The following is a 56,097-nucleotide window of genomic DNA, read 5'->3' as shown; positions in this document are numbered from 1 at the left end:
AGTGTAACTGAAGTTGATCTTCAGTGAATTAGAATTAGGAACACAGGCCCATGCATTTGTCTTGCTTCTTTCCCTTGGAGACTGAAACACTACTTCCAGCCTTTCCCCCAGTTAAACCAACAGTTCTGTGCCTCAGGACACAACTGAGTGGTGTGAACAAGTGTGGTGATAAACCACAGACCAGGCCCTTACTATGGCTGAAGTGCACTGTGCCTTTCCCATGTAAGAAGCACCAAACCTGGAGCCAAGTTTTCAAAAGGCAATTTAACAGCAGGAACTATAATTTAATCACGTTATACCATATTACACTATGTAACATTATGTATTTTACCTACTAATGTAACAAGGTCAAGTTTATTACAAGCATTATTTCCTAAGACTTATGGTACAGGCACTCCTTTTCAGGAATTACTGCTTATTTAATAGTGTCTATCTACATTGTAACATTAAATCAGTGATAGGTATATATATATATGCAATGCATTGTGCAATTTCTCCCTACCCCAGATTAAAGTTATTAACAAAAATCAATTAAGGAAACAAACACAACTATAAAAACTGAACCAAGGCTATCAGCATCACAAGATGCACATCTGAACAGGTCGACAGTGCTTTCCCATAACATGAAAGTATAGGCTTAGCATTACTGTAGCAGCAGCTGGTCTTTAGGACAAGTAAATCAACAGTTTCAAGTGAGAAGTTACTCTGAGAAAACATCAGTCCATGCTACTAACAAAAGCAGCAACTGCTGGTGTTATCTGAATGTCAAACTGCACTATTCTCTTTCTGAGTGTCACTTACGTGGCGACAAGACTGGAGTCCTTGTGGCGCATCAGTGAGATGGACTAGTATGTCAGAACCTCCCATTGCTTTTAATATTTAAGTGATAACAATAGGGAAACCAGGAAGGGTCAGTGCTGTCGGCTCTAAACCACATCAACTTCAGTTTGTTTTCACAACAATGCAGTCAACCCCCTGCCTCTGCAACAAAAGAGCAACGCAGTATCCCTTCCTGCATCGAGGAGCTGAGAGCTATGCAAGTAAAAGCTGTGACTAAGGTGGATGGTTGCGGAGTACATAGCAGTCCTGCATACTGACACATAGTATGTGAGGAGAGCTCAAACTCATTTGCACATCTATATTCAGCTAAAGCGTCACAGCAGCAGTGGACATGAATAGTGCACTCAATATAGACAACTTCAAAACTACTCCAAAAAACAAGTGACAAAAGTAGTTAAGAACAACTGAACATATGTTGTGTGTACCAGGCGTAAAGGAGGAATGGACCCTGTAGTTAGCCAACTGTTTGAGTTACATGAATCTTAGTCCACTTCCATCTCTCCAGAGTCAGTGTGCTGTGAGCTGCCTTTTGCTGGATCGGGGCTGGTCTCTGTACCACTCTGTCCATCCATTGGTCCATTGTGTTCACTGTTAGCTTTTGCTTTGTCTTCAGGAACTTCTACTTTTGGTTTGGGTGTATAAACGATGGGGTTACAGAAATTATCCAGTTCCTGAAGACAGAAACAACCCATGTCAAATATTACACAAAACATTTAGATGTTTGACAGTGTTCTCTTAACCTCCTAAAATTTGTGTGTCCCCTATACACTTAAAATTTCACTATATTTAACAACTTTATTACTGTACTTTTTATTTATTTAGGGTTTTTTTTTTTGAGACAGGGATTCTCTGTATAGCCCAGGCTGTCCTGGAACTCTCTCTCTAGACCAGGCTGGCCTTGATCTCAGAGAACTGCCTGCCTTTGCCTTCAAGAGGCCTGTGATTAAAGACGTGTGCCACTATCGTGCAGCTACTGTACTTATTTTTATTTCATATGCATTGGTGTTTTGCCTGCGTGTATGTCTATGTGATGGTGTCGGAGCCTCCGGAACTAGAGTTAGAGACAGTTGAGAACCGCCATGTGGGTGCTGGGAGTCAAACCCAGGTCATCTGGAAGAGCAGTCAGGGCTCTTAGCCACTGAGCCATCTCTTCAGCTCCAATTTTCAATTCTTAATATCTCAGATGCTTTGAGAATTATGTTAATACATTTAAATTTAAGTTTCTAAACATTTAATATGAAAGCAATGTTTTTATTTTTATTTTTATTTATTTATTTATTTGGTTTCTCTTTGTCGCCTTGGCTGTCCTAGACTCTCTTTGTAGACCAGGCTGGCCTCGAACTCACAGCATTGAGATTTTAACATAATGAGATTTCTCCCTTCCCTTTCTTCCCTCCATAGCCTCCTGTAACCTTCTTGCTCTCCTTCAAATGTATGGCTTCTTGTTTAATTGTTATTGTATGCATGCATGAATATGTAATACATATATATTATTAAATATATCAATATATCAATGTATACACACACACACACACACATGTTTTCAGGGCTGATCCACTTGGTATTGAATAAGCAATTGGTATGTTCTCGGGGAAAGACTGTTTCTCCCACTCTCAGCATCCTCTAGTGGCATGTGGTTGTTTGGGTAGGGTTGAGGGCTCGTACACTTTCCCCTGTCCCCTTTGGCATGTTCATTGTCATCTTGTTCAGCTCATGTTTGGGTAGGCAGTCATGCTGGTGACATTTTATGGGCAATTTGCTTTTAATTTTCCTGATATGCTAAGAAAGCAAATGCAAGTAATAGTGCGTAAATGAAACCTAAAGCATTTTTCTCTTTCCTTGCTTTTTACTCAGAAATGAAAGATTTTTAGTTCAAGTGATAAAACTGTAAAGTTTCTCCCAAGTGTGGAACAAACATCTTATAACAGGGAGTAATACCCGCACACCCCAGCATGGGGAGGGTCTAGTTACAAGCCAGGGAGGATAGTCTACTTACAAATTGTTCTTGATGACTTCTGCATCTTATCTATCCACACTGAAGCACTTACAAGCTTCTTGGGGAAAAAAATGGAATTGAAAACTTTTTTGATCAGGTGCAGTGGCACACACCTATAATCCCAGCACTCAGGGAGGCAAGAAAGGCAGATCTCTGTGAGTTCGAGGCCAGCTTGGGCTACAAAATGAGTCGAGGATAGCCAGGGCTACTCAGAGAAACCCTGGTTCCCAAAACCAAAACAAAAAACCCCAAAAAACAAAAACAAAAACAAAAAAACCCAAGACAAAAACAACAAACAACAACAACAACAACAAAAAACCCAAACCAAACCAATAACAAAAAACCTCCAAAACTTCCCCCTAATTATATAGTACTTGCTTTTAAGAAAAAAAAATACCATGTACAAAAAATACCAAACAAGGGGGAAAATCCTTTAAGATTAACACCTAAATAATCTTCTAGATGTTAGACTCTTACACACACACACACACACACACACACACACACACACACATACACGTATATATGTAGTTATACTGTATAAACTGAAACTCCTAGGGAAAAAAAGCCCTGCCTACAGTATGGCTCACTAATTAGAACATTGTGATTGTGCAGAGCTGGCATGCTGCTGATCTAGAACTAAAATTATGGGCTACCTTTAGCCCCGCCCCCTTTATGTTTATCTTCACATTTGTCTTAGTTTGTGTTTTACTGCTATGAAGAGACACCATGAGCACAGCAACTCTTATAAAGGGAACCATTTAACTGGGGCTAGCTTAACAGTTTCATAGGTTTGGTCCATTATCATCATGATAGGAAACATGGCAGTACGTAGACATGGTGTTAGAGGAAGAGCTGAGAATTCTATATCTTGATATTCAGGCAGAAGGAGACTGGGTGCTACACTGGGCGCTACACTGGGCATAGCTTCAGCATAAGAGACATCAGGGCTCACCTCAACAATGACACGCTTTCTCCAACAAGGCCACATCTCTTAATAGTGTCACTCCCTATGGCCAAACATTCAAACACATGAGTCTTTTGGGGGCCATTCCTATTCACACCACCACAACATCCTTTCCGTTCTCAGGTAAACATTTGGGATGGACTAACTTATCAGAGCAGTAGCTGCCACCATGCCCGAAGCCACCAATGTCATCAGGAGTGTCTAAAACTTGCAGTGGGGATTTTCCTGCTGCTGTATCCTCTACACATGTACTTGGTAAATGCCTTGATTTATGACTTATTTTGTTTAGACACTAAGTTTATGAGACTACTTCCATGATGTAATGCTATTCAGATCAACCTGAATCTATTTTCATGGTCCATGATCACTCATATTGGGCCCAAAATAAATTATATCCGTATTCCTTATGAAGTGAGAGCTGTGTTTCATGCCTACATGTGACTTTATTAAGGTTCTGTACTCCTTTTTACTCAATTATTTTGTAATAATATCTTTACAACTAAAATATTTGACAGCTATATCACATTTATAGTAGTAACTCCTAGAGATTTTTAGCTAATAGGTATATATTTACTTCAGATTTCTACATATATGTGTGTATATGCACTGACAAAATGTTCCAGAAAAGTTGTACAGTCGAAATTGATCAGGGAAGAGGACTCACTGTTTCACATATTTCCAACTATGGCAAATATTAGAAATGTAAACACAGCACATGATATAGAAAAAAATCACCTGCATTCTTAGTGACTGGGTACACACCTCTTTGTCATTCCCTAACCTAGGGTCTCTATTTCCATCTTTGCATAATTTTGGTGCCATGTTTTTTAAAAATAGATTTTGACATTTTTAAAATCAGTTGTTTATTAAATTTCAAAGTTTATCTGAAATTATATAAAATTAAAAACAGGATTTTATAGTGGAAGATTTCACATCCCAAAGATGAGCCTATTGCAATGAAGCTGTTAGAGGGCTCAGGGGATCTTGATATTTATGTTGATCACATCACTGTATCTCATTCAAATTACTCCTGGAACTTAGCAACCAGCAGTGTTTCCAAAAACGTAGAGACTCCATCATAAACAACCTTGAGTTGCTGAAGTCAGCAAAGCCAAGCCTGGCCTAAATGGTCTTCCGCAAATTGAGGGTTTCTCAGAGTGTGAAAAAGTTAGTCCTTAAATGTGTTTTGGTGCTTAAACCTATTAAAAAGAAAGTTTTAGCCAGCAAGATGGTTTAGCAGGTGAGGGTGCCTGCTCGGCCAGCCTGGCGATCTGAGTTCTATCCTTAAAACCAGCTGAAAGTGGAAGCTGAGAACCAGCCACAACAAAGTTGTCCTCAGACCTCCTGTGAACCATGGCATGTGTGCCCACACACTCACTGCGTCCTTTCTCACACATCAATAAAACATTGTTTAGGGAATTTTAGTTTCTTACCTTTGACTTTGCAACTATTTCTGACACTTTTACCACAGGTTCTTGAGTAAGACTTAATCTGTTCTGTGCATTCATCTTAGTGTTCAGCCAATTCATGGAGTCACTGATGTACTTTTCAACTTTTTCCATTTCAGCAGAATCCAGATGATCATATCTTTCATCCTATTAGAAATTAATGAAATTGTAAAAGAAAAAGAACTTATTTTTGGTAGTTGGCTTGTTGATAATTTCTCCATAAAACATTAAAATTTTTATTTATAACATACTTCTTATATATTCATGTAAAGATGCCCCATACAAAATGACACAAATTGAAGAGACCAGGAGAAAGAACAAAATCAGAGCAGCTTTGGAAAAATAACCTTTAGTAGAGGGTCTGCATTGGGCAAGAGAAGCTAGGATAGAGTAGAATTTATACAGACTTGGGAGAAAATAGGTACACAGGTATATAGTGAGGGAAAAAGAAAATTCTGAACATACCATAAAACTAGGTGGTGCATTCTTGATAAAAATAAAAAAGACAAAGAAATTTTGTGTAAAAAGCACAGTTACAGCTAATACATCTGGGAAACCACCCAGAAAGTCAGTTTACGTGAGTAGCAAGCAGAGCAGAAAGCAGCAGCAACAGGACATAAAAGCAAGAGGGTTTCCTGGTAAAGATTACGGACAGCCTAGAGGAGCAGCATGAACAAGGAGGAAAAAAGTGTGAGGAAGGGGAAGAGGACAAGAGGACACACATGACATGAAATCAGAATGGGGCAACGAGTGATTGGATGTAGGAAGAAGCAGAAGGGGTGAAGGAGAGGATCAACTCAACAATTTCCTTTAAAAAATACACAATAAAACCTAATACCACATATGCTAATTAAAAACATTTTTAAGCCAAATTCTTTTGCTGTATTTATTTTCCTTTAATTTTTTTGAGACAATCTCACCTGGCCATACCTGCGCTTGTCCTGATCCTCTGACTTAGCCTCTTAAGCATTGTAATTAAACCCCAAAGGTAAAAACAGGGACCATGGGAATGCCGTTTTCAAAACTGTTAAGCCTTATCAGACATTCAAGTTTTCTTTGTAAGATTACAAATTACACATCATCACATTGGACTTGAGTTCTAGGCTGCTACATTTTATTCAGCTTCTAACTGTCTCATGGATTGTTTTCTTGCTAGTTTATTTGCATAATCAACAAATATGCCTTTTAAAATTATCTGTCGCTTGAGCCTTTTCCTATAACTCTCTATTTGTAAAGTCTGAAATCTCTACTACTATTTAATAAACGTATTACATTACCACCTACTTTTTGGAGTTTTCTCCATGCCAGAATAATTAAAATGCTACCCCCATCCATATTTAAATGTTTTAGGTAATTTTGGACTGTTATATGGCTACCTTATAAGCAAAATAAATGCAAAACTCTCATCACTATTGGTCCTTCATTATCTGCTTTGACCTTCATTATTTATTTATTTATTTCTTCTTCCTTTTTCTTCTTTCTCTTTCTTTTTTTCTTCAAGATAGGGTTTCTCTGTGTAGTCTTGGCTGTCCTGGACTCACTCTGTAGACCAGGCTGGCCTTGAACTCAGAGATCTGCCTGCTTCCACCTCCCTAGTGCTGGGATTAAAGGTGTGCACTACCACACCCAGATCCACCATTTCTTGACTGTATTATTCTAATAATGTCCTAGTCTACTACTAGATTCTTTGCAAACTAAGTCATATTGCCTCTATACTCTAAAACCCCCAAGCTATCTGTATCAGAATAAACCTCAAACTTTCACAACAGCTGAGATGAGGTCGTCTGTGATCAGGCATCTGTCCCTCCCCAGATGTAAGCCACACCAGCTTTCAGTATGTTCCCCCAAGTGTGTGTGGGGGTGGGACAGGTGTGGGACCCACACTTGTGAAGGTCAGAGGGCACCTACAGGAGTCGTCTTTCCTACCATCATGTGTGACCTTAGGATTGAGTTTAATTAGGTCATCAGCCTTTACTGAAACCATCTCACTGGCCCACAGTTCAGTTTTCAAGAACATTTCTTTTTCATACATTCTGAGCCCTGGCTTCCTTCAATTCTTTTCTGACATAAAGAATTGAGTATATATTGGAAAACAGTGTAGACAGGGATACCAGCTACTTTGGTTTGACTCCTGAATCCCATCATTTACAATCTGTCTAATCCAACAAACTGTAAGCATCCAGATTTTCTAATATGTAAAGTGAGAAAACAGCATTCATAGTTCACAGATCCTAAATACCCTGGTGAGGAGAGTGTGTGGCAATCCAGGACTCACAGTGCTTAGGGTTTACTAAGTGCTTGGTGAATCTAAGCTTTTGGGATGATGCCTGCATGGTTCTGGTGCTGCTCTCTCCTGCATATGGATACAGTGTTAATGTTAATGATCACATCCGGGTCCTCACTGAGTATATAAGGTGGTGAGCAGTAAACCCTCCCCATTGGACAAATTCAACAGGATGGTCTTGCTTCTCCTGAGTTTTCTGGAATAGGGCTGTGTCTACTGGTCTGCTGAAATAAACAGCAGCAGTGAAGATGTGGATAAAGGAAAGACTGTAAGGTTTGAACCAGTAACCTCTTAAAAAGGTGGCTATGCCCTGTTCAGATGCTTGACTGGTCATTTACTTCTCTTTCCAAAAGGACATATGGTGCATATTGTCCAACCTGAAGCTTCAGAACAGTGGAGAGGTATGAGAAGGTTGGGTGTGTTGGAAGAATAAATGGAGATTATGGAGGAATGATAGATAGAAGATCAGCAACCTCAGGCAAGCAGCAAAATACAGTCTGGCAGCTTAGAGTCAAGGAAGACTTTTTCCTTGGAAGAAACACAAAAGTGAAACAATGGATTTTGTCACTAGATTAAACTTAAGCTATGACTTCAGGAAATTCTACAAGGTGAAACCCTCAGATTTTAAGTGTCCTGGAATCCTTGCTTAGTAATTCTTCACTGATAAACTGTAAGTTTGGTATGCTCAGTCCCTGACAAGTGGTAACGGCTGCAGCTTTGGGGTGGAGGACTTCTATGGTCACCATCAGCATCAAGGCCCCAGTACCTTGTTTCTGTACGCTTCTATCACTTTCAGGACAAGCTGAATCTTTTTCCCCAAGTCGTTTAAAGCTTTTGGTCTCTCCTCATGCTCTACGTACTTCATTTGAATGGGATGGCCATATTTCTATTAGCACAGGAAACATTTAAGAAGAATGAATAGGGTTAACAGAATACATTTATTTGCCTCTTATAAATGATAAACAGGCAACGGCAAAAATATGTCTTTTCTATTTTTCCATAAACATATGTATTATAGTGGCCCTTATCCTACTTTTAATCTCATTTTATATATATAAAAAAAACCACTCATGATTACCTCTTGACTCTTTTCAAACTCAAAGACCCAACCAAAAAAAACTGTCAATCCTTTCAAAGCAAGGTGCTAAAACTTCATAGAACCATTTTTAAAACATAGTAAAAACTATCCTACCATATATAGAATTCACAAATTTAAAACCTGATTTAAAATTTTATTTTATTTTGAGACACGGTTTCTCTGTGTAGCCCTGGCTACCTTGGAACTCACTATGTAGACCAGGTTGGCTCAGACTCACAAGAGATCCAGTAGCTTCTGTCCCAAGAGCTGAGATTAAAGGCACAACCACCATGCCCGGTAAGATGAGCCAAACTGAGAATCATACTCTTTACAAAGCTTAAATGTCTCAGTTAATATCCATGCACCACTTAAAGCAATTTACTAACCTTTAGCTCCTGAAGCTTATCCACATAAACTTGTTTAGGTTGGTCCTCTCCTTCTTCATAAAGCCAGTTTTCTGTATCTTCTAACATTGCAGACAGTTTATTCATGTCCTAGTTATATATTTAAGAGACTTTAATTACAAATGCCTTTCTTATAAATAAAGTAATTAAGAGATACTCTTTAGTTCAATACCAAATTATTCTGACCTTATTTATAAACATGTTCTCACTATCTGCACCTTGAAAAATCATTAGGAACCATCCCCATATAGGTTCAAAATTTGACAATAACAAATTCTATATACTTTTTGATATAATTCATGCTAGGATTTTAAAATAAACATTCAAGTAGATTTTTACAACCTCAGACTTACTTCTGGAGTGATGAACTTTTCATAGACAGTGCCCAATTTGTCTCTGAAATCATAGACGTATTCTTCAACAGCATTTTTAGCATCATTTCTTTCTTTCTCTAATTTATCCTGCATTATCATCTTCCCCTATTCAAAAAGTTTCAGATTGTCATAAAAACACACATTAGAGAATGGTTAGTTAAGTTAAATACATGATACCACTTTTTTTTTTTAAACTTTCGAGATAGGGTTTCTCTGTGTAACAGAGCCTTGGCTGTCCTAGACTCACTTTGTAGATCAGGCTGGCCTTGAACTCACAGAGATCCACCTGCTTCTGTCTCCAGAGTGCTGAGATTAAAGGAGTACATCATCATGTCCAGCTCCACTTCTTACCTTCTAAGAGGAGCATATTTTGCCAGGTGTGGTGGCGCACGCCTTTAATCCCAGCATTTAGGAGACAGAGGCAGGCAGATCATTGTGAGTTCAAGGCCGGCCTGGTCTACAAGGCAAGTCTAGGACAGTCAAGGCTACACAGAGAAACCCTGTTTTGAAAAACAAAAAAAAAAGGGGGGGAGAAGCATATTAAAAAAAAATCCTGGGTGTGGCGGTACATGCTTTTAATCCCAGCACTCAGGATTAAAGAGAAACCCTGTCTCAAAAACAAACAACAACAACAACAACAAAAAACCCCAAACAAACAAACAAACAAAAAACCCCAACAACAAAAAAACAAGAAACAAACAAAAAACAAAAAACAAAACCAGAACAGAATCTTTGAGATTGTAGAAAAAAGCTGAACTCTTGGTACACTGGTGAGAATAAAACATCCCACAGCTGTGAATCACAGGAACATATGGAGGTTCTTCAAAAACAAATAAATACAAGCTATGCACAGTGGTGGGTGTCTTTAGTCCCAGCACTTGAGAGGTAGATGTAGGCAGATTTCTGTGATTTGGGGGCCAGCACGAGTTACATAGTGAGATCTTGTCTCAAGTAATAAATGAAAATAAATACATACTAAATAAATATAAGTGAAGACTTTTAAAATTTATTTTATTATTTTATTTTTTTAATTTTCTTTTTCGTTTATTTATTTATTTATTTAGTTTTTTGAGACAAAGTCTCTCTGTGTACTCTTGGCTGTCCTGTACTTGCTTTGTAGACCAGGCAGGCCTCCAACTCACAGTGATCCGCCTGCCTCTGCCCTGAGTGCTGGGATTTAAGGCGTGCGCCACCATGCCTGGCCCAAGTGCAGACTTATAATTCACCTGAAATCTAGCAATTCTACTCCTGATTATATACCCAAATGAGTGGAAAGCAGACACTACCCAGATATTTGCATGCCAGTGTTTCCTGAAGCATCATTATCACCAGAAGCATAAACTGAAGCATCCATTAACTGATGGACAGATAAATTATATGTGTGCACATACAACAGAACTATGAGGCTGAGAAAGAAAGTTTTACATATGAGTGAACCCTAAGATTATGCTACATAAAACAAAACAGGCACAAAAAGACAAGTACTGTCTGATTCCATTTATGTACGTTGTCAAAAGGAGGAAGATGATGATGATGATGATGATGATGATTATTATTATTATTTTTGGTCTTTTGAGACAGGGTTTCTCTGTGTAGCCTTGGTTGTCCGAGACTTGCTTTGTTGACCAGGCTGACCTTGAACTCACTAAGATCCTCCTGCTTCTGCCTCCCTGAGTGCTGGGATCAAAGGCGTGTGCCACCACAGCCAGCTAAGCTGCAACTCTTTGTGTGTGTGTGTGTTATTTTTTTAAATTAATTTATTCAGATTACAACTCAACTGTTATCCCGTCACTTATATCCTCGCATTCCTCCCTCCCTCTCTCTCGTTTTCACCCTATTCCCCTCCCCTAGGACAATGACTGAGGGGGGCCTCCTCCCCCACTATATGGTCATAAGTTATCAAGTCTCATCTTGGTAGTCTGCTTATTCTTTCTTTGAGTGCAATGAGGCCTCCCCACTAATAAGCTGTAACTCTTAACAGGACCTACACATCTTGTTTGAGGACTTTAAAGATGTTAGCAAGAACTGTTATGATCAAAAGTAAAGAAAAAGCAATTATAATTCTTGAAGAACGTTTTCACTTAAAAGCACCTGGTTTTCTAAACACAAGGATACAGTAGCATATTTTGGAAAGAGACATTTAAAAATGAAAGTCTCATTTTGCACATAACTATGGTTTCCTACAATTCCTTCTTCAGTAAAAACTCAGTTCCAAACATAAATTCTGAGTATTATATGAGACATTTAGAAACTATTATGCATGAATAGAGCCTTACTAATGAATAGGTATTATATATTGTCACTTTATAAAAAGCAAGCCCTGTAAAATCAAAATCTCTTCATGTAAAGGGTTGAATGCAGCACGCTTCAAACATTGACCTAATGCTTGTAGGAATTAGAAGCCACCATTTCAATATAAACCTAAAGGATAAATATAATCACTTTATACAATTACTACTAAAGAAAGAACTCACTTCCTTGTTGAGAGACTGGAACTAAACATGAAACAGACAAGAGCATGAAAGAAAATGTTAACATGACAACAGAGTTTAACATCATTAATCAACACTATGAACAGTTGAAGTATCACATACTTAAAAAGGGGGCTTGCTAGGCAAGGGGAGACGTCTGATCTCAGAACTCAGAAGGCAGAGGAAGAAAGATCTGGAGATTTAATCCAGCCTGCGCTACACAGGAAGACCCTGCCTTAACACCTCCCTCAAAACAAAACACAAAGAATCACTCAACTAATCCAAAATAAGAGAACAAAAAGGGAGCTTCCTATTTTATTACTGTTAAAGATAATAAAAGAGGGAGCCAGGGGTGGTGGCACATAGTCACAATCCTAGGACTTAGAGGCAGGAGGATCTGGGGTTCAAGGTCATCTTCAATTAAATAATGAGTTGGAGGGCAGCCTAGGCTACCTAAGCCCTAATTTTACAAAAATGTTGGGGGGGGGGTTGTCTAAGAATCAGACTCAGAAAGGTTTTTCTGTAAAATGGACACTCTTATTCATGTAACTCTTACATGCAATTCTTAATAATTGCAACCAACATCACCTAGATTTCATAGACCACCTCTTACTTCTATACAATATCAATGCTTTAGCAACTATTCAACAGCAACTCCAACAATATACCTCATTTTCAATGTAGCTATTGAGAAGATCTTGGGTCAGTTGTCTGTACAGGCTACTCTGGATAGGTAGATCAATACTCTTGACTTTTCCTTTTTTAATAGTTTGACTTATGCGGTCTTGCATGTCTGAAGGAAGTGACTGGAAAAGAAATTCAAATCAAAAGTGAAACTTTCAGAAACTAACAAATATATATTTCAGAGGTAAAACAAAAAAAAATAAAGCTAAGCAAACCTATTACTGTCTACTATATTTAAAAATGTGACTGTACTGGCTGGGAACGAAGCTCAGTAGTAAAGTGCTTGTCCAGCATGCACAAACTCTGGATTCAATTTCCAGTGTCACCCCCATGCCTCCACACACAAAGACTAATTTGAATAGCCTTCTATATTCTGTTTAATGCTAAATCCTTTCTACATTTGGACTATGGAGTTGGAAATCTAAAGCTGTAATGAACTACTACTTCACATACAATACTATGGTTATAATTCTTGACAAAGGAAAGCAAATATAATTAAGGGTATAGAAAAACTGGAACCCTTTTTGGAGACTATTAACTGTAGTATAGCTGTTGCCAGTTTTTAAAACAGCTGAGCTATTGAGATGGTTAATGGCAGTTTGCTGCTAAGCTGGACAACCTGAGGACAATCCTGAGTATTCGCATGCAAATTGTACTTTGACCTCCATATGACAGTTTTAGCATATATGTATACACACACACACACACACACACACACACACACACACACACACACACACACACAGAGAGAGAGAGAGAGAGAGAGAGAGAGAGAGAGAGAGAGAGAGAGTGAGTTCTGAGGCTCTTCAAAATGTTTAAACACTTAAATGTTATGAGTAATAATTCCTTTGCTAAGTATGTGTTGAAGAAAATAAAAACAGACACAGGAAACGTGTCAAAAGTAACATTCTCAACAGGAAATATACACTGTAAATGCTCATCACTAATGAATAAATAAATTAGAATGTGGGATGCACTGATACAATGCAGTATTAGGCCATAAGCAGAAATAAAACACTAACACATCTTACAAGACTGTAAATAATTTTATAATCTAGAATTTAAACTCTCTAAGGACAATAATCATACAAACTGCAGTGTAGGGCAGCAGAGTTTCATGATGGTGGCATGGCGCTGGAGCTACACTTACCAATGAACTATCTCCCACCCCTAGATTCATCTTATTCAGAGAGGCCTAAAAAGTCAGTGTGGTCTGATGCTCTCATGACAACAGACCTGGAAGATGGTAAGATATAAGCCCACTAGCTCAGCATCTTCCTGCTACCACAATTGCCTCAGATGCTCACATTGAAATATTTTCATTTGAGTATGGTAGCACATACCATTTATTCCATCACTCTGGAAGCAGAGACAGGCAAGTCTCTGAGTTTAATGCCAGCCAGCCTGGTCTACACAATAAATTCCAGGCTAGCCAGGGCTGCATAATGAGACCTTGTTTTCTACTCCACAAATATTTTTTTTTAAAGAAAAATATGATATGACAAAAATTTCATGCAGAGCGTTACACATTTAAATTGTCTTTATTTGGAACTTCTCTGTTTCTCCATTTCTCTGAAACTATAATTTCTAGTGAAAAGAAATGTTATTATAAAACATCTTTTTCCTTGTTAAAAGATAATTATACTTTATGTCTTGTTCTTTTAAAAAGCTTTTAAGTAAACTCTGCAATGTAGGTATTTTGGTTCTAAGAATTCTATGCTTCTCTATCGTACTGCAGTTTAAATTACTAAGAATATTGAAAAGCAAGTAGAATACAATAATCAGATAATCCATCCATCCATCCATCCATCCATCCATCCATCCATGCCATCTCTACCAGATACAGTTAGTGCAGGTCTGTGACCCAACTACTTGTAAGGATGAGGAGGGAGCACCACAAGGTGAGAGAGGCCTGCACTACACACAAGGAGACCTTGTCTAAAATAGACATAGCCAAAAAAGCAAACACAAAATCCAATCTTGACAAAGACCCAAATGCACAGCACACAATGAGGAAAGCAACCTTTGTTTTGGCCCCAGTGTGGTCAATCTCCTCTTCTGGGGTGTGCTCAGCATGAGATTTTTGATGACCTCCTTCTTCTTGGTCAGTCTGCATTTTGTCCTGGCAATAAAATATATTAATGAATGAATGGTACAGTTTCCTTTTCTGGTAAAAAGCACAGGCCTCATCCCATGTTGAGAAGTGTGCACACACTAAAGCAGCTCACTTTTCAAATGAAAGTAGCAACAAACAGATTAACAAGTATAAATGAAAAGATTAGTTTGAAGCTATGTAAAAGGACCTTCTTGTTTACCCTTTTTGACCAAAAATTTGGAAAGAATATAGACCAACTATTCTTAAACTCAGCAATCACAAAATTAAGTGTTAAAAAGGAGAATATTCAGCTGGGTGCCGTGGTACTGCCTGTAATCCCAGCAGAGGCAGGCAGACCACTGAGTTCAAGGCCATTCTGGTCTACAAAGAGAGTCCCGGACAATCAAAGCTACACAGAGAAACCCTGTCTCAAAAAACAAAACAAAAAAAAAACCAAACCAAAACAAAAAACAAACAAAAACAAAAAACAAAACAAACAAACAAACAAACAAACAAAGAGTACCCTGGATGGGAAAACCGAATCATACAATTCAGTTACTTATTTTAAGTTTATTTTTTATTGAAAATCTTTTTTTATATAATACATTCTGGTCACAGCTTCTCCTCCCTACCCTTCTAACTTTATACTTTCTTTTTCTCTGTTAACATACTTTCAAATGTAGTAAAAACTGAAATTAATTAAAACTTAGGTATCTCTTAAGTATATATAACTCATAAGCTCCCAAATGGGCTATTTATTTGGCAAATATCTTAAAGAAAAAGCATTTTTGTAGTCTTTCTAATCACAATTATCACCGTCTTCTTGAAAGAGGCTTAGAATATAAGAATCATAATTACTGCCATATTTGGAATTGAGAAAATATGTTCTTCCCAGAAAGCTCTGTTGAGCAAATAAAAGCACAGTTTTGCCAAAGAAAAGAACAAGGAGCCAGGCATGGTGGCGCACGCCTTTAATCCCAGCACTCGGGAGTCAGAGGCAGGTGGATTGCTATGAGTTCAAGGCCAGCCTGATCTACAAAGAGAGTCCAGGACAGCCAAGGCTACACAGAGAAACCCAGTCTCAAAAAACAAACAGCAACAACAAAAGTAAAACAAAACAAAACAAAATACAAAAGAGAACAGGAATAATTGTATTTCCCCAAGCCCGGGGGGCTGGGAGTTTAGGGATTTGTGCATGTTAGACAAGAGCTGTACCTCTGAGCTATAGCCTGTTCCTTCAGGATCAGTTTTATAAAAACAACTTTAACAGAGGTCCTTAGGAATGAAGTCAATGCATTCCTTAAAGACATTCAGAAAAACACAAACAAGAAGGTGGAGAAAATGAATAAAACTTTTCAAGACCTGAAAATGGAAATCGAAGCAATAAGGGAAACACAAACAGGGAATCATGGAGAGGAAAATCTAGGTAATCAAACAGGAACTACAGACACAAGCATCACCAACAGAATTCAAGAGATGAAAGAGAGAATCTCAGGCATGGAAGATACAACAGAAGAAATTGATACTTTGGCCAAAGAAAATGTTAAATCTAAAAAGTTCCTGACACAAAACATCCAGGAAACCTAGGATACTACAAAAAGGCCAAACCTAAGAGTAAATTAAAAAACAAAACAAAACAAAAAACAAAAACAGATTCACAGCAGCTCAAAGAAAATAGTTTTTTCTCCTTTCTTTTCTTTTTTTTTTTTTTTTTGTTTTTTGTTTTTTGTTTTGGAGGGACTAGCTTTGTAGACCAGGTTGGCTTCAAACTTACAGAGATCCACCTGCCTCTGCCTGCCTGAGTGCTAGGATTATAGGTGTGTGCCACCATGCCCAACCTCAGAAAATATTTTCAACAAAATCATAGAAGAAAAATTTCCTAATCTAAAGAGATGCCTATAAAGGTACAAAAAGCATACAGAATACCAAATAAATTGGTACAAAAAAGAAAGTCTACCTGCCACATAATAATCAAAACAGAACAAATAAAGAATATTAAAAGCTGCAAGGGAAAAATGCTAAGTAACATAAAAGGCAGACCTATCAGAATTATACCTGACTTCTCAACAGACATTCTAAAAGCCAGAAGAGCCTGGACAGATGTCTTGCAGACTTTAAGAGACTACAGATGGCAGCCTAGACTACTACATCCAGCAAAACTTTCAGTTACCAAAGATGGAGAAAACAATATATTCTATAACAAAAAACTAAGCTTAAATAGTATCTAGCAACAAATATAGCTCAACATAAGGTAGTAGAAGTAAAAAATCTAACCCAAGGATGTTAATTATACCCATGAAAACTCAAGATATAATTTCACACCAGCAAAACTAAAAGAAGGGAAATGGAAACACACACACACACACACACACACACACACACACACACACACACACACATCACTACCACCACAAACAAAATAATAGGAATTAGTAATTATTGATCATTAATATCTTTCAATATCAATGGAGCCAATTCCCCAATTAAAAAAACATAGGCCCATAGAATGGATATGGAAATAGGATGCATCATTTTGCTGTATACAAGAAACAGATATAGACACTACCTCAGAGTAAAGGGCTAAAAAAGGTTTTCCAAGCAAAGAGACCCAAGAAGAAGCTGGTATAATAATTTTAATATCTAACAAAACAAGACTTCTAGCCCAAGCTAATCAAAAGAGAGGGGAAAGGACATTTCATCATTAATAGAAAAAGAGACTTAAATTATGTCTCAGTTCTGAACACCTATGCCACAAATGCAAGGGCACCTACATTTTTAGAAGAAATATTACTAAATCTTAAATCAGACATCGAACTCCACACATTAATAGTGGGAGAGTTCAACAGCCGACTCTCACCAATGGACAGGTCATCCAGACAGAAGCAGAGAAATAATGGAACTAAGAAACAACTCAAATGGGCATAACAGATATCTACAGAACATTTTTACCCTAACACAAAAAAATATACCTTCTTCTCAGCAGAGCACATACTCGGCAACAAAGCAAGTCTCTTTTAAATCAGTTAATTAAATCATGTTACAGCCAGAGCCCAGCCCACTACCTCCTCTCCTCCAAGTCCCACCCTCATGGCCTCCTTCACCCATTTCCTCCTCAGAGAAGAACCTGGCCCCAAGGGGTATTGACTCTCCCTGTCACCTAAAGTCGTAGCAGCACTAAGTGTATCCTCTCACACTGAAGCCAGACAAGGCATCCCAGCCGGGAGAACAGAATCCAGAGGTAGGAAATAGGTTCAAAGACAGCCTCTACTCCCATTTTTAGAGGACCCATATGATGATCAAGCTGCACACCTGCCACATACATGTAGGGGGGGGTCTATGTTCAGTAGATTCTGATATTTGAAAAAAACCTGAATGCCCATGCATGCTCTTTGGTTGCTAGTTCAGTCTGTGAGCCCCCATGGGCTAGGTTAGTTAACTCTGTGGGTCTTGTGGTGTCTTTGACCCCTCCAGCTCCCTCTGTCCTTCTTTCCATTCTTCTACCAAACTCCTGGAGCTCGGCCTATTGTTTGGCTGTGGGTCTCTGTATCTGTTTCCATCCGCTGCTGTATGAAGCCTTTCAGCAGACAGTGGTGCTAGACTCTTGTCTGTGGCATAGCAGAATATCATTAATAGTGTCAAGGGTTGGCTCTTTCCCATGGAGGGGTCAATCATTGGTTTGCTGTTCCCTACATCTTTATCCCTACACTTCTTGTAGGCAGGAAAATTTTTAGGTCAAAGAGTTTCTGGTTGATGTCCACCTCCCTCCACTGCAAGTCCCACCTGGCTACAGGAGGTGGCTACTTCAGGCTCCTTAACTCCTGCTGCTGGGAGTCTCAGCAAGGGTCAGCCCCATAGATTCCTGGGAGCCTCTCCTGTGCCAGAGTGCCCCACTGACTTTTGTTCTCTCTCCAGACACCCTCATCTTCCTTTCCCTTGATTCTTTCTCCACCTCCTCTCCCACCAAGTTCCCTCCTTCCACCTACTTCAGATGTCTATTCTATTTTATTCCTCTTTTGTATTCCATTGTATAAATGTACTACATTTTCTTTATCCATTCTTTGGTTGGGGGACATCTAAAGCTGCTATGAACATAGTTGAGTAAATGGCTTTGTGTATGATTGAACATCTTTTGGGTATATGCCCAGGAGTGGTATAGCTGGATCTTGAGGTAGATTTATTCCCAATTTTCTGAGAAAGTGCCAGATTGATTTCCAAAATGGTTGTACAAGTTTGCACTCCAACCAGCAATGGAGGAGTGTTTCTCTTGTTCTACATCCTTGCCACCATGTGCTGTTGCTTGAGTTTTTTTAAAAAAATTTTAATTCTTTTTTACATATCCATTTGTGTTATTACATATACATATATAATAAACTATACACAGCAAGAAAAACCACAAAACAATCAGGAATTATATAAATGTTACATTCATAGTATTTTGGCTATTTATATTTGGCAGTCTTAAAGAAAACATCTTTTTTGATGAGTCTAAAATTCTGAATGTAAATCTATCCTATCTCATCTCAATCAACTTACATCTATCTAGACCTAAAAACAACTTATTCCCTAAACAGCTAAGCTTAATTGTAAAACTAAACTATCTGATCTTCAACCCCATCAGGGACTTGAGGAAGAATAAAATTAATTACCTGAGTAAACAGGAAGTACAGGTTAGACTTACAGAATATGGCATTTAAAGATATTTTCATTATTTTAAAGATTCATTGACAGTAAGACAGGCTAACTCCTGGCAACACTCAGCCTACCTCAAAGAAGATGATGAGCATCAAAGAACCTCCTTATGGAGCTGGCTTCAAATGTGGCAAACCAGCCACTGGTCAAAATGTCCTTGTTTCGGCCACTGACAAAATTCTGCCTAAAAATGAGCAATCTTGGATGCAGGGAGAGTTGACAACCAAACTCTGCCAAGACAGGGTAAGCAAGTCCTCAATAGTTCCTGTCTCACAAATATGTCTGTCAGATATACTGGGCCAGAAGGCTGAAGATGATGCTCCAACATTATAGTTTTGGTGACTGTTCAGGAAGGAACCTATCTCTGTCATCTTTTTCACTTTGGATGTTGCTTGAGATCTTAGCCATTCCATTCTGATGGGTGTAAGATGGTATCTCAGAGTTGTTTTGATTTGAATTTCCCTGATGACTAAGAATGTTAAACATTTAAGTGCTTCTGAGCCATTAGAGATTCCTCTGTTGAGAATTCTGTTTAGCTTTATACCTGATTTTTTAATAGGGTTATTTGGTTTGTTGGTATTTAATTTCTTGAGTTCCTTATATATTTTGGATACTAGTCCTTTGTCAGACATAGGATTGGTGAAGACCTTTCCTGAGTCTGTAAGCTGCCATTTTTACCTATTGACAGTGTCCCTTGCTTGCAGAAAGTTTTCAGTTTCATGAGGTCTCATTTATTAATTTTTGATCTTAGTGCTTTGTGGGCCCTGTCTGCAGGTAGAGGAGATGCTGCCCCTGGTAAGCTTCCTGCTGGGAAGCGGATTCCCTTTTTTTTCTATTAAATTTAGTTTATCAATTTTACATTGAGGTCTTTGACTCACGTGGACTTGAGCTTTGTGCAGGGTTGTAAGTATGGATCTATTTGCATTCTTCTATATGCAGATGTCCAGTTAGCGCAGTGCCATTTGTTGAAGATGCTTTCTTTCTTCCACTGTATGGTTTGGCTTCTTTGTAAAAAGTCAGGTGGCCATAGGTGTGTGGGATTAGTTCTGGGTCTTTGATTTGATTCTATTGATCAACCTGTCTGTTTTTATGCCAATAACATGTAGTGTTCATTACTAATGCTCTGTAGTACAACTTGAGGTCAAAAATGGTGATACATCCAGAAGTTCTTTGATTATACAGAATTGTTTTTAAGCTATCCTAGGTTTTCAATTTTTCCATATGAAGTTGAGTATTGCTCTTTCAAGGTTTGTAAAGTATTGTGTTAGAATTTTGATGGGAATTGCATTGAACTTGTAGATTACTTTTGTTAAGAATTTTACTATGTTAATCCTACCAATCCTTAAGCATGGGAGATCTTTCCATCTTCTGATATCTTCTTTAATTTCTTTCTTCAAAGACTTGAAGTTCTTGTCATACAAAACTTTCACTTTCTTGGTAACAGTCACACCAATGTATGTTATATTATTTGTGGCTATTGTGAAGGGTGTTGTCTCCCTCATTTCTTTCTCAGTCCATTTATCACTTGTATAAAGGAAGGCTACTGATTTTTTTTTTAAGTTTTGTATCCAGCAACTTTGCTGAAGGTGTTTATCAGCTGTAGAAGTCGGTTAATAGAATTTTGGGGGTTACTTATGTACACTATTATATCATCTAAGAATAATGATACTTTGTCTTCTTCCTTTCCAATTTGTATCCGCTTGATCTCCTTTAGTTGTCTTATTGCTCTGGCTAGGATCTCAAGTACTATATTGAATAGATACAGAGATAGTGGGCAGCCATGTCTTGGCTATGATTTAATGGGATTGCTTTAAATTTCTCTCCATTTAATTTGATATTGGCTATTGGCTTCCTGTATATTGCCTTTACTGTGTCTAGGTATGTTCCTTGTATCCCTGATCTCTCATCAAGACTTTTTAACATGAAGGGGTATTGGAATTTTGTCAAAGGCTTTTTTCAGCATCTAATGAAATGATCCTGTGGCTTTTTTCTTTCAGTTTATATGGTGGATTACATTGATGGATTTTTGTACACTGAACCACCCCTGCATCCCTGGGATGAAGCCTTGATCATGGTGGATGATCTTTTTAATGTGTCCTTGGATTCTGTTTGAGAGTATTTTATTGAGTACTTTTGCATCAATGTTCATAAGAGAGATTGGCCTAAAATTCTCTTTCTTTGTTGAGCCTATATGGTTTAGGTATCAGGGTAATTGTGGCCTCATAGAATGATTTTGACAGTGTTCCTTCTATTTCTATTTTATAGAATAGTTTGAGGAGTATTGGTATTAATTCTTCTTTAAAAGTCTGGTAGAATTCTGCACTAAAATCATTTGGCACAGGGATTTTCTTTTGGAGGGGCTGGGGGACTTTTAATGACTGCTTCTATTTCCTTAGGGTTATAGGTACATTTAAATTGTTTATCTGATCTTGATTTAACATTGATAAGTGGTACTTATCAAGAAAAATCATATGTTTTGTTTAGATTTCCCAATTTTGTGAAGTACAGGTTTTTGAAGTAAGACCTAATGATTCTTTGGATTTCCCCGCCCTCGCCCCCCCCCCCCCCCCCGTGTCTGTCCCCCTTCTTGTTTCTCATTTTGTTAATTTGGATACTGTCTGTCTGATTTTTGGTTAGTTTGGCTAAGGATTTGTCTATGTTGTTGATTTTCTCAAACAAGCTCTTGGTTTTGCTGATTCTTTGTATTGTCCCCCTTGTTTGTTTTATTGACTTCAGCCCAGAGTTTGATTATTTCCTGTCTACTCCTCTTGGGCATGTGATCTTCTTTTAGTTCTAGAGCTATCAAGTGTGCTTCTAAATGGAAATGGCTAGTATAAGATTTCCAACTTTTTCATGAAGGCACTCAGTACTATGAATTGCCTCCTTAGCACTGCTTTCATTGTGTCCCATGTGTTTGGATATGTTGTATGTTTATTTTCATTCAATTCTAGAAAGTCTTTACTTTATTTCATCCCTGACCTGTGGTCATTGAGTAGAGTGTTGTTCAGTTTTCATGACTCATAAGCTGTTTGTTGAAATACAGCTTTAATTTATGGTGATCTGATAAAATACAAAGTATTATTTCAGTTTTCTTGTATCTGTTGAGGCTTGCTTTGTGACCGGCTGCGGTCAATTTTGGAGAAGGTTCTTTGAGGTGCTGAGAAAAAGGTATATTCTTTTGTGTTTGGATGGAATGTTCTGTATTCTGTACATATCTGTTAGGCTCATTTGATTCATAATATCAGTTTCCTTATTTCTATTTAGTTTCTGTCTTGATGATAACTATTGAGAGTGTGGTGTTGAAGTCTCCCACTATTAATATGCAGGGTGTGATGCGTGATTTAAGCTTTGGTAATTTTTTTTCTACAAACGTTGGGGCCCTTGCATGTTCAGGATTGAGACAGCATCTTGGTGGGTTTTTCCTTTGATGAGTATGAAGTGATGAAGTGTCCTTCCCATCTCTTTTGATTACTTGTGGTTTAAAGTCTATTTTTTTTAAAGATATTAGAATGGCTATTCCAGACAAAGCAAGTCTTAACATATATAAGAAAATCAAAATAATCCTGGTTATTTTTATCAGACTACTACAGATTAAGGCTGGATATCACCAACAACAAACACAACAGAAAGCCTACAGACTCATTGAAGCTGAATGACTACTGGGTCAAGGCAAAAATAAAGACTCAATAGTTCCCTAATACTCCTCCCTCTACAGTGCATTAGCAGTAAACTCCATGCCTCATGAATCTTTCTTAAAGTAGAACATCTGCCTTTGAATGTCATTGAACATACAGCATATGCCTTTGTTTAACTGCCATAGAAACCTTATAGCTAAACCCTGAAAAAATGTAAGAAACTGTTTAAGAAGATAGAAGGCAAGTGGATAGCTATGAATTTGAGGCCACCTGGTCTACATAGTGAGACCCTATCTAAAAAGAACAACAAAAATATGTGTTTAGTTCAAAAGATATCCTAGTTAGCTTTATCTAGCTATAAACTGCATATTTTAAGGAATTAACAATGGATTCAAACTCACATGTTATGTATGAGCTATGAAAGATGTCTTGGCCCCTGAGAAACGCATTTCAAGATAGAAGGTACAGACTATCTTTAAACTAAAAGTTTTCCTAACTATGGTTATCAAGATAAGGTCCTACAGAAGAAACCCCAAGGCTAACTTTGAGAAATACGGTCATCACCACTGAGGTGCTGTCAAGATTCCTGCAGAGAGGAAGTTGAGACATGGTTTCTACTTACCACATCCTCTTTGTTTTCACTCTTAGAAGAGGCTTCTGTTTCCATAGGGGCATCATTGTGGTCACCTTCCAGATTCTGCTTCTCAATCACCGATGCGCTTGCCACACTGAAAATCCCATGGATGTTAATACGAACCTTTACTTTTACTTTAGAACTATCACCATCAGACTGTGGGAAAACATTCTGAATAGTGAAGTTCCCTTAAAGAAAAGAAAGCTTTGATTAGTTTATGAACCTTGGATAAATTCATTAAAGGTTTTGACATAACCATCACTTTTAAGACATGTAGAAATATGACTAACTTGCAGACGATTGCCATGGGACAAGGGCTTTGCTCAGATCACAGCATTTACAAATCTGGTGTGAAGACACATTAATTTGCTAGAAAATGTGGTTTTGTTATTACTTATGTATTTATCATGTGCATATAGACACACCATGCCACCATGTGAGTGTGGAGGTCACAGGACAATTTTCAGGAGTTGTTTTCGCCTACTAAAGCAATCATCTAGGAGACTGAACTCAGGTCATCAGGGTTGGTAGCAAGTGCTTTTATCCTACTGAGCTATTTTGCCAGAATAAGAGGTGGGATTTTATTTTATATTTTATTATTTTTTTTGGGTTTTCTTGAGACAGGGTTTCTCTTTGTAGCCTTTGCTGTCCTGGACTCATTCTGTAGACCAGGCTGGCCTCAAACTTACAGTGATCTACCTATCTCTGTCTCCCAAGTGAGAACTGGGATTTTAAACCAAGAACACTTTTATTAAAAAGCTAATAAATGACTTGAAGTAACTTATAATTAAAAGCCAAAACAACAAAATCTAATTTTTTAATTTAAAAATTATATATATATTATATATACATATGTTATAATCTTCACAAACATTAAAAACAATTCTCCTATACCCAATTTAGTGGTATCAACTAAAGAGAGACTAACAAGACAAAGTAAGACAGGCCAGTAAACATGCTTGGCTTGTACTTTTACAGGTTGGGTTGCACCCCAACACGCCATTCTAATCATGCCTCATAAGGCCATAGTACTGGTAGACAGTTTTCTAGCTTTTTTGTTTATTTTTTAAAAGGCGATTAAATTGAAGATTGGTTTCCTTATCAAAAGGAGATATTTAGAAAAGATCCTGCATACATACATGAGAGAATGCCATGTGACTATAAAGATGGACATCTACAAATCAACAGAAAGGGACCTCTACAGCCCTATTAGGCAAAATGCTTTCTATAGCTCAGCTCAGAACTCTAGCTTACAATGATTATAGTAAACTGCTGCCGCTGCTGAAGCCATCTCACTGGTGGACACGTAGCAGCCATAAAATCTAGCATAACTTGTAGTAATCTCTACCTTGGTAATGTGCTTTCTCATTTTCAGTCAATCAATATGGAAAAAAATTTCCTCTAAATATTATAAAATCATGTTTTATAATATCACTTAAATAGATAAAATGGATGTCAGAGTTCACCTCACAATACAGTTTCAAAGTCACCTAGCCATGCTAATAATACAATACAATTTGGCTAAAAACATTTAGCCAATCTTGACAAACTTTTCAAGCCAATTTCAGAGTACTTAGAATACAGAGTCAATGAAAACAGAAGTAGGACTGCCTGGAAGAGGAGTGGTAGACAGAAAAGATGAGAAGAAGATAACGGGTGAGCATGATCAAATCCCACTGCATGCATATATGTACACGCCTGAATGACAATGTCACAATGAACCTGTCATCTTGAACAATGAATATACACTGAATATACGTTAATGAAAACACAGACTCCAAAACAAGTGTACACAATTTAAACAGGCTATTTTTCTAGAACTAAGCATAACAAAGTTCACAGTTACAAAATGAGTACAAATTTCTTTAAAATACAAAGCTAATTTAAATGAAATGCTAATTTTTGCTTACTTCAATCTATATATTGTTTACTAATGGCTAAACACATTTTTTTTCTTACCAATTCTTGGATCTGGATAAGGCACTTCTTGCAAATTAGTATAAAATGCTTCTAGTTCAAACGGTTCCTTCTTGTGAAAAGTTATGACCTTTGAGAATGGGGTTGGATGGTTCTTAGAGAAAACTTCACATTCCCTACAGTGTAATGAGAAAGACACTCACTTAACAAGCAGTACCCAGGAACCCAATGTCACAATACACTACACCTGTAGTTCAAGAGCAGCAATTGCAAAAATGAATAAATGTAAGGAAAAACACCCGTGGAGCTTTCTATTTTCAACAAGTTTATAGTTCAAGGCTTTTAGAATGTCTCACATAACTGATCAGTATACACTAAGAATAATTACCTAGGAATATGCATATCGTGAGGTCATAGTAGAAGCGCCAGGCCTTGCCTATTAACTCCCAAACACTTGCAATATGCAATCCTTAGAACTACAGCCCTCATTACGTACTTTTATTTGGAAATAAGTTTAATTTACAGAAAGTTACAGATATAAAGACAGAACAAGGAATATCTGTGTATCAGTCACTTAGACTTGCTTGCTGCTGCCTATTTGTCTTGTCATTTGAATGCACATACTCTATCTGTGCACTATTTTAATAAACAAATTGAGAGTGATACAATATGTCAGTATTGCAAATAATTCAGTGTGTACTTCCCAAAGGGAAAGTTTCTGACGTTTTAATCACATTCTAATTGTTCAGCATTTGCCTGATTATACTGTTTTCTTCCATCTGGAACAGTAAATTTTCTTTTTTTTCTTTTTAAAATTAATTTATTCAGATTACAACTCAATTGTTATCTCATGCCTTGTATCCTCCCATTCCTCCCTCCCTCCCACTTTCACCCTATTCCCCCTCCCTATGTCTGTGACTGTGGGGGACCTCCTCCTCCACTATATGGTCGCAGCTTCTCAAGTCTCATCTTGGTAGCCTGCCTATTCTTTCTCTGAATGCCACCAGGCCTCCCCACCAAGAAGAAGTGGTCAAATGTGGGGCACCAGAGTTGATGTCAGAATCAGTCCCCACTCTCCACTCAACTGTGGAGAATGTCCTGTCCATTGGCTAGGTCTGGCTAGGGGTTCGATGTTTACTGCATGTATTATCCTTGGTTGGTGCAGTAGTTTGAGCAGACCCCCCTGGGTCCAGATCTGCTCATCATGATGTTCTTCTTGTAAGTTTCTAGGACCCTCTGGATCCTTCTATTTCCCCATTCTCCCGTACTTCTCTCACCTAGAGTCCCAATAAGATGTCCTCACATCTACCCCAACCTCTTGTAAGTGAAGACTACCATGGGACATGCCTCTTGGGTAGTATCCATTTATACGTGAGTATATACCATGTGAGTTTTTCTGCTTCTGGGTTAACTCACTCAGTATGATCATTTCTAGTTCCATCCATTTATCCACAAATTTTGGGATTTCCTTGTTTTTTTTTTATACCTGAGTAGTATTCCATAGTGTAAATGTACCACAGTTTCTTTATCCATTCTTCTACTGAGGGACACTTGGGCTGTTTCCATGTTCTGGCTATTATGAATAAGGCTGCTATGAACATGGTTGAGCATATGTCCTTGTTGTATGGTAGAACAGTAAGTTTTAAACTAGCATTGTTCACTGTTTCTTAAAGGATGTAGTGGGAATGTGTATAACTATTACATAATGCTTATGGCTGTTTTTAATATAATACCATCTTACATTTAACTCTACTGAACAGTTCTTGACTTAAGCTGAGATTACAATGAGTCATCCAAATGCTCTGCAACGCACTCATCTAGAGTTGTGTCATAGTCAGGGTTTCTACTGCTGTAATACAATACCATGATCATAATGCAAGTTGGGAAAGAAAGGACTTATTTAGCTTCCATTTCCACATCATAATTTATCGTCAATGGAAGTTAGTACCTTCCTAATTCTGTGACCCCCTTTAACATAGTTCCTCTTGTGGTGACCCCAAACTATACAATTATTTTGCTACTGTTATGAACTGTGGTGTAAATACCTGTGTTTTCTGATGGTTGTAGGTGCCCCCTATGAAAGGGTCATTTGCCCACCAAAGGGGTCTCTACCCAGAGGTTGAGAACCACTGCTCTACAGCATGGCCCACTGCCCAATTTTATGGATGTATTTTCTCACTGGAGGTTAATGTGGATTAACAAATGTACTCATCATAGTTTGTAAGTTATATATTTTTATAGTCTCTTTTCTCTAATACTATTTTAACATATTTAACAGATGAGAAGCATAAATTCCTCTAATTTAGAAAAAGCAGATATGGCTGGCTAAAGATTTATGATAAAATATAATGAAAATGTAAAAAATAACCTACCCAGTCCCTTCTTCAAAAGAAGTTTTCCACCTTAATGTGATTGAGTAGGGAACAAGGTCTGTTATGGAAAATTCACGCACTTTAAATGCTGGTGAGAGAATCGCACACTGAAAGTAAGAAATGCACTTAAATGAGCAAGAACAAATCAAATTCTAGGTCAACAATAATTAAATTGCTTCGAAATATCTTTATATTAAAAACTGTTAGGATTTTGGTAATGAAAGATGAAACTTTAAAAGGGCCCAAGTATTTTTATGTGATTTTACAAAAGCTAATCTAAGAACAGCTTTAAAATTACCAGGAATTATTAATGGACATAACTGCAAGAATTTAGTTTCCAGTGCATAAACACATTATCCTATGACAGTTTTAAAAATACAAGCAGAACCAGGCATAGTGGCACATGCCTTTAATCCCATCACTTTGAAGGCAGAGGCAGGTAAACATGCACACGCACATGCCTGTGTGTGATGGGGAAAGGAGAAAAGAGGGAGAGAGAGAGATACAGACAGATAAGACTTAGCAGGAATAACTTCAGTTTACTTTCAGCCTATTGATGAGGTGATTAGAATATATAAAGGCCTCGCTAGACCTGTCACAGACAGTGTTAAAACTACATATTAAGCAGCCCTAACCTGCAATGCACATCCTCTGGCGACCGCTTCATCAGCATTTAGGGTGGTACTGATGTCTTTCAGAAAGAACCTAGTGACCTGCTCCTTGACTGCAGGAATCCGAGTGGCTCCTCCTACAATTTCTATGCTGTTTATGTCTTCACGTTGTAAGTCTGGAAGTAAAATATTTTTTCAGTGAAAAAATGAGAAGTCTTCAAAAATTTATACACACTAATCACTAGAATGGACTCTATATGTAAATATTTTTTAATGTACTCAAGAGAAGATAAAAAAGAGGACAATTATGGAAAAGGCAAATAGCAGCATTGTGTGATGCCACTGACTGCTCCAGACGGCAGTGACAGAATAAGTTCCTTGTGAATGCTGAAGCTCTCCAGAGGCTGTCACTTTCCTAACTTTCACATTCTGACTTCATTAAAGCTATTGTTAAAGCTATTTTCAAGAGAGCAATTATGACATTTCTAATTTAAGCTCCTACTAAAATCTTATGTAATTACATAAAACAAACACCACAAAATACACTTGGCAGGTTTATGATATAAACAATATAACAAGCAATAAAAAATGCTCAGTAAGATGAACTTCCAGTGTCCTGTTCTATGAATGAATGAATTGTAATTTCTTTTCAAAATGAAAAATACAAAACTTTTAAAGGAAGTGGTCATTTACACTTACTAGCTTGGTCCATTACGGCTTTTAAAGGTGGTTCAACCCTAGCCAAAAGGGAAGCACACAGTTGTTCAAATTGAGCCCTGTGAGAAAATAAATAAACATCATTATTTTGGAGAAAAGTTGAATATACCTTCTAAAACAACCAGAACTTGGAGAAAAACAAAACAAAGCAAACAAAAAAACCAAAAAACAAAAAACCAAACATGACCCAAAGAGGAGATCATCAAGCACTCTTCAACTTAAAGCACACGGTACCTGTTCATCTTACTGGAAACATCAAGGTCATTCATGAAACACTCGATGTTCAGGGGAAGATCCGATGCATTTGCACTCATCAGTTTCTTCAGTTTCTCACACTCCTGATACAGCCGCAACAAGGCTCGAGAGTTCTCCTTGACATTTATCTTATATTTGGTCTTGAATTCATCACAGAAATAGTCTACTAAAGCCTCATCAAAGTTCCTGCCACCCAAATATGGGTCAAAGGTAGTAGCCAACACCTGTTTAAATGAATGAAAGTTACTTTTCTGAAATGCAGTGTGTCTTAGTTATTTTTCTATTGCCATGACAAAACACCATGATCAAGGCACGTTCTAAAAGAAAACTTTCATTTGGGCCTCACAGTTTCGAGGGTGAGTTCATAATCATCATGGCAGCAGGCAGGCAGGAGCTGAGGGCTTTTTATCATGAGACAACCACAAGGCAGAGAAAGCTAACAGTGACACACCTCCTCCAGCAAGGCCACACGTCCTAATCCTTCCCAAACAGTTCCACCAACTGAGGACCAAGTATTTAAACATAGGAGTCTATGGCGTTAGTCTCATTTGAACCACCACATTCCATTCCCTGGCCCCTTTAGGCTGTGGCTATATCATACTGTAAAATTAATGCATTTAGTAGAACATTGTTTTTCACATGGTTTAAAAGTCCAAAGTCTCTTCTGAGACTCAAAGCAATCTCTTAATTGTAACCCCTGTAAAATAAATATCATGACTCTGAAGCCAGAACCACAGCTTGAGAAGGATCATGGCCCTACATTGTCCTTGAATTAAATTTGAATAAATTTTCCTTAGTAGTTACTTTTTAGGCAGAGACAATTCCTTTTGTCTTTTTTTTTTTCACAAGCTATAGGATTGGATGGGTTATGTCTCCCCTTGATCATTTTATCTCATTGAGCACAACCCTTGGCTCCAATATTAAAATTTCCCGGTACTCTTCCCTACAAAAATATATGTCTTTGTATTTCTTTTTCCACAATTACTCTTTTTATCCTGGGCCTGCATAAGAGTTCTAATAACCAAGCAACAGAGTCAACATTAGGCTGTTTTGAAATCTCCTCTGCCAATTAAATCAGTCTAAAAGTATTTCGTTTAGCTTCCAGCAGTGACCCGACCTGCAGGGTTCAACTAAAACTTGGGAGGAAGGTCATCTGTTGAAAAATGCAAGACACAAAGAAGGAGAGCAAGTCTGATTGATCAAACTCTCAAACTTTATTAGTCAGGCAGCAGCTTTTATAAGTCAGAAGGCAGGGGAGCATATTGCTATAGCAACCCAGCTGCAGGCTTTTCTCAAAACACAGGGAATTCTAGGCAGGGTCATAATGTCCTGCCACAGAGGGTATCTTGCTTTGTCTTCATCCAGCTTTAGTCTAACTGCTGGCTCACAACAGGGTCAGCTAGTTTCTGGTGAAAGGCAAGCTCTGGGAAAGACAGAGACTTAAAGGTGCAGGTTCTGACAAGATGGCTGAACATTGGCCATATGGCCTATTGTCCCCAACACAGCAGATTCTTAGGATAAGGACAAAAGCAGTCACATTGGTTGCCAAAAATATCTTAAGAATGGTCTCTAGCCCAGTTGCTACAATTGCTTCCTCTGCAACTTCTTGGTTTGGCCTCCATAGGCCACATAGCTCTCAGCACAACTGTCTCCCAAGCTCCTATGCTCACAGCATTCAACTGCATTTCTGGCTCCAAGTCCCAAAGTCTACATTCCTCCAAAACCAACATAATCAGTCCGGTCACAGCAATAGTTCACTCCTGGTACCAGTTTCTGTCTTAGTTACTTTTCTATTGCTATGACAAAACACTATGATCAAGACAACTTAAGGGTTAGAGACCATAATCACCTTGTCAGGGACCTTGGCAACAGCCAGACAGGCATAGCAGAGAGGGAGGGAGGGAGAGAGACACTATGAACCTATGAACAAGCAGGGAATAGCGTAGGAGTTTGAAACCTCAAAGCTCACTCTCAATGGCATACCTCCTCCAACAAAGCCACACCTCCTAATTTTTCCCAAATAGTTGCACCAACTGGAAACCATGCACCTATGAAGACCAGCTGTGTTCAAACCACCATGAACAAAAACTAGACCAAACCAAACCAAACCAAACCAAACCAAACCAAACCATACCAAACCAAACCAAACCAAACCAAACCAAACCCAACCCAACCCAACCCAACCCAACCCAACCCAACCCAAACCATACCAAACCAAACCAAACTAAAACTCCTCTAAAATTGTAAAATTAAAGCCAACCAAAAGAGCCTATCAAATCACTAGGTGCCAAATGTTGGGTTAAATTATTCCTTGTACCTGGCTCCATTAGTTTCCAGTTCTGTAGTTATACAACTCTAGGACAATTATAATTCTGAAATTACTGAGTGACCACTAAAATTTCACTAACTTACATTCATTGGTTCTCTAATATATGAACCCCAAATGAACTTTAAGAACAAATAGCAGTTCTAAGCATACAGACAGAAGCAGAGTTTTCAAAGAAAAGAGATCAAAACAGTGGACTTACATTATTATATGTAATCAGTCAATATCCAGGTTAGTATTTAAGCCTTTGGTTATGACCTTTAAAACAAGAACTACCCATTTTTACAATTTAAAACAAAAGAGCACATGAGAGTAAAATAACTCACTTCCCACTGGCCACTATGTGTGGGTCAGTAAGGTGGAGAACTCCAGGATATCTAAGACCTGTCCCTGAGAAAAATGGCTGCCTAACCCTATGATTAGGGAGTCGCTCCTCTTTAGGCATGGCTCCTCAGCAGGTTCTTCTAAGATGGGACACCACAGTAGAATGCAAACACAACTGGTGGTATTTTTCCAATAGACTCACACAGACTCTGTGAATACAGAATATCCATAGGGTCCAGTGCTGCCCAGTATGAAGTGCAAAATTATTTTTCCATGTGATAATGCAATGTGTTTTCAACTGAGAATTGGGGCCACAGCATCTATCAGACTTCAACAAGACACAAAAACAACCAAGATATACAACACACAGAAACTAATAGATGCTACACACTCCAAGCATGTCCTATCTACAGAAATCCCGGGAGACTCTCCCACAGGCTGAACAGCCTACAAATCTCCCAGGAATTTCCCTGGATGCAGCTTCTGTGCGTCATCACACTGCTTTGTAGTAGTGCAGCTGCCACTGAGTTACCTGTGTTACTGTGACTCCCTCTGTTCATACTTTAGAAGCTCTAGGGTTCATATGGGGGAAAAGGCAAGGTAAGGGAACCTAAGGCCACTTGCTGAGGGTCACTTTTTTTCATTTTTTGTTGATATGTATACATGCATACATGTTGTGCATGAATGCTTTGTCTGCATGTATGTATGTGCATTATGTGCATGCTTCATATACTTGGAAGTCAGAAGAGGTACTGGAATTTTCAGTGGTTGTGGACCACCTATGGGTGCTAAGAACTGAACCTGGGTCCTCTGCAAGAGCAGCAAGTGCTCTTAATTGCTGAGCCATCTCTCCAGCCCTGCTTTTATATTTTTAAGAGGCAGAATAAGACTTTCAGCCCACTTGTTAAGATCTTTACATACTATGAGCTCTTTTTAAAAAAATTTATTTATTTATTGTGTATACAGTGTTTCACCTGCATGTATGCCTGCACACCAGAAGAGGGCACCAGATTTCAGTATAGATGGTTGTGGGCCACCATGTGGTTGCTGGGAATTGAACTCAGAACTTTTGGAAGAGCAGCCAGTGTTCTCAAGCTCTGAGCCATCTCTCCAGCCCATATTGTGAGCTCTTACTCATCAAAGTTATATACAGAAAGCAACTGAGTTACTTACTTTAAGTTTTCCTTTGTTAAACGCACAGACAGAGACTTGATAGGCAGAATGTCCCATATCGATAAACACAACATTCCTTGGTTTCTCATCTAATGAAGGGAGATCCTGTTTATAAATTCCATATGCCAGTGCAACTGTGTGAGAACAAATATTAGGTTAATTGTTGTATAGCTGTCATTTGGAAAACAAGACAAAGAAAAGTCATTTTTAAAATGTACTTTAATATACAGTATGGTAAAATATAGATTCAATCTACATTAACTTTTCACAAATTGTTTAGTATTTTATTCTCACAACTCATTTGTAAAGAGTTACGGCAGTAACGATTCTTCAAGTTCAAATAAGAATTCGACCTCTTCCAAATTTTTTTATTCCAAAGTAACAAACTATAAACAATACAAAGGTTTTTTAAAAAGCTATAGAGAGAAAAATGCTAACTTTTTTCAAGTGGCCATCACCAACCTGCGGTGGTTTCATTCATCAGCCTCAGACAGTTTAGGCCTGCAACCTGGGCGGCAGCCATCACCGACCTTCTCTCTGCATCGGTGAAGAAGCTCGGGATCTGGTAAGAACAGTCACGAGTTACTGCCTCAGAGTCACAGACTATTAGTAACTGCAGGAAAACACCTAACTTTAAATCATCGTACAATACGATAGAGGTTCTTAAGTTGGAGAGTTTCTATTCCACACAGATTGGATCTGGAGTGTGAACATAAATGCAATCAGTATGGCAGGATCACCACTTCTGTTTACCTAAAGAACCAGTGTTGGTCTGGTTCCTGGGGTTTGGACAACTGTCTCTAGGGCCCCTGTGCTGGTCCTCACTGTGGATTCTGTGGATGTGGACTGGTTAAATACGTCCTTTTGGAAAGGGACGATGGGCTCTATTTCTGTCTGGATTCTTGTATGGCAGGCTGGTCTTTTCTTCATATGCATTCTTGCCAATGATCCTTTTACGTTCTCACCATAGTACAAACTGATAGAATTGCCCATTATTAACAACCAGTCTCAAAAACTATGGGCTAAAAAAAAACCTGATTTCACTAAAAGTTAGGCTGTCTCCATTACTTTAATACAGTATTGAAAACCTGACTAATATATTAGACAATTAAAATACCTTTAATCCCAGCACTTGGGAGGCAGAGGTAGGAGGATCTCTAAGAGTTTGAGGCCAGTCTGGTCTATAAAGTGAATTTCAGGCCAGCCAGGGCTACATAGTAAGAACCTGTCTCAAAGACAAAACATAAAACAAAACAAAAAACCCAAAATAAAATATTACTCCACCTTTAATAATGGAACTTAAACCTCTAAGGCTCTGCTAAAATGAGATTAGGTATATCTAATATAAATCCATATAGTAGACTCCTATGTAGCTAAGATCAGCTATGTCTCCATTGTCAGGACATGAAGGGCTGGACAGATGGCTCACTGGCTAAGGGCACATGTTGCTCTTTCAGAGCACTAGGGTCCTGTTCCCAGTACCCAGATCAGGCAGTTCCAAGAAATCTGAGGTCCTCTTTTGGGCTTTATGGCATGGCACACACATGGCACACAAACAACCAGGTACACATACACATAACAAAAAAATGTCATGCAGAGCATAATTTCATTCTGGGAAATGTATATACAACTAGATAACGAAACCCAGGTGTTTCGAATGGCTATGTTTCCAAGATGGGGAATATATATTGTAGGAAGTTATGAAAAGCCTATTTTATAAGTTATCAAAAATACTGTTTATATAAAAAAAAAAAGGAAGGACAATTGCACATAGGAATCACAGCAGTTGTCACAGTGTGCACAAGAACAGTACAAGCTCAAACCAGTCCAAATCTCAACCCTACTTTGGGGAGGTATTGGTAGTTTTAGCTTCCAGGAGAGGGCCAGTTGGTTTTGTTTTAAGAAGATAGCCTTTGGTAATTAAACTATAATCCAGCAGATTACACATACCCATGAATACATAAGGACACAAAATGGGTGGATACTGAAGAAAATTGGATCTTAGAGGAGTTATGGACAAGGGTCAATATAACATGTTATATAAAAGTTTCAAAGAACTAATAAAAAATTAAAACAGAAAAAAATTATTCTTTATACTAAAATGTTAACATCAAGCTTAAAATATACAAAGATTTATTTATACTTATTTACATCAAGCCAAGAAACGCTTTTAGTCCAAAATTTTAAAAATATTTACTGGATATATTAATGTACAAAATAACTCAGTGCCTTGATGACCTTAAATTCTCAGGATGCTGGGATTCTTGGTATGAATCACAATACACAGCTCACTATTTCTTTCTTTCTTTAATTAGGCTGTGTATGGGGGTGGATGTGCAATGCCACAGCACGTGTACAGAGGTCAGAGACAACTCTCGGAAGCAGCGCTCTCCTTAATCCTTCACATGGGTTCAGAGGGCTGAATGTATGGCATCAGGTTTGAGTGCCAAGTGCCTTTACTTATTGAGCCATCTTACACTTTTGTTTGCTGTTATTCTTATTTATTTATACAGGTTCTTACTATATATCCTGGATGTCCTGGAACTCACTATGTAGACCAACCTGGCCTTGAATGCAGATTTGTCTGCTTCTGCCTCTGCCTCCTGAGTGCTGGGATTAGAGGCACATGACATCATGCCCAGCATAAATTTTAAGTCAGTAGTCTCTACTTTTACTGTGTTCTGTTTGATGTGCTTGTTTGTCCTGTACATTAGTATTCTCATTCTTAAAAAGTCTTTAAATGTGTATATGTAAAAACTGAAAAATGTTTAATTAATACAAAAAGAAAAAAAGAAAAAATTTAAAAGTCTATAAATTAATATGTATAGTTCATATAGTATTTTGGGGGCAATTTATGAACAAGTGTTTTTGTAGCAGTTATAGTAGTCCAAAGAACAGAACAGTAGTCCCCATGTTTACAACTGTGACAGATGGACCCTAAGGCACCTGTACCATTCTTAAAACGTATATTCAAAGTGGCAACATTGCAAACAAAGTTTTGAAAATAAATTATCTCAATTCTTTGCTTTTCAATATGAAAACTAAGAAGTAATAGTCTACACTCATGGGAGATCTCTGAGGCTTCCTAAATGCATTAATACACATGGAAACTTCTAGAGTGCCTGATCAATGATAGACACCTGCTATTTCTAAATGGTTACAAAGCAAAGTACTAAACTAACATTTCTTTCTCATTAAATTCAACTAATGAGAATATGTAATGATTAAATTTACTGAGCAGTTCATAATCTAATTCTGGTTTTGGATATGAGACTCTTGAACTTAGGTAGCTAACTTTCATATGTTCAAATTAAGTAAAAACATGTATGTTAAAAAGTAGTTAACAATATTCAGTGAGATTTCAAGAGATTAAGCTATGACAGATAAATATTAATCCTTAAGGAAGGATTCTTAAAGAAATATCTGGTTTCCCCCCCCCCCCCACGAAACAGAATATCTATAACATCAAATTCCTATCTAAAACTTCACATCCTTAACTTTGAATTTTTAATTTGCTCCTTGAAACATTACGGTATTTAAAGTTGGAGAAGCTAAAAGCTCTGAAAGAAGATTTTCTGTTACGAGTGTTTTAAAGTTACATTTGTTCAGTGTCTATCTCTGTGTAGACTTGTGTGTGCACATGTGGGAGGGGCACACTAGCAGGAGGCGGAGGCCAGCCCTCAGGAACTGGGTCTCTTCTTTCACATGTGGTGTCTGGGGATCAATCAGGTTCTCCCCATGTTGTGACAAGGGCCTATACTTGCTGAGCCATCTCACTTGTTCCTTAGGAAGACATTTATTAGTGGCAGGGGCAACAGCCATTAAAATAATAAAACACACTAGTTTTTGAAGGTTTGCTGACTATCAGAACCGACTTTATAGGAAAGTCAATTCTAATATTTCCCAAATAAGGAAGCTTTTGGAAAAGAAAGTCAATATAAGTTATTTTCAGGCCAAAGGGAGAAATTACAAAGAGAAGCCTTTCTCCTGGATGTCAATGCACTGTTGCTCACCGAGATCACACAGTCAGCCACTGGCTTCTTCAGGGCATTTTCTGAGGTCTCTTTAAGTTTAGCCAGCAGCATCCCCGTGACTTGCTCGATTGCAAAGGGCCTCTCTTCCTCCAGGTACCGCACCTACAACCAAGATTGACACGCTAAGAGTCACCTACTCACCCAGCGTGTGCACTTAGCATCGGTCTGTGCACACCGCACCACAGCAGGAACAGCTCAGCCCCTTACAGTCACCCAGCATGCCTCGCTCTTTTAGCTCCACATAACTAAGTACACTAACAACTGTAGGTGCATTATTTTGAAGGGACCTCTTAAGTCCTCAACCATAAACTCATTAATTTCTACCATTCACTTTTCCAAGTGTGATGCAAATAATGAAGGAAGAAATATATTTTTCTTTCTTTTTCTTTCCTTTCTTTCTTCCTCTCTTTCTTTCTTTTTTAAAGTTAGTTAGTACTCTCCTGGGCCTAACATGACTGTGTAAGTCACATGTTTTTGGAAAAAGGAAATTTAAAACACAAAATAAGATGAAAAAATCCTTATTAATAAAATGTGATATGTATTATACCAGAGGTCCTAGGGCAAGCATGGATTAAGTATAAAGCTTAAAATTAAGCTGGGCACACTCCTGTAATCCCAGTAGTCAAGGAGGCAGAGATAGGCAGATTACTGTGAATGAGGTCAGCCTGGTCTACAAAGCTAGTTCAGGACAGCCAAGGCTACACGGAGAAACCCTGTCTCAAAAAACCAAAAGAAACAAAAGAAAAAACAAACAATTAAATTAATGGAGACCAGGTATTGCTACACTTCATTGCCTAACAGTGTTGTATTTAGTAATATACTATAAACTTGAGCAAGGAACTTGAAAGTAATTTAACCTTTATGACACACTTAAAAGCAACGCACAGCAGGGCAGAGAGGTGGCTCGGGGATTAAGAGCACTGGTTACTCTTCCAGAGGACCTGGATTCAACTCCCAGCAACCACATGGCCCACTGACCCACAAATTATGCCAAAGCATGCCTTCAAGATCCATCTCTGTCTTCAACCTCTCGTGGGACATTCATGACCTATCTAAACATCTTCTTTCTCCTTATTAAAATCTGCCATCCACTCTAGTCAGAATCCTCTTCTAAAACAGGAAACACAAGCATATCTGTAGGGATATGCATACAACAAAGTTTTAGGTACTATACTTTAAGGGGTCTACGAAATTCACATGGATCTCCACTTTCTACTTATAGAACGTTTTCATCACCACTTCAAAAATCTCCTCATAGAAGTTAGGTCTATGTCCATCCCATTTCCCCTTCCTCTTAACCCTTAGCCATCACTAATCTACTTTCTGCCCACATGGATTTACTATATTATGGATACTACAAATAAAAAGACTCATACTAAATAATGTGGACTTTTGTTCTGGACTTCTTTTACGTAGCATGTATTTATAGATCACATATGATGTAACACATACCAGTCTGTTCTTTTTATGGTTGCATACTATTCTCCTGTAGATGTATTTCACCTATCGAATTTATGATGGACACATAAATATATACATACACAAATTATGTATACACACACACACACACACACACACACACACATATATATATATATAACTTTGTTACTATAAGTTATACTTTGAAAATTCATATGCAAGAGTTTTGTGTACATATTTTTAACTTTTTCTGGTTAATAAAATCAGAGGAGTAGAATTGTTGAGTCATACACTGACTGTGCTTTGAAGCATCTCACTAGTTTGTGTTGACCAATTTCTACTTTAAATGTCTAGAATACACTCAAAAACTCAGAATTCATCTCTTAGAATTAAGTTTGCTTTAGCACTTCTAAATATTACAAAGCTCTTGTAAACCTGAGAAAATGCTGGCAGCTACACTACTTTGGGTGTATTCTTCTAGCCGCTCATGGCTCTGCCTTTATTCGCAGACCCTCACCTACTGGAGTTCTCCTACTGATAGTCATTTCTTCTTTCAAAGAAAAATACTGCTTTTAAAAGTTACTATCTAAGATAGAATGGTTTTGTATTCACTACAGTTCTTGCATACTTGACTATTTCTTTGATGCTGTCCTAGTTTGGGTTTCTATTGCTGTGATTAAACACTAAGACCAAACCAACTTGGTGAGGGAAGAGTTTATTTCAGCTTACTATTGTAGTCCCTCATCTACGGAAGTCAGAGGAGAAACTTGGAGGCAAGGACTGATGCAGAGGCCATAGGAAACGCTGTTTACTGGCTTGCTCCTCATAGCTTGTACAACTTGCTTTCTTATACACCCCAGGAACCCACCCCCCCCACCCCCCCACCCCCCGCCACCTGCTTAGGGGTGGCACCACAACCACAGCCTGGGCTCTCCCAGTTTTATAACTAGGAAGATGTACTACAGATTTGCCTGTAGGCAAATACTTGAGGCATTTCCTCAATTTAGAGTTCCCCTTCACAAATAACTAACTTGTGTCAAGTTGACAATAAATCAGCCAGGAGAGATGTAAATATGTACCATGTTCTGAGCAGGGAAGTTACACTTCAGGTGATAAAGGTGATTCCTTTAAGGAGACACTTGCACCCTGCAAACACAAGGCTTACCTTAACCCCTGCACTTCCATTAGGCATCTTCTGCAGTTCATAGGGAAGCCTGATTCTCTCCGTTTGCACAGTGGGGTCATCAAACGATCGCCCATGAAGCTTTTTAAAGCCATGAATTGTATTTCTTACATTTGTTACTATCTGTTGGCAATAAATATTTGAATTTATCAATCACCTAATGAGGCAAAATAAGATACTATCATAATACTTAAAACCATCAGATACCTAATCCCTTATAGTCAAGTTCAGAATTTTATTTCATTCATTTTCTTCTATTGCAACAAAAGTAAAGTTATAGTGTGAGTACATATGCATCTTAAATATTACCTCTAAAATTCTCTTATCCTAGGAATTAGTCAGAGAGAGAGAGAGAGAACATGATGAAAATCTATTGACAAATCATCTCTTTGTTTTCAGCATTTTGAAAAAAAAATGTGTATGGTTATTTTGCCTGAGTGTGGAGCTGCACACCACTTGCATGTTTGGTGCCTGATGAGGCCAGAAGAGAAATCAAATCTTCTGAAGTGGAGTTACAGACAGCTGTGAGCCACCATGTGGAATCAAACTTGGGTCCTCTGAACAACAGGCATATTCTTGACTGCTGCACCATCTTTCTACCGGATGTCCAGCACTTTTGAGCCAGTGAATTACTATCTTTGACTCTGTGTTTCCCCTTCACTCTAAAGCATATTCTCATTGCGAGTTATGTTGTGGGGGTGTGTGTGGGTGTGTGGGTGTGGGGGGTGTGGGTATGTGGGTGTGTGTGTGTGGGTGGGTGTGTGTGTGTGTGTGCGTGTGCGTGTGTGTGTGTGTGTGTGTGTGTGTGTGGGTGTGTGGGTGTGTGTGTGGGTGTGTGTGTGGGTGTGAGTGTGTGTGTGTGTGTGTGTGTGTGTGTGTGTGTGTGTGTGTGTGTGGGTGTGTGGATGCATATGAGTACAGGGCTCTTGGAGGCCAGAAGAGGGAGTGAGATCTGGAGCTGGACTTCCTGGCAGTCCTGGGAAGCTAACTCTGGTCCTCTGCAGGAGCACTATGTGTTCTTAACTGCTGAGCCATTTCTCCAAACCCTTCTCCATTTTTCCAGTTTTTAGTTAAAGTGTTTTTTTAAAAATCATTTTTTCCTTTCTTGTGAGATATCTTATGTATAATATATTGCTCTCATTGAGAATCACTTCTAGACTAGTAATACTCCTTCCGTGTAGCATAGTGCTAAGCAACAGTCTTAATTGTAAATGACTGATATTTTGACAAGTTAATTTTCTGTTCAAACTATATGCTGTTACTGAAATTCAGTGTCTGCTTTCCTAGTGACCTTTAAAGTCAAACATCTTGAGTTTCCATTGTGGGATGAAGACATAGGGGTGGTTTAATTCATAGGAGATATAATATTACAGGCTGCTTTAAACAAAAATTATTCCTGGTAAATTTAAAGCAGTCAAAATATGACGGTGCTAGAAAGATGGCTCAGTGGCTAAGAGAGCTTGCTGCTCAGTCATGAAGACTTGAGTTTGGATCCCAGAACTCACATCAGGTGGCCAGCAAGGCCTGCAACTTCAGCTCCAAAGGACCCAACACTGTCTTCTGGCCTCCATGGGCATGGCCCCACACCTGTATGTACACACACAGAAAACAGACACACACACGTAAAAGATAACTCTTAAAAACACCAACATGGCCGGGCGTGGTGGCGCACGCCTTTAATCCCAGCACTCGGGAGGCAGAGGCAGGCGGATCGCTGTGAGTTCGAGGCCAGCCTGGTCTACAAAGCGAGTCCAGGACAGTCAAGGCTACACAGAGAAACCCTGTCTCGAAAAACCAAAAAAAAAAAAAAACAACAAAAAAAAACCCACCAACATGTGATATATAATCCTAATTAAAGGAGCTATTTTAGCACATAATTTACATTTGTATACACTAAGAACATAGAAAACAGAACAGTTTCACAAGGCAGTTATAAAAGACATTCTTTCAAAGTTATAAGCAAAAGGTTTTGAATAAGTAAGTGATTGCTACAAAGTCACAAGGAAATAATGGCACATTAACTTACTTATTTTTTGAAGGAGGGTGTCATGTAGCTCAGGCTGGCTTTAAACTTACTTGAGATCAGCTTTGCATGCCTGATCATCCTAACTCAGTCTTCTTAGTACTGGGTTTACAGACACGAGAATAGGAAAACAACCCAGCTATATATAAAACATAAGAAATAACTACCAAGGGCTTAGGTTTAGAGAAATAACGCAAAACCATTAAGGCACCAGGCAAACTTTAATATTCTATTCATTAGCATTTCAGAAGGCCTGGAGCCATAATTAAATTTCAGGGCCACACTGAAGCATCCTGGAAGTCATCTACGTTGTTCCCTCCACTTTCTTTTACTAAGAACATTTCTTGTTAGTCACTGAGTGATCCTGAAGACTGTCCCTTACAAAAAGTGATCAGACAGAAAAAATCCACCTGGAAGGGTATTCCAACTGTACAATATTTTAAATAAAATGAAAAAAATTATCCCACAACTCAAAGCAAATATGCTTCTCCCCCTTCTCCCACACTCCATCCTTTTTTTGGAAACAGTATCTCATGCAGCTTATGCTGGTCCTGAACTCTTACTTCTACTGCCTCAGCAGCTGGGGTTACTGGCATGTGCCACCACACTCGGCAAAGCTGTCTCTGACAAAACACAGTGATGTTAGACTCTGACCTACTTGCAGTTCTCAACTATATACTATGGAAACTTACTGCCATGCATTTAACTTTCCCTTTAAGTCAAAATAGCCACACTAATAGCATACCTGGCTTTTAGCTGCATTTCCAATAGCTCGGGTTCTGGATCCCAAAGATATACAGGCCCTGGATAAGATGAGAACAAGAGTTTCTCTGTTCACTGGCACACTGTTTATATGGTTCTATAGGGCTTTTCTTGTACAAGAATAAATTTTTAAAAATGAAAACAATCATTAGTAGAAATAAAACCTTTACATATTTCTAAACTTTATAACAGACTAGTGATCAGAATTTTAGAATTTAAAAAACTATCCCAATGACTGCCAATACTGTATTGCTATCAAAATTGTTTTTCAAATTCTACTGGTCTGAGGCCTATTAAAAAGCAATCATATTTAGCAAAGTAAAGCTGCTTGGATTTCCACTCTAGCTCTGCCATTCAACAGCCAGGTTATCTTGGGGGGAGTTACGTAAGCATCCTTTGCTTCAGTTCCCATATGGTGACAGTGATGACAACACTTGCTCATCAGGTTATGTGAGGATCAGGAGAGTGAACATAGACGTTGAGAAATGCTTTCAACATCTGACACATAATAAAAATGCAAATGGTTGCTATTATAGCCTCCATTTTTCATATAACATAAAATTAAAGAATAACATTTTTATATGATTGTAGAAAATGTTTCCATGATTTTAGTTTTAACTACAATAAACTATTCAATCAACAAACACTATGTATACAATAAGGCACTTTCTACTGCTGGAGAATTTGTAATTTATTTTAAAAATTCAACAAAATACATAAGCTGATGAACAAGAGCAGCCACTTCTACATAACAAGGCTTATGAGAAGCAATTTCTAAATTAAGACTTGAAAAGAGATCAAAGAATTTAATTTGTAGCAGTTTTTTGGAAAATGACATTCCAGGCACAAGGTGCTGCTGAGATTGACTATGGTTTGCTTCTAAAGGTTCGTGTGCTAAAAACTTAGTCCCAAAAGCAATGGCACTGAGATGGTAGAACCTTAAAGATGTGGGGCATTGTTCAACATGGAGACAGTCATATTATGGGCACCAGACTCAGAAAATCAATGCCCATTTTACTAAAGAATGCTAGGCCCCTAACACATACAGCATGCCCCCTTTCTGTTTCTCTGACAGGTTGTGACCTAGCCAGAGGCCCTTGCCAGAACACCAGCACTGCGCAGGCTGTATCTTCCAGCCATTAGAATTGGAAGCCAAGTAAGTTTCTTTAGAAGTTATCAAGTCTGCCACTTTCCCTGACAGTCCTATATAAACATTTCCAATCTTCCCCAACACAAACATCTTATAGTACCTAAAACCACTTTTCTTTTCCATAGTATATATTACCATCTAATACAACTCAGCTCTCCAGCTCTATCTCTAGATCAAAAGGTGAAATCTGTACGAAACAAGGTACACTGTCCTCACTGCACTCATCAACATGGTAGCTAATGCTCATATATGATTGGTAAAATGTAAATTAAAATAACAAAGTTTTGTGCCTCAAAATTAGTCACATTTCAGGTTCCTTACATTTACATGTAGCTTGTAGATATAAAAAAACTAAATAAATAGAGAAGAAACATACACAATAGAAAGTTCTACTACACAGTACTGGCAAGGATCACTGATTGGTCCACAGTAAGGGCACTTTCTGAATGAACAGAAACATGGATCCTAAAGGTAATTTGGATAGTTTCATAAGAAAGTCTCATAGTGGAAAGTTTTGGTGTATTTAAAAACTTAGTGATGTTATATAAACACGTTTCTGTTTTAAACCCAGGTGTGGGATATGGGGCTGATTCGGATTATCTATAGCAGCAAATTCTTTTCCTTGTGTGGGCTCTGGGAGGGGTTCTTTGTTAGCTGCAGATAGTTTAATTCTGAGGACTCTGGAGAAGGAATAAATGCCAGAGCCAGGAGAGAGACTGGAGGGGGAGGGGCTCTGAGAAGGAAGACAGCTGCTGCTTCCCCCTGCTGCCCTGGGTTGCTTTTGATTCAATTTGAGGAGAAGTTGGAGATATACTGAAACAAAGACTGGACTTGCCTCAAAGAACCCGATGACCCTAACCAGCAGGAAGTAACCAAGAGACCTACATCCCCTCTCCCTTCTAACCTTCTTTCTCTCCTACCTATGCTTGGAAGGGAGTTAGAGGGGTAAGGATCCCCAAATAAAACACAGTTAAAAAAAAATAGCACTTGCAGAGTTTGATTAAGATAGTATCAAGCCAGATTGTCTAGAGCCTCAACGGCCTGATCATAACTTTGAAATGTTTGCATCAGGCAATGGGAATTCATTAAGTTTCTGAGTAATAGAGATAATAGTATATGGTGGTTTAATATAAGACAAAGGGTATATGTCAGAGTAATGGCTTAAGGGCTGATGCTATTACACTGATGCCCACTGAACTTTCAATTCAGCCATCTCTACATCTGCCCCTCTCAAATTTGTCACATAAGCTTTAAGAAACAGTCCTACTTTTTCTTTTTCTTTCCTCTTATCAGGGACACAGACCCCGGTAGTCTTAGCCCTTGTGCTGCCACTGTGTTATTGCTTGATGAATAATGAGACAGCCAAGCAGTTTCAATCTCTTCACTTCCTCAGTGAGCCCTTCTGACCCTCTTCCTATGGTGCCAGTTTGGCGCTGAATCAAAATTTCAACAGCTTAGCAACGTGTTTGTTTCAACTGTAGTGCCAAGGTGTCCAGAGAGCAGAATTTCTCAACCATGGCAATCCTGTTATTCTGGACCAGACACTTCTTTTGTTGGATAAGTGGGGATGTACTGTGCCCTGTAACAGTTGAATATGCTGATGTCTACCCACAAGATGCTAATAGCACCTTTTCTACAACCAAAAAAGTCTTCAAGTAAGTGTAAGATGTCCCTGTGTGGGCAGAATCACTTCCATCTGAGAATTACTGCCTTGGCATAGATCTCAAAGTTTCTGTAAAACATGATTCTTTAGACATTAAAGTGAGCTTGGGAAACAGTCTTCTCTTAAAGAGGCTTTCAGTTGTTTTAAGTAAAGAGACTTGAGAAGTTCTGCAGAGGAAAAGGCATTTGAATACTGCTTAACTGGGGGAAATGTCTTGATAGGAGATGGAGAGGGAAACAGTGTCCACAGAAGGCATATTGTTGCTATAGGCTTTCTAATATGCTTTTTAGAAAAATAAACTCTAGGCATATATAATTTAGTGACAACATGAAACTTCAAATCTTTTATTATGGCCAAAAGCATTAAATATTTTAACAATTGGAAAAAGTAATATAAGCTTCCAAGTGCTTATTAAACAACTTGTAATTTAAATTAGCTCATAACTTGAGCTATAAATCACACAGAAAAATATTTAAAAAGATGATCCGGTATTAGGCTGGGCAACGCATGTTCATCTCAGTACTCAGGAGGTTGAGGCAGGACTACCAAGTCCCAAATCAGCCTGGGCTACTTACCCAAAACCTTATCTCAAAAAATAAAACTAGAAACTGATCATTGTAGATACACATTAACTATTATGTTATTAGGCTAACAATCTTAAGGTTCTTTTAATCATCAATGTGTGGATAGAGAATCTGCAAACTTCCATCTGCAACCTACTTTTGAAAATGTGTTTTACCAGATCACAGGGATGACTAATCTGTATGATGAATGTACACTAAAAGAGACTACTAATGGCATGTGAACCATCTCGAATTCTTAATACCTATTTATATTATGTAATATCAGACTCCTTACTCATAGATCAAAGCAATGACTGGAGAATTGTTTTGTTTTGTATTAATACTTGAAGATTTTTATTAGGCTTGACTATGTTCTAGTTTGTATCATTCAGCCCTTATAACCCCCTAAATAAATTTAATTTAAAAAACAAAAACAGCAAATATGGTCATTGACTTTTTGTCAGAAGCAATAAAATCATCTTAAAAGTGCATAGTTGTTTATCATTCACTAAATGTGAATTCTCAAACAAAACAAACTTGAACCCAAACCCAAAATGTAAACAACAAAGTTATTGTAACATCATTTGCAAAAATAAAATATAACCTGAAGGTAGAACATAAGATAGATTAATGAAATGATTATACAACACTAGAACCAATGGTAAAGAGATTCTTCACACATAGGCTAATGAACAGAACATCAAGTTTTTCTATCTTAAAAACAAATAGGAAACCATCTAGAAATTTTATTTCTGGATAGAATTATAATTTTTAATTTTATCTTTTCATGTTCTAAGTTTAGTAATTTTTTTCATAATAGATTTACCTAATAAATGAACAAATAATGAGTAAATTATTGGTCCTGGGATTATGACAATTACTTGATTTATGTCCACATTTGTGTTTATAAACATCTAGAATTTCAATAGAGATGGGCCAATCTAGTAAAAAAAAAAAAAAAAAAAAAAAAAAAAGAGGCCCAAAGCATTCTAGACTATATTTGAAAAGAAATCAAGGCACTCTGCATTCACAAATTCTATTCTGAAACATACTGCCATATTCTTAAGCTACTAGAGTTGTTATAACCTCAACATTTAAAGATGGCTTAACACTGATCTTGGCTGACAATAGTTTAATTTAAAATATAGTTTAGATCATTCACAAAGGTCAAACAATTACTTTTCCATAAAAAACTCATGAACAGAATTTTCCTCATAAAGTTACATGTTAACAGGAGAAGAGTTTTTCATTATGCAAGTATTAGTTATATTTCTTTGCCCACAAACTTTCTAGAAAGGAGAAACAAGTGAACATGTGGATACATGTTTCCATGACATAATGCTACAAAGTCTTTCATCAAGAGTTCATAATGGAAACACTCCGCAATCCTGTTTATACAGGATAGTCGCCTCTGACTCACCAACATTTCACTCTGGCGCAACACATTTTCGGTAGTAGCCTCTAACCCCAGCAATTTCCACTAATTGACAGCTATTGCCAGTATATGATCAAGATCGCCACTGTGAAGTCTCTTATTGCGAATGCGCTGTTAACCTAATCCCTTCTGGTCATAGCATCTCAAATTCTCAAGGACACCTCACCTCTCCTTCTATAGATACACAGATGGATAAATAAGTAAAGCAAATGGCTTCTAGGGTTAGAAAAACTGGCATTTATTTTTAAGGTGTGCAATATCGGGGTCACTTTTCTGAGAAAGCTGTCGCTCGGGAGATGGGGGAGGGAGAGCAGGATGCAGCGCTCTAGCCGGCAGCCTAGCCCAGGATAATCCCAGGCCACTCCGCGCCAGCAACCCTACACCTTTCTTCCATGTATCTGATGCCACGCTGAGGTGACCCGGCACTAGCCCATTCCCAGAGCCTAACGCAGGGGACCTAGAGGGTCAGGGGCGCCTGCGGCCAACCGAGGCCAGGTAAGGAGAGCCGGGCTAGCCGAGGAGCCAGTACGAAGCCCCTGCCCTTCTTGGTCCTGGCTGTAGCGGCTGCACCTGTCCCGGGGGACGGAGAGGGGTGGGAGGGACGGGAATGGGGGGACGTCCAGGGAAATGGGCGTGCGACACTTACGGCGTGCACCTGTCGCTGTACTCGTTGGCGATGGTCTCGATGCCGCCGCTCCTCGCCACTGCGATGTAGCAGTTAAGGAAACCCAGGTCAATGCCCACCACCGACATCCCGCCTACGGGTCGGGCAGCGTGGACCGCGTCCCGCTGCGGGCCGCCACTGCGGGCACTGCGACTCCTGCGAGAAGCAAAGAAGAGAGGACCCACTCTCCGTCAGAGAAAAATCTAGGGCAGGGCGTCGGAACTGCGGAGGTGGAACCGCCTCCCGGCGCCGCGCCGCCTCCACCCTGCCCGCCACCTCGTCTCTACTGCGGTTCGCCGCCCCCAACCGGCAGTTACTGCGGTCTGCGCCTGCGCGCTCGGCCCCGGGAGGCGCGAGCTGCCGGTCGGCTAGGGCTCGGCGGCCTCGCCCTCGGTCACTCCCGTCAGCGCCCGCTGGGCAACGGCTTCGCTGCTGCTGCTGCTGCCGCCAAGCGCCGGGTTCGAGAGAGGGCTGGAAAGGGGGAGGCCCCGGAGCCGCGGGGCAGGGCAGGGCGGCGGTCTCGCGACGCGAGGAGGCGAGGCAAACCGGTGTCCGGGCAACCGTGGGGCCAGTCCCGGCCTGCGGACGCTTTCCCAAGCGCCGAGCCCTCACCACCGCCGCTCGCCTCGGAGTCGCTCTCCGCAGCGCCGCTCGCCCGGGCCGCCCGCCTGCATCGTCCCACGGTCCCCCGGGAACCGCGGCCAGGATGCTCACCGCCGGCCTCGCCGCCCCGAGGGGCCGCCCATGTGAGGCTCGCGCTCAGGCGCCTCGCGAAGCCCCTCTGTGAGGTGGGCACCCATTGTGCGGTGCCAGGGCGGCGCCCTCGCCCCAGAGCCACCCCGCTGCGGCGCCTAAACTCTCTCAGTTTCTGAGCTTTCTCCATTAAAACTGGTTTTTCTAGGCCCTGACCTTGTTGCCCAGTGAGCTTGAGAAAAGAAGCCTGCTATGGGTCGCGTGCTGCCCGGGTGCACTTGAACGAGTTTTAGTCCGCACTTACGAAGTCTGGTGGCCCTGCTCCTTTCCATGCACATCCCGGTGCTGTTCCTCATCCAGCCCTTTTGTCTCCTGTTTCTTAGGGTTCAGTTCTTCATGTCTGTGCTGATCCTTCTTACCCAGTTCCTTGTGTAAGCTCTGTTCCATCTCATCCAAGTTTTTGTGTGCTTCCTGCTCCATCCTGGAACTAGGCACAGGATTTTTATCTGCATGTTGAGTACTGTTATAGTCTGTATTTGTGCCCCTACTCAGACGTTTCACTAGAAACACCACTGTCAAGACAGCAGCGGCTAGGGTGCCAATAGCTCCTGCTGTTGCTAAAAGGAATGCGAAATACATTTCAGCAACTATACCAAGTCAACTGCGAGGTCACTAGTGTTTCAACTCTAGTGTCTGAAGAACCTTCCTTGTCTTCAGCTTCTGTAGGGGGGGACATGCTCTCCGTCCCACTCAACACTTCCCTGGGAGACTGCCCAGTGACTTGGCTTCCCAGCAGGCTGTGCGCACACAAAGCAGGGATTGGATGCTTTTGGCCCTCTTAGAACTCTGGGTCTGAGTGGCTTCTACTACTTAGTTGCCTCATTCTGAGGGATAATGATCTACCAGTGGTTAGATTTGTTCCTAGAAATCTTGAAGGTTCTCCTAGGACCACAGATTCCATTTTATCTATGGCTTTGGAACCCAGATGCAAGATTTTTCTCTATTAAAAAAACACAGAATATTAGAAAGCACTGATGACACTGATGCTCACATCCTTTACAGCTAATGGGAGGAAATGAGTACTTAGTTAAAACAGGACAAGTTTTAGGGCTTGGATGTATTTAGGTTGTAATCTCAGGCACACATAAGTTTTGCCGCCTGTAGGACCTTTGGCATGATTTTTCAAGTCCTGTGCTCAGTTACTCACTGGGTTGGTTTTCAGATAAAATGTAAACATAGAATTGGTGCCCAACACCAAAAGGTCAACATAATTATGCCTAGCTGCTTTGGGAATATAAGGAGAATGATCATTTATATTGATCCTGTATCCAGCAACTTTGCTGCGCTCTACTGTAGGTTCTAGTACTTTCAGTTTCCTGGACTTTCTCAGTTTCAAATCATAGCCTAGGAAGAACTTTCTTCATTTTGTCCTTTTCCTATTGCTTTCTCTAATGATGGTTAAGCTCTCCAACAAAATGTATACTCAAAGGAACAGTAGTGAGCATACTTGTCTTTAACAGAAAATATTGTGTTTATAAGAAATTTAAAAATTAGCATTCCTAGCTGATATTTAGCAAGTGCTAATCATTGAATAAAATGACATCCCTATTCTCAATCTGTTACTTAGAAATATTAGCAAACTCTTTAACATCCTCCTATTCCTGGGATAAATCATCTAGCCAAGGATGGTTATTGTTGTTTTCAGATATACCATATTATGCTTGTGATTATGTAGAACATTTGCATCTATAGTCACAACGGAAACTGACCATTTGCTTCCTTTGCTCTTCTTCATCAGGGCTTTCTTAGTTTTTTGTTTTTTGTTTTTTTTTTTTTTAATTGGTGTGATAAGACCAAGGCAACTTACAGTTTATTTGGAACTTACAACTTCAGAGCATTAGTGTTAATGACCATAAACGGTGGGGAGCATGGCAGCAGGCAGGCATGGCACTAGAACAGTAGCCGAGAGCTCACATCATGGTCCAGAAGAGGAAGGCATAGAAAGTGAAATGGAAAAGGTATGGGCTTTTGAAAGCTGAAAGCCCACTGCCAGTGGTATACCTTCTCTGACAAGGTCCATACTCCTCAAACAGTGCCAACAACTGGGGACGAAGTACTCAAATATATGAGCCTATGGTCCATTCTCATTCAAACTGCCACACTAGCTTCTTAGAATTAGAAGTGGATTCCTCTTTTCTCTGACAAAACTTTATGACCACTGGTTACATTATTTTAGTGGATATAGTCATTCATGTCTTGTACTATTTCAGAGCCAACAGTCTTTTTTTTTTTAATTACTATTTTATCTACATATTCAAATTTGTTGGCACATGTTGATTTATTCAAGTAAAATCTCTTTGGCTTTTTTCTCCCATTCTTAATATTGACTGTCTTTTTCTTGGGTCTTATCACTACTATTTAAAATAACTTTTTGGTTTTCTTGCCTTCATTATTATGTCTTAGTGTGGTTTTTTGTTTTTTTAAATCTGTTCTTTACTGTTTCTTTTTTCTTTTGCTTTTTTTTTTCTTTTTTTTCCTAGTGGGGATTGAACCCAAGATCACACACATGCTCAGCGCTCTACAACTGAGCTAAAGCCCCAGCCTGATCTATTTTTTCCCTTTTTAAATCCTTCATTAATGTGCTGGCTGGTCTTATGCCAACTTGACATAAGCAAGAATCATTTGGGAAAACGGAATCTCAAATAAGAAAAAGTTCCCACCATATCAGCTTGTGGTGTATTTTCCTAGGTGGTTGATGTGAGACAACCCAGGCCATGGTGCACGGTGCCGCCCCTGGGCGGGTGATGCTGGGGTGTGACTATAAGCAGTGCTCTTGCCTGGCCTTTCACCAGCTCCTGCCTCCACACTCCTGTCCTGACTTCATTTCATAACGAAATGAGATGTGGAAGTGTAAGCAAAATAAATTCCTTCCTCCCCAAATGGTTTTTGGTCAATGTCTTATCACAGCAATAGAAACCTTAAGGCAATATTCAATGTTTTATAATTCATACACGTCTGCTCAAACTACTGTAGCAACAACCAAGGACAATACATACAGTAAACCTAGAACCGCTCTTCAGATCTAGCCAATGGACAGCACATTCTCCACAGCTGTGTGGAGAGCGGAGACTGACTCTGACATGAACTCTGGTGCCCCCTATCTGACCACTTCCCCTTGGTGGGGAGGCCAGGTGGCACTCAAAAGAAAGGATAAACAGGACACCAGGAAAACACTTGCTAGGCTGTGACCATATGGTGGGGAAGGAGGTGCCCTTCTGTCACAGGCATAGGGGAGGGGAATAGGGTGAAAGAAGGAGGGAGGGAGGAACAGGAAGATACAAGTGAGGGGATAACAATTGAGATGTAACCTGAATAAATTAAATAAAAAATATATAATTCATGCATACGAAGCCTTAATTTCCTTTTATATATTATTTTAGCTAAAATCTGACAAAAATTTTCAAACAGTTGAGACACAAGAATGATCAACGAAGATTAAAAATATATTGGTAACATTAATAAATGACTGATATACTTGTGGATTTGTGATTATTGAATACTAGATGTAAGCAAACTTAGCTATTTAAGCATAGTATAACTAATGTGGCAAACCTCCTCCCATAAAACTTATAATAAAATATTGTAATATCTATAAATTCATAAAAAAAGTTAAAAAGGGGACTAAATTCTCCCCAAATTCATAAAAGTTAGCATTTTTCCTTTCAAAGCCAGCAAGCACTTGACTAGATTTATTAATTTGTTCATATCACCACTTCTTGCACACCACTCCTAGGTTCAGGTCATAATTTAGCTGAATAAGGTTTTTTAGAAGGGGCTGATAATTGATCCCAGAACCCCATAACATGGAGCACACACTTTACCACTGAGTTATACTCCCAGCTCCTAGAATTAACTGGCAATATTTCCCCTCTTCTGACATTCACTATGAATGAGTCTACATACTAATCATTTTAAAGTTTTGAGCTGGCCCATTTTTTCTATCTTGGAATGTTATGAATCTGTGGATTTTACTTATTCAGTTTATGTTTTGTAAACCTTTAAGTTTTTTTTTTTAGTTTTAATTTTTACCTGAAAATAATGGGAGGAGCACTGGAGAGCCAGCTCAGGGGTCACGAGTGATTGCAGCTTTGCAGAGGAACCAGGTTTGGTTCCTAGCACCCACCTCATCTGCACACATATGGTGCAAGTACTCATGCAGGCCCACACATACACACAAAATCATCTTTTAAAAAGAATGGGTTTCATCATGACATTCTCACAGCTGTCATTGTACTTTGTATAAATTCATTGTTCAAGGTGGTTGAAATTCTTGAAAAGCATACACAATTATTTCTTTCACTAAAGCCTCTCCTCCTTTTTGGGGGGGTTATTAGAATCCGTGGAATTTCTTCACTCAAGCCTCAGTGATTATTAGAGCATCTTTGGACACTTGATTTTAATTCCAAACTATTTACAACCTCTAGATATTCTTTTACAGACCTGTTGTATCTTAATACTGTCTTCTTTTTCTTTAAAATGTAATTAACAATTTTAAATATAAATATAAGCCTATTAGAGCATCCTGTTATATTTTAAGGCCGTGATGTTTATTGGAGATGGACAGCCATACCAACAGAATCTGACATACTGTTTCTTGGCTTATACACCTGAGAGTTGTGTGACCCAGAATCTTGTTTTCAGCTGGAATAACGCTTTGAGTTACTATCTTGTTTCTACTCTCAGTGCCCACCCCACTGCCAGTAACAGTCCCATCCTGTCCTCCTAAGGCATAGGTTTCCCTTTGTTAATTTTTTTTTAGAAGATAGAGTTTCTCTGTGTATACTTGGCTGTCCTGGACTCACTTTGTAGACCAGGCTGACCTCGAAATTACATCCATCCACCTGCCTCTGTCTCTCGAGCGCTGGGATTAAAGTTGTGTGCCACCATGCCCAGCTGACTTTGTTAATTTTTAAATAGTGTTTTTCACTCCATGAAAGTCCAGCTCTGGCATCAAAGTCCTCATTACCCGATTCCTGAGGGGTTTGGATGTGCCTTTTCCAAAGTGTGTTAAGACGAGCCTTTAAGAGGTAATCAGGCCATGAGCTCCTTTCTTAAGAATTGATGAGTCCAAATCTGCCCGTCATAATGTTCTTCTTGTAGGTTTCTAGACACCAGCCAAGGACAATATAGGCAGTAAACTTTGAACCCCTACCCAGATCTAGCCAATGGACAGGACATTCTCCACTGCTGAGTGGAGAATGGGGACTTTCACACGAACTCTGGTGCCCCATTTTTGACCACGTCCCCTTGATGGAGAGGCCTGGTGGCACTCAGAGGAAGGATAGCAGCCTATCAAGAAGAGACTTGATACCCTATGAGCATATACAGGGGGACGAGGTCCCCCTCAGTCACAGTCATAGGGGAGGGGAGTAGGGGGAAACAGGAGGGAGGGAGGAATGGGAGAATACAAGGGATGGGCTAACAATTGAGAGGTAATATGAATAAATTAATAAAAATACAAAAAAATTGATGAGTCATGATCCTTAAAAACAAAGCCTCACACAGTTTAGTCAGACTGCCCCCCGCCCCTATGATGGCATAGCAGCACAGCTGGCTCCCTAAGTGTCAGGCCTCCAGAAGTGTGAACATGCTCTTTATATCATACATTAAAAGTAAGTACCTACCTTTCTAGGTAGATACTGAAAAAAAGTAGTCAAAGGGAAAATACTATAAAAAATAAGTTAACTTACAGAAAGTGGAGTACAGAGTGGCACAGAAGCATCAAACAACATTGCATGTGTGAGGAAACCAGGCCTTTCTGATTGCCTGAAGTGCCTTGGAGGGGCATGGAGAGTGTACAGCAGGAGTCCACAACTATAGGTCAGTAAGCATCATGTATACCATGGTAACAGGTCCTTCTACCACGCAATCTGCTATTTATCTAAGAAAGCTCTCTCTAGTCACCCAGGGGCCCCCACAGGCAGGTAAAGGTCCTCACTGTGTCCTAAGCACTCTGCTGCACTTCCTGATCTGTCCAGTTCTTACCACAGACATCAGAAAAAGAGAAACAGAATGGAAGTACAAGATAGCATGTCTTCTCTAAAAATTATTAATCCCTTAAAAATGGACTCCAATAAAAAGATCCTTACAGAATTTCCCAAAAACTTAAAAGAATGATTTACTCTGCACTAAAGAAACTCAAAGAAAATACAAAAAACCGAATGTGATAAGAATGTGAATACAAAATATGAAAGAAAATAGAACTTGGTAAAGAGAATTATTAATGAAAAGCCAAACTGATTGTGGATAATAAAAAACTCAGGAAACAAACTAGGAACCGCAATGGAAAGGCTAAAAACAGATGGATCATGTAGGAAACAATGTTGGGACTGGAAGACAAGTAGAGGAATTGGATTTTTCAATAAATGTCAATGAGAATTTTAGAAATACATGAACAGAACATGGGAGAATTTTGGAATACCTTGAAAAGACAACCTTCAGATTATAGGCATAGGAGAAGACTACCATACCAAAGGCATAGAATATATTTTCAGTGAAATTACAGAGGAGAGAATCCATACTTAGAGAAAGAGATGCCTATCCAGGTACAAAGGCTTACGGTACTCCAAACACACAGAAACAGAAAAGAAACTCTTCATAATATATTACAGTTAACACATTAAATATTCAGAATAAATAAATGTTTTAAAGGCTACAGAGAGAATGGTCAAGTCACTTATAGAAGAAAGCCCTTCAGAATAACATAGGATTATTAACCAGAAAATGTTAAAGACAAAAGAGCCCAGGAAGATGTATTCTAAGTTTTGAGAAGTTGTCGTTGTTAACCCAGACTATTACTACCTAGCAAAGCTAGTTGTTAAAACCAAAGGAGAAATTAAAACCTTCCATGACACAAACTGACTAAAGAACAAGTTCTGCAGAGGATACTAGGAGAGATTCTTCACTCATCATAGTTTATCAAAAGAGGTCAGAGAAAACATCACTAAATTAACAAATTATAGGAATTAACACCTATCTGCCAGCAATAACTCTGAATATTAACGATCTCTACTCACACAACAAAAAGACATAGATCAGAAAAACAGAATCTATCCTTTTGCGGCCTCCAAGAAACACACCTTACCATAAACTATTTGTAGATAAATGGATAGAAATGGTATCCAAGAATAGGAACTGAGAAATAAGCAGGTATA

General features: G+C 38.9%; 1 protein-coding gene across 3 annotated transcripts; it reads right to left on the bottom strand.

Annotated features, from left to right (window-relative positions):
• Positions 1 to 263: 263 nt before the first annotated feature.
• On the bottom strand, positions 264 to 49,651 carry HSPA4L (heat shock protein family A (Hsp70) member 4 like). Of its 3 annotated transcripts, none has more exons than XM_084768501.1 (20): positions 49,188 to 49,651; positions 48,173 to 48,346; positions 42,699 to 42,756; positions 39,913 to 40,053; positions 37,308 to 37,430; positions 33,757 to 33,856; positions 33,295 to 33,428; positions 29,451 to 29,695; positions 29,199 to 29,275; positions 28,524 to 28,675; positions 27,889 to 27,995; positions 25,559 to 25,692; positions 23,588 to 23,787; positions 14,570 to 14,668; positions 12,531 to 12,668; positions 9,371 to 9,496; positions 9,000 to 9,107; positions 8,302 to 8,421; positions 5,237 to 5,398; positions 264 to 1,511 (listed from the first exon to the last, which is right to left on the bottom strand). In XM_084768501.1, exons 1-20 carry the CDS (start codon positions 49,520 to 49,522, stop codon positions 1,323 to 1,325), a joined length of 2,922 nt encoding a protein of 973 aa, XP_084624627.1. In that variant the 5' UTR covers positions 49,523 to 49,651; the 3' UTR covers positions 264 to 1,322. The 3 variants fall into 3 exon arrangements, with proteins under 3 accessions (XP_084624627.1, XP_084624628.1, XP_084624629.1); XM_084768502.1 differs by lacking the exon at positions 49,188 to 49,651 and adding an exon at positions 48,905 to 48,980; XM_084768503.1 differs by lacking the exon at positions 49,188 to 49,651 and adding an exon at positions 48,803 to 48,819.
• Between the last annotated feature and the right edge of the window lie 6,446 nt (positions 49,652 to 56,097).

Source organism: Acomys minous (assembly GCF_964271855.1).
Source record: "Acomys minous genome assembly, chromosome: 19".
NCBI classification, from domain to species: domain Eukaryota; kingdom Metazoa; phylum Chordata; class Mammalia; order Rodentia; family Muridae; genus Acomys; species Acomys minous.
This window is presented reverse-complemented; position numbering and strand designations above follow the sequence as displayed.

What these genes read in the sequence shown, in the direction of transcription:
- HSPA4L (XM_084768501.1), bottom strand. Translation starts at nt 49,522, where the DNA reads ATGTATTTCGCATTCCTTTTAGCAACAGCAGGAGCTATTGGCACCCTA. An exon ending in TACAGCGACAGGTGCACGCC is followed by an intron (nt 42,757 to 48,172) that starts GTAAGTGTCGCA and finishes CATCTTATCCAG; the next exon opens with GGCCTGTATATCTTTGGGAT. An exon ending in AGCCGTAATGGACCAAGCTA is followed by an intron (nt 28,676 to 29,198) that starts GTAAGTGTAAAT and finishes TTTTACTTCCAG; the next exon opens with ACTTACAACGTGAAGACATA.